Source organism: Rattus norvegicus, chromosome 17 (assembly GCF_036323735.1).
Source record: "Rattus norvegicus strain BN/NHsdMcwi chromosome 17, GRCr8, whole genome shotgun sequence".
Lineage (NCBI taxonomy): Eukaryota > Metazoa > Chordata > Mammalia > Rodentia > Muridae > Rattus > Rattus norvegicus.
In genome coordinates this window covers 4,738,152-4,799,099 of record NC_086035.1, presented here as the reverse complement: position 1 = coordinate 4,799,099, position 60,948 = coordinate 4,738,152, and the positions used below count along the sequence as shown (strand labels likewise).

The 60,948-nt window shown below is 46.5% G+C and overlaps 1 long non-coding RNA gene and 1 pseudogene across 4 annotated transcripts; one reads left to right on the top strand and one right to left on the bottom strand.

The window, feature by feature from the left end:
• Positions 1-572: 572 nt before the first annotated feature.
• Positions 573-53,654, top strand: LOC103694026 (uncharacterized). Of its 4 annotated transcripts, none has more exons than XR_010059352.1 (2): positions 573-1,313; positions 21,575-53,654. It is a non-coding gene; the product is annotated as an uncharacterized LOC103694026 (long non-coding RNA). The 4 variants fall into 4 exon arrangements; XR_010059353.1 differs by having other exon boundaries at positions 19,868-53,654; XR_010059351.1 differs by having other exon boundaries at positions 14,439-53,654.
• Positions 6,651-7,160, bottom strand: Rps27a-ps19 (ribosomal protein S27a, pseudogene 19; annotated as a pseudogene).
• Positions 53,655-60,948: the final 7,294 nt, after the last annotated feature.

Genomic DNA, 60,948 nt, shown 5'->3' with positions numbered 1-60,948 from the left:
CCAGTGCTCCGTGAGGTCCTTCAGGGGAGCTCAGGCCTTCTCCATCTCTGACCTCTGATATGCTCCCAATGTACTTTGGTAAGCTAATAAAGGAATGAGCTCAGATCCATTTACTTTAATTGTACTTAAAATTATTTTTTTTTAAGGAAATAACTTGAAGGGGTACCGATACTAGACTTTTTTCCCTCCTTCTTTGGCTTAAAAAATATATGGTACCTATACCCTTGGGCTGGAGGAGAGATTTTAATAAAGATCATTAGAAATGTGCTATCAAATGTTAATTCATCTATAAATTAACATTGATCGTGTGCTGCAGGAGAGATTTGGGGCTCCCCCCCCCTTGTATTTTTCCTCTCCAAAAAAAATACCTTAGTATTTGCTTCAATAGCATTGGTTTAGTCAACTGATCGCTGCTGATTTTATTGAATGAAATTCACTGGTTTCATATCAACATGAGATTGCCTTTTTTTTTCTCTCTCTATTCTAAATTGGAAACTTACGGATACCTAACCTAGAAACACACAACAATGTGATTTATATTCAGAAAATTTGCTTTTCTTTTATTAGAGAATCACTGTTGTGTTCCGGTCTTTGTTCTCCGAGGATTAATTATCAGTAGATCGCTTCCTGCCACTACATACCTCAGGGCCCAGACAGCCGAAAGCTGAACAGTAGTCGTCAGGAACTGCAACTCAAAAGGGGAAAACATGCTCCCCAGTTCTCCTTAAATTGTGGGGAGGGTACAGGGAGGGAGAATTTTAGAACCTGCCTTCTCCGTGCCTGAGGAAGACAGCTCAGAATAATTACTAGTGTCTTAAATAAGAAACAGGAAGAAACGGGCTCCACAGAGAGTTGCTTCACTCTGCCACAAACATTTGGTACTTATCTTTTAACTCCAGACCCAAAGAGGAATTTATACAGAGCTGAAAAAAAAAAAAAAAAAACAAATGGGGCCAGGCCTGCTTTAAAAAGCAAAGTTAGAACCCACTGGTTTCAGACCCATCTGCCTCCCTTTTCTCTAGAAACAACCCTAGAATGTTCCAGAAGGTTTAATGAGGATGCATTTCTGCACTGTTTCCTCTCCCTCCAGATAGATACAGCATATTTAACCAATCTAGTTTACAGAGGAAATTCAGGTTTTTTTTTCCTAGCTCGCTTTATCCAACTGTAACTTAGGGATCATAAATATGTTTATGTCTCGTGGGGAACATTTCTCTTGTGCTGCATTTTGAAGATGCTGTCCAGATGTGAGAGGGTTTTATCCTTCCCACCTCTGAGACTCCCTTTGAGCAAGAACATCGCAGTGGAACGTGGTAAGATGCCAAGCAGCTTGGTGGATGAGAATGTTGTTAGTGGGGACTGGAGTCCATCTCTTTCCAGTATAGAAAACTAACAGATGCTGAGAGTCTGGGGGGCGCTGTCAGAACCAACGCCAGGTTGATTTAGGTCCAAGATTTCATATTCTTGGATGCTGTGACCTTAGCATCCTAATTCTTGGGGTGCAACCTGTGAGAGCCCGCAAGGTTGGGAGGAGAGCCTGCAAGGTTGCCTCTCTGCTTCCAGCATTGTTCCTACTCAATGACTGCCATATGTTGGGACAAACAGTGACGCTTGGGCTAAGATCTTGGGAATGTCTATGGCCCAATTCAACCGTATAAATGGCATAATGCTGGCTCCCTGACCTTTGTAAACCCCCTCCCCTTATTTTCTGGTAAAGGGAAAGCAGGTGGTCCTGGAAGCTATGCAATTTCAAACATAGTTGTTTAGTAAAGCGGGAATTGGTAACTCCGGTTATAGTGAGTACAGAAGAACTCTTTGTTTGTCTTTGAAGGTCTCTTCCCTTGTCCTCAGCTTCTCTTCCTGAGCTGTGGTCATGGTGGTATCTGTGGTTCCTGGGCTTGAATCATTTCTATAGAACACCTCAATGGACACAGATTGCTTGGTTTCTGGGTTTTCTGTTGTAGGTGCTTCAAAATCCCAAGTTATAACTTGAGAAGTTCCAACCTATTATAGTTGAGAAGCAATAAAGTAACAAAATGAGATGTTGGTTTCTTAGTACCCATGTGCCTGCTGAGTGGCCTCCTACCAGTTTCTTAGCTCTTCGAAATCCCTGGTCTGTCATTGTGACAAGGGCAGATGGCAGCAGCGACCAGGAGGAGCAAACGAGACAATGTTTCTCAGAAGCAGGTGAAAGCTCCAGGATGGATCTGTCCTCATTCCTATGATCTGTTACAATGTGGTCATTTGAATGGCAGTGCTAAAGGGGCGGGCAATGATGCTAAGCCTGGAAATGAATTTTTTATTCTTCGATAATCATTTGCTGAAAGCTGATAGGATCAGAACTAGGTTTTCCTGTGAGCTATGCATCATTCGTTAGAAATAGTTTGAAACTCGATCAGTATCATTGGCTTGATATTAACAAGTTATTAATATCTTTTGTTCAAGGTAGCCTGGAACTCACTAGGTAACCCAGGCTGACCATGGCTATCCTGCCTCAGAGTTCTGAATGCTGGGATTGCAGTTGTGTACTAACTGATATGTCTGATGTTTTACTTTTTTACTGTGTGTGTGTGTGTGTGTGTGTGTGAGACAACGGGTGTGTGAATGTCAGAGGATAGCTTTTCGACAGCTGTTTTCTCCTTTCACTACATGGATTCCTTTGAACTCAGATAGTCAGGCTAAGCAACAGTTTGTAGGACGTTATTTTCCTTTTAAACAGACTACACATCTTTTTTTTTTTTTATTTGAAGCCTTCAACCAAAATCCTTGGGTTTAATATGCTCATTAAGGCTTGAAGTTTGCTTAATTTTCACCACCACCACAAAAAAAAAAAAAAAAAATGATGGTAGACTTATCAGGACTGGATGATAGGTATAGTATTTATAAAAATAGAAATAGTCTAACAATTCTTTCTTTTTCTTTTCTTCTTCCTCCTTTCCTCTTCCTCCTCCTCCTCCTGCTGCTTTTCCTCTTCCTCCTCTGTCTCTCTGTCTCTCTGTTTCTCTGTCTCTCTTAGGTAAGTCTCTGGAGCCACATTGAGTGTGGTGATGTTGAGTTTGTTTCTCAGCATTCCTCCACTGGAAATTCTCAGCACTCGGAGGTAAAGGAAAGTTTAATTAGCACACAGCTATAGCTTGAAGAGACCCAGCCTTGATCAGAGATATTTATGGTTTGTAAGGGTTAGGCATTGTCAGAACCATGTGACCTTCTGAGGGTGGCTGTTGTATCTCCCCAAGGAGAGTCTTCCTGGGGCTAAGCTGGTTGGTTTTTACAGGAGCTGAGGTTTAGACTTCCTGTTAAGACAGTTGCATCATAGCAAACAGAACTTGCTGTCTAAGCAGGCACTGGTGGTGTTCGCAAGCGAGAATAGCAGATGTTGCCCTTTTTAGGAAGAGGAAGGGGCAGGCAGGTTTACGAGAAGTCAGCATGTCGGCGTCTGCTTTGCTGTGTCAGATCCCGTGTAACCTCGTATTTCCCAAGTCAGCCTGTTAGACAATTAATGACAGAGCTTGTGCTTTTACCTCTCCTCGAGTGGGGCTGGTGTTTCACACGTGTGTGAAGCGGCTTCTGCTCCTTGCTCTGGGCCTGTGCTGTACTCAGGGCTGTTTGTGCTTTTGTACTATATTGAGAATTGTATCAGGGACAGCTAATGTTTTTCCGAAGACATAGGAGCCCTGTGATCATGAAACTGCATGTAACCTCATGTAGCTATTCACAGCATGGAAATTCTAAACCATGGGAAGAGTCAAGGGCTTATTGGAGACTCTTCCTGGGTCTGATCTGACCCTTGAATGCATGCTATAAACGACCAACCCCTGTGGAGGCCAAGATATTGAACTGGCTAGCCACAGTCAGAACAGGGTTAGGTGGGGTTCATTCTCACCACAGATACCACTGTTTTGGAATCTGGAGGAGACTTCGAAAGGTCCTAGTTTTATGCCCCCCAGGATAATTCCATGTTTAACAGCTCTCACTGCTTCAGGAGGCGTGATAAAGTATACAGTCGTCGTTGGTTTAGGGAGCCTTGCCATCAGCAATACACGCCAGGAGTTCCACACACCAGCACTTCTGTCTGCTTTCAGGAGGCCTTCCAAGGCTGTAAGGACCCTTGCCTTCCTAGTGTTTGTGGTTGCTGGTGATGTTAATCCTTCTGTTTGCCCATGGTGGCTGATCTGAGAGCCGTGTTTACTTGGGCTGATGGCATCTGGGCCTGTGAATCAGTGTTCAGTATTTGCAAAGACAAGGGTGGGGAGGATTCTGGGGGCTTTCCAGTATCAGAGGTGGAAGACTTGGCCTAGTGGCTCCCTCCACAGTGTTTGATGGGACCATTGGGTCCCATGGGTGGCAGCTTATACTTGGCAGCGGCCTGAGAGTTTAATCTAGTTTCTTCTTTTACCCCATGTGGACGTATGTTGGCATCCTAATTGCACAGAGACCTTGTTTTAACATTTAGGCAGACAGAGACACCCTCTTTCCTTCTGCCCGTTAACGAGCTGCTGATGTAACCACAGCCAAGAGCAGCTTCAGCAACATGTTTCGAAAAAAAAAATGAGTTCACAGATGTATTAAATTGGAAATCCTAGCTAAACACTACCCTGCATTGTCTATGCTATATGGGATGGGCAGTGGCCAAGACTATCTGTCTATCTATATACCTATTTACCATCTATCACCTGTCTACCTATCATCTATCATCTATCTTTTTGTCATCTATCATCCATATATCATCGATCTATCATATCTTTTTTCTACATCTACTATCTATCTATTATCTATCTACTATCTATCTATGATCTATCTATGATCTATTATCTATCATCTTCTATCTATCTATCTATCTATCTATCTATCTATCTATCTATTATGTATTTATTCATGCATCTATAGTGAAGATGGAGACCAGATGCAGAATTTTTGAAGTATATGGGCAAGCCTTGATTTTGCTATATATCTCTCCTTCCTACCAGATCAATGCTATCACAGAATCAGATATTCTTGAGAGGGAAAGGAGGGTTTGGGCCACCTGTGTGCTAAGTCCTTTCCAAGTTTCAAGACAGTGCTGTGAGCACCTGTCCTGTGTCTGTTTATTACCCAGGGAGGTCGAAGAGGACCACTGGGAGCCTACTATGCACCCTGAAGAGTTTAGTAGATCTAGTGAACTTGTGTTTAATTCCACTGTGAATCTGGAGGAGTGTGAAAGCCATATGATATTGGCTTTCAGGAATCTCCTTCTGCTTTGGAATCAGCGCATACCCAAGAACTTTCAGAGTAAAGGATGCAGGAACATTTCCTCTTGGCCGTACTCATGCTACTCTAGAGGGAGGGCCATGGTTAGAGTGGACTGCTGAGTACTCAGGCCATTTGGAAGGCACAGCTCCTAACAGAAGGACTGGTAGAGGCCCCTGGAAACCTCTGATGCAGGCACCTAGCTAGCAAAAGAAGTACAGTAGAGAGAGAGGGTATTCAGTAAGACTGTAGGAGCACAGGAGAAGACAGAGAGACACAGACAGAGACGGGGGGGGGGAGAGACGGGGAGAGAGAGGAACAGTCGGGGAGAGGGGTGAGTAGAGACAGACAGACAGAGACAGGGACAAGCAGGGACAGACAGACAGAGACAGGGACAGACAGGGACAGACAGGGACAGACAGGGACAGACAGGGACAGACAGGGACAGACAGGGACAGACAGGGACAGACAGGGACAGACAGGGACAAACAGGGAGAGAGATGGACATAGAGATAGCCATCAAGCCCAGTAGTGACAGTGTCAGAGTCTAGAACATGAGCTGTGGTTCAGGAAGGATGATTATTTGAATCCTCTTTACCTTCTGTCCTTCCAAGCCTGGAGGGCTGGAACATAGGGGTTGAGTCAGCCTCATTGACCTCCAACATCTGTGGTGGCCCTGACTTAGGGGCAGTAACAGTTCTCAGAGCCAGGAGTAGTGTGGTAGGTGTTTGGTTTCAGACCTGGACAAGGAACTGAGGTGCTTATTTTACATATAAAAGCAGACCTGGCCTCCAGGGTCCCTATTTGGCATGCCCTACCCCCAACCCTGAATTTTTCAGTCCTCTCTCTCCCTCCCTCCCCTCCCCTCTCTCTGCAATTGCACATTCTTTTTCTCACCCCAATCCCCCATGGCAACTCCGCTGGCCTCAATCTTGGGGCCAGTGCCTTGCCCAAGAGTAACTTCCTAATAAATCTGCTACTAGTCTAATCTAATCTGGTTGGAATTGGCTCATTTCACTGGCAGAGAAATAGCCTATCTGTAGGTACTGTAATCCTATAGTTTGGGAGGCTGAGGCAGGAGGATTAGGAGTGTGGTGTCCACTTGAAAATAGAGACTTTCTCAGGAAAAAAAAAAAAGTTAAGATGTAAGTTTTAACCATGACGTGTCCCTGGATGGTGTGATCCAAACCCAAACCTTCTACGATGGCTTGAAATACCATAAAAGGGACCAGAAAATTAAAAGGGCTTGACTAAAATTTTACCTGAGGTCACAGAAAGAAATGGCCCCAGGGAACTTACTGCCCATAGTGTGGCTGTTCACAGAGGCAGCAGGTATTAAAAAGAAATCTGCTTTCTGATATTCTCCGTGACTTCTGCTCCCTCGGTTTACACTTATACATAGTACAATTCTTTTTTTTTTTCCTTCAGTTCCTTCTTTTTATTAACTCAGACACAACTACTTGTCTTCTGGTTTGCTGAAGCAGTAAGTCAGACAACACTTGCCACCGTAGTGCCTGTCAAAATGGCTGCCCATGACAACTCCAGCACCACGTTCATCAGAAGGACATTCCCGGCTGATTTTGCCATTTTCATCCACCTTGTAGTATTTCAACACAGCCAACCTGACCTTCTTCCTCTTGTGCTTGTTCTTGGGGTTGGTGTAAGACTTCTTCTTCCTTTTCTCAGCACGAGATGGAGCGTGGACTCCTTTTGAATGTTGTAGTCAGACAAAGCACGGCCGTCTTCCAGTTGCTTACCAGCCAAGACCAGCCTCTGCTGGTCAGGAGGAATTCCTTCCTCATCCTGGATCTTGGCCTTTACATTTTCTATATGGCCCACGGGTTCAACCTGGAGCGCGATGGTCTTCCCTGTAAGGGTCATCACAAAATTCTGCATCATGGCAGCTGCTCCACCCATGACGGCGGATTGGAAAGACAAAGTACAATTCTTGATGTGGAACAAATACACTCAGATAGTCCCCTTTCTTCTTCCTTAAGCTCTGCCCATCCCTGTGGCCTTTTCCCCAAATCATCTTCATGTGTGTTGGCCTTTGTTCTGTTGCATTCAGTCCCCGGGAAATGTTCCAAAGTCATATTTTCAAGTCCGCACTTGATGTTGTAATCTGTGTTTCTGCATTACTTCTCTCTGTTTTCATGACTTTCCCATCGGTTCTGTTACTCACTGATGGCTGTCTCCTTGACTAGGGCTACCTGTGGTTATCAGCAATTAAGCAATAATCATCTCACGGGTTTGCCCTTCACAAATATATTTGGGTTTCCTCACATCTAAGTGCTGTGTCTGTTCTGGGAATGTCACGTAAAACCTCCTGGCAAAAAAAAAAAGCAAAATGCCCAAAATTCTTGTTCAGACGGCGCTGGTGAAGTTTACGAACCAGATGCTTACTGAAATGTCATTGAAACTGGTGTTTCTCCAGCTCAGATATGAACAGATACTCTTGAGGAATTCCTTAGCTCAAGTCTTCTAATAGCAAACAAAGGAAAGATTGAGAACTTCAGAGTACACGAATTCGAACTGGGAAGTGAGTTACAAGAATATTCCTAATCCCAAGGTCTAAAAGCCAAGTGTTTCTAAAGCCTAAAACATTTTGAGAAACAGCATGATACGGCAGTGGAAAATTCCGCAGCAAACCCCATGTGACCAGCCTCAGCTAAAACGCAGGTGCACTGAAAACATTGCACCAAATTACCTCTAGGCTATGCGCATAAATTGCAAACTAAACGTGAGTGATTTTCCTGGCTTAGCTTGGGCTCCGATCCCAAGACAGCTCGTGATGTCTGTAAATATTCCCAAATCTAAGCAAATCTGGCATCTGAAACACTTCTGGTTTCCAGTCCTTCGGATAAGGGATGCTAAACGTGTATTAGCCACAGATGGGAGATGACGGATGGATGGGGGCACTTCTGGGGTGTTATCTAATACCCCCTCTCTGTGAATCAGGAAATCCTCTCACACCAAACCTGACCACACTCTTCCCTTTGGTTGGCTCATGTTTCTACAGCCCTCCTTTATAATTTCTCTGGGTTCAGTGGTTCTCTCCTGCCTCCCTCTGGCTTTGCACATTGCTCTGGTTGGTTTCAAACCCCTGGTGGTACCGGAGCCCGCTGAGTGCTGGGATTAGAGTTGTGTGCCCCCACGCCTTGCAGCTTCTGTCAGAAACCTGCCTGGGTGTAGCTCAGCTGCTTGTGGCCCTGCTGATGCTTCATGCCATCCAAGCTGGCTTGGTACCTGGCCCTGCCTCAGTGGTCACCATTCCCACAGACCAAGGAAACCCCGTGTATCAGATTAACTGACGAGGACCAGTCCTGCCCCTGGGATCTGGCTGGTGAGACCCCTGAGAGTGGTTTTCTCAGTGATGGGGCGTACATACAGAGGGAGGAGCCACTCGGCAGAACCCCCAAGGTCTGTACTCCCTTCAGGACTCCCTACAAACTCAAAAATGCTGTGGACCTGTTTATAAAAAGATAAATAGAGGATATGTCCCAGGTTTCAGCACCAATGTTGTGTTTATAAAGGATAAGGAAAGAGGGGGGTGGGGGGATATGTTCTATAGGGGTCTGAGGGAAGGGGAGCCTCAGCAGGCCCACGGCTGAGACATCCCTTCCCCCTGAGGGACCAGCCACAGACAGTATAATATAGAATAGAGTTTACTCAGGGCATGGGGAAGGGAGTTAAGAAGTTAGTAGGGCAAAGGCTGACCATGAGCACGCGGAGAAAAGGGAGGAGGGGAATGGGGAGAGAGGGACAAAGGGAGAGGGGGGTATGGTCAAGAGCAGGAGGGTGAGGAGGGGGCAAGCAGCCCCTTTTATAGTGTCAGGCATACCTGGCTGTTGCCAGGTAACTGTGGGGGTGGAGCTTAGACAGAATGCTAACACCTGGTTGATCCAAGTCTTTGCTCTTTGCTTTTTTGTCTTGGTATCCACGTAGAGCAGAGACTAAGAGTCTTTGGAAGGCTCTGGCAGGTGAGGGGAGATCCATGGAGCCTGGGGGCGGAGCAGTTTCTAGTCTCTGCTCCAGGACACCTTCCTGAGCATACAGTCCAGGCTGCAACCTCTGAAGTGGGCACCATCACTGGGCACTCAGGCCTTTGAGTCTCTAGGATTCTGCTCCTTGCTGTGGTGAAGCAGACTGTAGCGATTCAGGGACCAATTTCCCAGCAGTCATTAGTTTCTTCCATCTTGCCATTTTTATTCTGGTGGTTTTTGTTTGTTGTCTTTTTAAAAAGTGTAGTCCAGGGTAAAAAGAAAGCAGAAGGGGTGGGCACACATGCACGCACGCACACACGCATGCACACACGTGCACAAGAGCAGAACTCGGAAGGAAGTGTGTGGCCAGTGCATTGTCCCCTCTGGAAGGTAGAGACGTCTTTGGAGTTACTAATAGGAAATTGGGGGAAGGTTGCTCTGAGAAACGACAGAATTTCTACTCCTTTAAACAGTGATTGTCGAGAAAGGCTTTATAAAACGTTTAATCATTTTAGAAAAACGTGGAGTTTTTCTAAAAACGTGCGAGGTCTCCACAGAGCCATTACAGCTGTTCCTCGACAGGACGCCCAGAGTCTCACTCTCTGACCTAGGCTGGACGGCAGCCATTTTAGGACAGGCATTCTCCTGTGCTAACATTTCATTTTTTTTTTAAACATTTATTTTCAGTAGCACATATCAATCTTACGAAACAATGGGTTTCACTGTGCATCTCGGTGTGCTTTGATCCTGTCTGCCTCCTCTACTGCCGTGCCAGCATTTCTGAAAAAATGAAAAGGAGAGTTTTAGTTTAGAGGATGCTGGCAGGATGGTTCTGGTTCTGAACATCATCAGCATGCTGTCACGGGGTTGGGGGTGGGGAGAGGTATGTGTGCCTGGGCGGTGAGCCTTGTGATTCCGTCTAGGCTGCACTGCAGTTCATAAGCTATCGTTTGCCCACTGCTGCGAGTTGCTTGAACCTTGATCCTTAAAAAAAAATAAATAAAGCCCCCCCTTTTATATTTTTTATAGTCAGGAAACTCAGAACCCAGCTGAGGCTGAGATTAGCATTTTTGCTAGCAGTTTAGAGCTCCAGACCCTGGAGAATAGCAACAGTCCTGAGAGGAGGCTAAACTTCTCTTTGATGTTCCTGGAGCTGGAGCCCAGACCTGCAGACTGAAAGTTACGCCATGGCTAACAGCCAATTGGCTCACCTTGGCTTCGGGGAGTCTGAGCTTTAAAAATAAGTAATTCTTTCTTCCCGGGGGTAGAGGTAGACTTAATTAATTTGTAATTTGTAATATACCTTGAAGAATAAAGGGACTTTTTGGAAACACTAAACATTGTTACAACTTCTGAGTTTGTAAGCAAACTATTAACACAATTGAGGCGGTGTACACATCAGAAACACAGGGGAGGTTTGTCCGTGTTCCAGTTGATTTAATAAGTACAGAAAGACTTGACTCATTTTGTAATGTGGACTTGTCCCCTCCCAGAGGAGGAGATGCTGGAGTAAACCAGTACACAGTGTTCAGATGAATCAAATGGCTGTAAGTTTTCATTTTTATTTTCTAAGTACATTTTCGAATGTATCACAACATACGGTTTTTGCTCTTAAAAAGAAATCAGAGTATGCCTTCTGTAGGCAGACTTAAGGGCTGCTAGGGTTAGGGACACTCAGACAGAGAAGGCTTGGTTAATTTGAATTTCAGAACATGTAATGTTTTAGTATGTTATGAACAAATACAACAGAGAAAGAAATTATATATTTTTAAAGATATATTTATTATATATAAGTACACTGTCACTGTCTTCAGACACACCAGAAGAGGGCATCCGATCTCATTACAGATGGTTGTGAACCATCGAGTGGTTGCTGGGGTTTGAACTCAGGACCTCTGGAAGAGCAGTCAGTGCTCTTAACCCCTGAGCCATCTCTCCAGCTTAAGGAATTATATTTTATTCATGCAACAGAATAGAATACAGCAATGCAAACTCTGTGCAAGGCGGAGATAAATTCTAAAAGCACAGTAGCAAAGGAAGGCTGGTTAATGAAGAATGGACAGAGTGTCTCCTTTGCATGAAGGAAGGAGGTAATGTAAAATGTGGGTTTCCTAACCCAGGTGGATTCCCAGGGAGGGTTGTGACTAGGAGAGAGCATAAGGGGACCGAGTGCTTGTGATGCTGTGTCCTACGATCCTGGTGCCAGTTTCACTGATGTCTTAATTCTGTGACAACTCAACGAAGTGTAATGGTTTATGTCTCTGACATCCCTGAACACACACACAAACAGCTAAAAAAGAGGATGCCTGAACGTGACTTTGTTACTTTGCTATTGTTGTGATAAAATACACCAAGGGAAGCAACTTTGGGGTGAAGGAGTTCACAGTCCAGGGAAGTACAGTCCACCTCAGGGGGCAAGACATTGTATCTGACTTGTCTTGTATCCCTCCTTTTGGCTATTAGACATCCCAAAGACATTAGAGTTTTCTGGGAGTGGCCTCCAAGGAGAAGAGAAGCTGAGCCTTGAGGGTTGCCAGAGGAGGAACTTGTTTCTGGGAGAAAGATGTTTAACCTATCAGCTGATCAGTACACTAGAGAGTTGTAGCAGAGACAGGGGCTGGCGGGCACCATACCTTGCTGGACCACTCAGTTATGTGAGTCTCCTGCCTTCTGCTTAAGCCCCACCCCCAGGTCAGTATAAGCTTGTGACTGGGATTCAGCCCCTTCTGGGACTGGCTCAGTGCTTTCCCCTTTCACAGATGAGAGGTGCCCTGTTGAGACACTGACTGTGAATAGCTAGTTAATGAACCCCTTGGAGTCCATATCTCTCACCTAGGGAAGTGAGTTTATATCAAAGGTGATATTGGTGGTATCTTGCTCTCGGGTCCTTGCTTCCTGCCAGGAAATCAGAGCTGGATGGCAGCTCCTGCTGGGTACCCAGTCCAGTCCTCAAGGAGGTGTAGGAAGAGACTTCCCACTTCTGCCAAGAGAGCCCCCCATTTTCTCTCTTCAGTGATGTTGATGTCTAGACAGAGAATCCTCTTGGTGTTGGTGACTTTTCTACTAAACGCCCCATTTATTTTCTGTTGCAGGGTCTCTCCCAAATCCCCTGACATAGCTACGGTTACCATTGCTGTGCTGAAACCTTGTGACTAAAGCAACGTGGGGAAGGAGACATTTATTAGGCCTACGCTTCCCAATCACTGTTCGTTATTAAAGGAAGTCAGGCGAAGAGTTGGAACAGGGCAGGAACCAGGAGGCAGTAGCTGATGCAGAGGTCATGGAGGGAAAAGGAACAAAGGGACCCAGTGATCCTACAAATCCACTTTCAGGGTCCTAACTGAACAGATTCAGACGCTGGATATGCTGTCTGGCCTTATGTCAACTTCACAAATGCTAGAGTCAAATGAGAGGATGTACTCAATTGAGAAAAAGCCCCATTAGATCAGGTTGTAGGCAAGCCTCTAGGGCATTTTCTTCAGTAGTGATTGTTCAGGAAGGGCCCAGCCCACTGTGGGTGGTGCCACCCCTGAGCAAGCCGGTAAGCATCTATTAAACCTCCCCTTTTTAACTTTTCATTGTTAATTTGGCTCTTCTGGGCAACTGGTGGCTGAGTCTGGCTTGTTGGGGGATAACCTATAACCCTAAGTCCGGGGATAACATAGCAGCAGGCAGGGGTATAAGGATGGCTAGTCCCATTGAATCCATACCCAGGAAACAGTGAAGGGGAGTGGGTCAGGGTTACTGAGTCTCAAGGTGACCCTGAGCACCTCCAGTGAGTGCCTTCCATTTCCCGTTCAAATCACAGCAAAACCTGAGCAAATAAATGCTACAATTACACGCCATAATGCCTTTGTACATACATAGTATGAGGAATTAAGATACCCACACAGTATCGATGTTTTGTTACATTTGTATTTCTCTCAATATTGAGTCTATAACAAATAGTGACAACTTTAATTGTTTGCACTTAAATACCAAGTAAGGTTTTACTGATCAGTGGGGAGAGAGTGAGGCAGTAGTCATTACTTTTGTTGCAAATGTCCAATGAGTAAATGGCTGGATATTCAGATGAGTAAGGTTGGAGATCAGATGTACACCATGGTCACCATACTGGGCAGAGTGGACCGAGTTTTGGGTGTAAGCTCATGTGCATAGATGGCAAATGTGTGCCCTGATAGAATTACTACCACCAATTATCCCTCAATTAAGCCGGGGAAAGCTATGGGGGTGGCATGTGTTTATTTACACGTGTGTGTGTTTGCCTGCAAAGTCTGTGCGCCATGTGCATGCAGTGCTCCTGGAGGCCAGAAGAGGGCGATGGATCCCCTGGAACTGAAATTACAGATGATTGTGATTCGTCATGCTGGTGCTGGGAGCTAAACCCAGGTTCTCTGGAAGAGCAGGAAGTGCTCTTAGCTGCTGAGCCGTCATTCCAGCCCCACAGAAAGTGTTTGTAGTCTGAGTTCTGGCTAAGCAAAGACAGGCAGATCCTGGAGCTCAGTGCAAGATGTTATCTCAGGCCCTCCTGCCCGTACAGATGTCAGGGGGTGGTCAACATTAGATTCCTACTCTTTTGTGACCTTTGTCATCTTTTTGGTGCATGTGTCTCCCCAAAAGTGGCCTTAGGTTGAAGGAATGGGTCTTCCTCTGGCTGATGGCATCAGAGCCCTTCCAACCACAGTAGGCAGGTTCTGCAGGAACCTGGGAGTTTCTGCACCATTAGTTCTTAGCTGGGAGTGTCTGCTTCTCTTTGCTTCCCTGTCCCAGCATGCAACCAGGGCACAGATTTTGCTGGCCTCTTATCAAGGTCCAGATATCAGAACAAAAGGGAAGTAGAGAAAGTGAACTTAAGGTCCAATCCCAAGTCTAACGGTGCGGGCTCTCCTGAAGGGTCCTTTCCGCTGCTCTTGGGAAGCCATAGTCGGCATCTCCCTTTGCCCGCAAGGACTAACTGATTGACACTGGGAAAGGAAGGAACACATTTCCCTCACTCAGAAAAGCAGGGGGCCGTGAATCACCGCTCTGATTCAGCTCTCTGAAGCAATTCTAGTTTCCAAACCAAGGCTTCACTTCTTCCCCGAGAGATGGATTTAATTAGAAGTTCCCTCCTCCCCCTAAGAACTGCTGAGCGCCTTTCTTGATTTATTTTCATGCAATGCAGGGTGTATTTTTGGTGTTTTTCCTAAAATAAAGAAAGAGTTGCCAGAGGCAGTGTTAATCTTCCAGGAGATGATGGAAAGCTGCTCGGAGACAAAACAACAACAACAACAACAACAAAAAACAAAAAAACAAAAACAAAACAAAACCGAACCCCCACCCATCACCTTCCTGAAGCCCCAGGCCACTGTCGCCTCAACCAAAGGACCACATCCTTCTGCAAACTTCAAAAAGACAACCATAATTTCCACTTCAAGGAGATGCACTCTTGTCAGGATGGGCTCCGTCCCGCTGCAATAACAAACATCCCCCAGATGTTTCTGCCTAAACTACAGTGGTTTGTTTGTTCCTCACTGCTAGTCCACACCCCACGAAGACAGGTCAAGATCTGCCCTCAATAAAGCTGTGTCCACCGCACTTTCTTTGAGACCCCTGACTGTCTCAACTTGCAGGTCATGGTGTGTACATGGAGTGGAGGACTCTAACCCTTCCTCACCAATCAAATCTGCCCCGGAAGTGGCAAAAGTGACTTCCGTCTCCACCCATTCATCAGAACTGGTCCCTGGGTCTTACCCAAAGACCTGGCAGGCAGGAAGTACAAGCCACCTTCCCCTGTGGCTTAGAGGAGTTGACAGTTATTGACAATGGTGACTGCAGCATTCCGGATAAACATTTGCTGGCTGGACGGCGCTTCCCCCTCCCCCATCACATCTGTGTTTTCTCTTAGTCTCTTCTTGAAACCTTGGGTTAACAAGGGTTTCTAGCAACAGCGACACGTGCTATTTTCCAATCTGTGACTGTCCTTGATAGCACTTGCTTTGTGTTATTTCTATTCCCAGGGACCTGACCCTGTGTTTTCGCATCTAGCTTTGAGGACACCCTGAAGAGTGAAGACTAGACCCACACCAGAGCCATCCACCACCTCTAGGGAAAAGGTGGCTTCACCTTAGAGTCTGTCCTGGGCTCACACTTTGTTTCTTTCTCTAATTTCCATGTTTTTTATTCCAGATTCCCAGCATTCCTGTCAAGGGCGCATGTCCTCTCCTGTCCTGAACTTTTTAACTCTGGGGCCTCTGGGGCTAAATAAGTGTCACACCCATGGCTGGAGTTAATGTTAGAGTTAGGAAGAGTCCAGCTCCTGGGTGTGTTTTTTGTGGCTTATGATTGCTATGCATATCATAGGGTGTTAGTAACCACAGAGACAAGACGTTGTAGCACCATATAATGTGAGTGCACAAAGACACACACACACACCTATACACAATATATACACACAGAGAAACACATCTATATAAACACATATACATACAGACACACCTATATACACACCTATATAAACACACACATACACCTATACACACAGACACATACATACACATTCATACACACCAGACACCCACACCTATATAAACACATACACAGACACACACACACCTATACACATACACCTATACATGCACATACACACACACATACACACAGAGACACACACACCTATATACACACAGACACAGACACACATAGACACACACACTTATATACACATACACACATATATACATATACATACACACATACATACACATATGTACACACATATACCTATACACACATACACACATATATATAAATACACACACATATACATACACATATATACCTATACACATACATATATATGTGTACATACACACATATGTATACACACATATATACATGTATACACACATACACACACATATACAGAGTGAGATCAATTATAACTAAATCTTTATGTTTGAAGGTATATATTTATCAGAGTTAAATTTCCCACAGTGAAATAGCTCACCATGAGAAAAAATTATATTTATGTGAAAATCACTTTTCTTAGACCCATCTAGAGAAGCATAGGGTTGTCTTTGCAACAGAGAATATAGTGGATTCAGGAGACAGACTTTATAAAGCTTCAAAAGCAAGCCATGTGGCAGAGGAGGGCAGATTTTAAACTATCTTAGGTTGGGCCAACTTTCTAGGTTAAGATCAAAACCCAAACATGACTGAACCAGCATATGCAGACTTCTTTACAAAACATATGTGGGTAACATTATCTTTTTGGAGAGGTTATGGGTAGTGACTTTCTTATAAATACAATTATCTAGGATTATGGCTCGATCCTGGCATTACCAGTAAGGTTTAGACATACTGAGAGGAAAGTTTTGCTGTGTGTGTTACAGCTCTAGTTCACAGACCCTGGCAGTCCAGGAAGTCAGCAGTGTCTCCACCCCTCTCCCCTCCCCTGTCAGGGAGTTGATCCTGTAGCAAAGCACAAAGACTCCTCCACAGACAAGAAAAAGTGGTCAGAGTTTGTAAGACTGACCCTAAACTGAACACAATTAGCCCTTTACAAAGGTGGTCTTATTATTTATTTATTTTTTTGGCTTTTGTTTTCCTCTGTGCCACAAGGTGGCAGTGAACACATTCTCAAATAACCATCTGCTTCAGTTAAAATGAAGTGGCAAAGTTTGATTTGATCTGTATCAGGAATGGAAGCTATTGAACCCAGTATGAACACAGTGGAAGACCGTCAGGGTTGCTACGGGAGGGTCTCTCCCAATCAGCTTCCTTAACCTTCAGGAGGGACATGGAAATGACCCGTAGCCATGTGGCTGGACTTCCTGCCATGAAGTTCTGTCTTCCATGGTAGGCTCTCTGGCTGAGGTCACAGAAAGGGCTTTTCTCCTCTGCTACCGTCCTGAGGTTATGTCGGGGTAGATAAGGGGGACCCTTCAGCCTTTAAGGTTGGAAGCACAATGTGCTACTAGAACGAACGGTTTGAAACATTCATGAGCACCGTGCTGAGCACAAGGACTCAGAGAGGCCCGAGCACTAACTTCAGGCCATTCCCTTTTGTACCTAGAAGGACAACTCCCCTGTGTCACAGAGTGCACCTCAATGCTTACATCGGTATGTCTCAAAATGTAGACGTTATGTCTCTGCATACTCCGGACAAGCGGAGGCATGCTGGTGACTTCACGGCCATCTTTTCTGACTATTAATATTTTCTAAATTGAGGGGAGTGGGACATCTCTAAACAAGGATCCATACTCCCTCTCTTCGGGCCTAGACCAATTGTATTATTTTGTAGGAATTATTCAGGAAGGTGTCGTGTCCCCCCGCCCCTTAGCTCCAGGATCTGAATTATGTCTCTCCCCTGAAAGGGTTGGGTCAGGTGCTTGACAGCAGAACATCAGTAAGCCTCCATTGGAATGCCAGCTTCACCTCAGGTCCCCAGGCACCTCGGAAGAGAAAAGCCACGTTGTGCCCCTGAGGAGTGAAAGCTGTTTCTTCACGAGCCAGTTGCCAGCCTCTTTTGTGGCCTCATGGGAAATCTGAGAGTACAGTTGATGAGGATTCTATCTGAGGTTTTATCTGGATCCTGGGTAAGAGTGTAGCTACCCATGTCTTTGATTTTAAAGGTTTTTTTTTTTTTTTTTTTTTTTTTTTTTTTTTTTTTTTTTTTTGAGGCTTTGCTAGGTAGCCGAGGCTGGCCTCAAGACGATAATCCTCCTGCCTTGCCCTTCTAAGCACTGAGATTACAGATGTACACTACCATATCCTGACTAGTGAGGGCTTCATGGAGTAAAAATGTTTACTAATTTTCCTTGCCAGGGACTATGAGCTGTGTTTATCCTCTGACTGCAGAATGATTCATTGCTGAAAAAGAACAAGCACCCTCTTCACACAGAGAGGGAGGGGATCCTAAACACTTGGTATCAATGCCAATATGACATGCTCTGAGGGTTTTCTAGTCTCTTCAGTTTGCTCCTTAGGAGGCATGACCCACAGAGGACACGGCCATTTTACAGATGGGGAAGACTGAGGTGGCGAAGCAAGAGGCTCGTCTGTCATTGCGCTGAGCTCCAATCTTTGTCTACTTCCCTGGAATGCTTGTGTGGCATATAATTCGCAACTGGTGCAGCTTCTCTCTTTCTCTCTCCGATCTTCTTTAGTATTGGGTGTACAGTGCTTAAATGAGTTGACTGTAGCATTGAGCAGTGGCAGATATTTGAGTGTTCAATGAGTGAACGGGACAGATACGCTGGGTCTCCCTGAAGCATTGCATCGTGGTTGGGATCCCCACAACAGCATGTTCAGAGCAGAGCAGGAAGTTTCTGGGCCGTCATAGCTCCCACCGGACTGTGTCCTTTCCCAGAATGTTATGTTCTGTTGGTTGGCACAGCTCTCAGTCATTTTTAGTCTTATAGCACTGACTACGCATGTACCTACAGATGTATGCTTGTTGGAACCCTAGCAAGGGGAAGCCAGTAACCGTAGTTCTCCATGCACTGGGCATCTTTAAGGGAAGGCATGTGGTGGCAGCGGCCACAGGAGGATTCTACTGTGGTTTCCTTGCAGACCTTGGCTTCCGATTGAGACACTGAAGGAGACTGTCTTTCTCTCCCTTTCAAGTGGACTCAGGGGCATCGTTAGTTAGTAAAGAGGGAGAGTCTCTGGCAGGATGGAGGGGGTCAGGCCTGAGAAGTCCCCTTTTCAGTTATCTGAGGTGGGAAGCAGTTTATTTCCTTCTGTATTTTCCAGAGCATCAGGCACGTTAGGCTGGCCCTGTCAGCATAGGTTCCTGACTAATCTATGGAGGTTGCTGATAAGATAATGCCCAGTTTGGTCTAGACCCGGTGTGAGTATGGGAGTAGGGGAGTGGCTTCCTAGATAAGCCATGGAGGGCCGCTCCTGGGTCTTCTGGGTATTAGCGTTGTTTTTCCAGCACAACTGTGAAAACAGAGCGATCCCCTTTGCTCCCTCAGCAGAGCCTGCTCCTCGGTCTCTGCCCCTGTCCCCACAGTTCTCGTCCTCCAAGGGTGGCTTGAGGATTATGCCCAGCTACGTTAAGCCCCTCAAACAAGCATGGTTCATCACCTACAGTTCTCTATTTTAACTTAAAACCTTCTGCCTTTCTTTAATCATTGGTGGGGATGTATGTATATTGTCTGTTTAGAGGGAGGCGAGTGAACAGGTGGGACCCTGCCATACCAGGACACTACCCCTGCAGCCATGCGGCGAGTGTGGCCTGCCGTGCCCTGGCTTCTGAATTCTCACACGCTGAACTTTTACTGCATGGACGGTTGACGCGCTGATCAATGGATCCTGGCAGCTATAAAGATTTTATGGCTGTCTGTGACAATATGACTCCTAGGCCCCTGGAGGAGTCCATGCAGACAGGGGCCTCCAGAGGAGGAGTTTTATTCCTGGGGGGAGGGGGTGCAGCTCCCAGAGGGCAGATCAAAACCAGGTGAGGGGTCGAGTTACTCACACTGGGGCTTCATACTGTAGAAGGCAGAAAGGTGCCAGATGCCCACCAGTGTCCCCAGGCTGAGAGTGCTTATCTGTTCTCAGTTGTTGGGACAATTCTAAGGATAATTCAACTACCATTCCTTTGGGGACACTGATGGCAAAGGTTGGTGGCTTGCCTAACACTTTCTAATTCTCCTGCTCTCTCTCAGTGTCTGAGAAAGTAGTCCTGGAACTCTGATCAGGCTGATGGCCCCCCGTAGAAAAGCAAGACCCAGCTGTGAATTTATTTTGTTAGAAACCTCAATTCTTTTCTGACTGACCCCTGTGAACGCTTGAGGTGTGTACTTATTTTTGCTCTGAATTGAAAAACAGTGATGACTTTGTAATGTCTGGTTTTTGGTGTGCTGTCTCGACTGGAGGGCAGGGTCGTGAGTGCCAGACACCAGGAAGGAGTGAGAGGTGTGTGTGTTCGAGAGGCACCCTGAGCATTGCATCATGGGAGCTTGCTGGGTTTTCTCTTGGAAACCACAGAGAGAGATCTTTGAAAATTAGTCTTTGAGCCGGAAAGGGGCAGCTGATGTTATGAGTTTCCAGTGGCCGGTTAGCATTGCCACAGTCACGGACATCTCTGTTTGCCTACCCAAAGGCTTACAGCAAAGCAACCCACAAGCCATGCGTTCTGAGGAGGTTTCCTCTTTGTTCTATGGAACTCAAGAGTAGAAGACGTAGAAGAAGTGTCCTGTTCAGTATTAGACGTTGTAATTGTTGAGACAGCTAAAGTCTGTAATCATTATGTAGCCCAGTCTGGTCCTGAACTCATGATCTTCCTGTGTCAGCCTTTCAGGTCCTGGAATTACAGGTGGGAACCACAGAGCCCCGCTTTGCACCTTCTGGATCTTTCTGTCTGTGTGTGTTTCTCACACACCTGTACTGTGTGAATGGTTTTGGTTGAGTAGGGACATAGTGCTGTGAATTTTATGAATGTATGTATGTGGTGTATGTACGTGTGTATGTATGGATATGTGTGTATGTGCATATGTATGTGTGTATTCATGTGTGTGTTGCACATATGCATGTGTGTATGTATGTGTATGCACATATGTATGTGTGTATATGTGTGTATGTGTGTATGTATGTATATATGTATGTATTGATGTATGTCACACACCACATCCAACAGGTAACATGATGAACTTCTCTGCAATGTGGCTCAAGACTCTGTAATTTATAGTCATGCCACCAATGTTGGGTCAGGGTGTCAAGTCCTATGGTTCCTCTTGGTGGCATTCTCTTGGGGATCCAGCTTGTGCCACATTATTCCTGGCTTGCATGTGGCATCCTGACTGTGTATAAATAACAGGTTCCTTTTGTCTCATGCTTTGAAAAGAGAGCAGTGAACGAAGAGGTCTGAGCACACTAGAGAATGTGCAGTGGGCTACTTGGTCCCCAGGCTGAGAGGCTTGCTTGTTATTTCCTTGTTATTGTAACCATCTAGCACAGGGCCTGGCAAGCAGCAGGCATCTCATCAGTGCATGAATGCTGTGAGGGGAAAAAAAAAATCACAATAGGTTCATCTTGGGAAACATGTGCCAAACTATGGGAATTTAAATATTGTGTGTGTGTGTGTGTGTGCGTGCGCGCACACATGTGCATATGTGTGCACATGCATGAGTGTAGGTCAAAGGACATCTTGTGGGAGTCAGTTTTTCCCTTTCCTCATGCGGGTCCAGAGACTGAACTTAGGCTTGGCAGCAAATACCTCTATCAGCTGAGGCATCTCACCAGCTGAAGAACTTTTAATGTTCAAAGATTATGGGGTGTAATGTCGGGGACAATTAAAATATGTTACCTTTATTAACACATTTGATCTCTGCAATAATCCCTATAGTAATTATATTCTAATCTCTGCCTTTTAGGCGGGGAGACTGACTATATTTGGGGCTGGATAGACTGTCTAAGTCGGTGACGGGAAGAATTGGATGGCATCACTCTGCCCAGGGACTGTGCCTTTAACAGCATCACCCAAATGCTTTCGAAGTTAGATACTATCAACACACATCTCACTGCCTGTTCAGGGGGAGAATTACAGGTAAAGAGCAATTCATTTAAAAAGTTGGCTTCTACGGAACTCGGGTAGCTCAGTGGTTGAGAGCTGCTCCTGCAGAGGACCCTGGTTGGGGTTTGGGTCCCAGCGCCCACGGATCTTATGCCCTCTTCTGGTCTCTGCAGGAACTGCACACATGTTGTGCACTAACATACGGACAGGAAAATACAATAAAATAGAGGGAAAAAAATCAGTCTTTTAAAAATAGGCTTTTAGTTTCAAGCTCTTTCTAGATTTGAAGGAAATGTGTGGAATTTAGTTTGGCTGTTGGGAAGAGCAGACTTAGTCCGTGGAGCACGCCAAAGCGCCGGAATCTCGGCTCCATTAATTTCCTGTTTCATGTTCTACACAAAACACTCCTGACTGCTTTGTCCCCAGCCACACAGTCAATGACATTGGGTGGTCAGCCTTTGCCCAGAGCCTAACCAAAGATGTTTCAGAGCCGTTTTGATTATGTTTTTTGTGGAGCCCCCCCGGGGGGGTCCCATGACTGATTCCCACTTTTATGTGACGTCTTGAGAGCTGGGTGGGTGTTGATTTCTAGGTGGTCAGCCTGTAACGTGATGAGTGAAGACAAATTCGAAGATAAAGGATTGTGAACTTGAGACGTGGCTTCGGTTTCTCAGTCACCCCCTCAGCATGCTTGTCTCAAACGAAGCAGTGTCAAGATGTGTGAATAAAGTGAATGGCCAATTCCACAGAGTGTGTATGGCAGGTGTGTAGACCTCCCCGCGACCCCCGCTCCGGCCCCTGCCTCTCTGTACTTCTTTCTTTCTTAGTAAAAACAAGTGCTTTTATCACTGTACTTGAATGCAGGGTGAACTGCTTGAGAGTCTGTCCAGCTCAGGCCTAAGGCTTTGAAATATTAAAAGGTCTCAGTGTGATTATTTGGGAAAAAGGTGGTTAAGAAATTGTGGTGGTTTGTATATGCTCAGCCCAGGGAGTGGCACTATTAGAAGGTGTGGCCATGTTGGAGTAGGTGTGGCCTTGCTGGAGTAGGTGTGGCCTTGTTAGGGTGGGTGTGGCCTTGTTGGAGTAGGCGTGGCTTTGCTGGAGTAGGTGTGGCTTTCTGGAGTAGGTGTGGCCTTGTTGGAGTAGGTGTGGCCTTGTTAGGGTGGGTGTGGCCTTGTTGGAGTAGGCGTGGCTTTGTTGGAGTAGGTGTGGCCTTGTTGGAGTAGGTGTGGCCTTGTTGGAGTAGGTGTGTCACTGTGGGTGTGAGCTTTAAGACCCTCATCCTAGGGGTTGGGGATTTAGCTCAGTGGTAGAGCGCTTGCCTAGCAAGGGCAAGGCCCTGGGTTCGTCCTCAGCTATGGGAGGGTGGGGGGACTTCCTAGCTGCCTGGAAGCCAGTATTCTACTAGCAGCCTTCAGATGAAGATGGAGAACTCTCAGCTCTTCCTGCACCATGCCTGCCGGGACACTGCCATGATCCTGCCTTGATGATAATGAACTGAACCTCTGAACCTGTAAGCCAGCCCCAAATTAAATGCTGTCCTTGTAAGAGTTGCCTTGGTCATGGTGTCTGTTCACAGCAGTCAAACCCTCACTAAGGCAGGAATAATTGCCACCGTATTAATTGAATTCCAGCATTAATTGATATTTATGGAACATAATAATCACTTATTCTTCAGTCCTCTGCCTGACCTCACTATTTGCATTGCTGATCCTCAGAACACATCTGGAAGTCAAGAAATCTCAGCTTCCCAGCTTTGCTCTTCAGTATTTTACAAGCTGCCTGAGTCCTTGGTTTGTTCACCTAAGCTTTAAATATCCCAAGTTGACTTTCTGATATGAGCTGGGATTGCTCTGAATGCATAAGACTAAGTCAGGAGAATCTTAGACCCCAACAACATTGTGTGTTCATTTCCATGGACTTCTTTTTGGTACATTCAGCTAGAACTTCCTAGTTTTCTTTGTATAGGTCTTGCACATGTTCTAAGTGATTTAGACTTAAGTCTCTCTCTCTCTCTCTCTCTCTCTCTCTCTCTCTCTCTCTTTCTCTCTCATCTTAACTGCTATAGGAATGTGACTGACTTTCACATCCTGTAATCTGTCAGTCCTAGTTTTTTGGTCATTACTGTTGATTCTTCTGGGTTTCCTACAGGATGGTAATACCATCAACTCACAATGATAGTTTTATTTGATGTTGTCTACTTAACCATGGGTAGGTATATCTTGGTACTTTTCTTGTCTTACTGCATTAGAATCAATTCTAGTAAGTTGGAAGTAGTAACAGGGGCTGGAGAGCAGTAAGAACACTGGCTATTCTGGCAGAGAATGTGGGTTTGAGTCCTAGCACCTACGTGTCGTCTCCAGGAGATCCAATGCTTTGTTCTCACTCCTGTAGACACCAGGCATGTACATGGAGCACAGATGTGCATGCAAGCAAAGTACATGGATATGTAAAAATAGGAAAAATAGTAATGAGAGGGGGTTGGCCTGTCCGTGTTCTTCACCCTGGTGGGAAATTGGAGTCACTTGTTATAAAGTATGACACATACAGTAAGCCTTATGTTAACACTTAAACAGTTCTTGTTTAGCCATAGATAGTCTCTAATGTATTTTGATCATGTCCATTTGTCCCTCCATCTCTCCAACTCCTCCTACTGTTCCTCACTGCTTCCTCCCACCATCACTTCTCTCTTGTTATTACTAACACCTGTGTCCAATTAGTGCTGTTCTTGGGGGTGTGGCCATCAGTTTTTAGTTGGATGTGGAAATCCTACCTTTGTCCATGTCCTCAAAAGATTCTGTCTGTCTGTCCATCTGTCTCAACAGCCCATCTGCTGTCAATAGCTCTTGCACAGAGGAAGGGGACTCAGAAGACCGGCTTGATCTTGTGTGGGGCCAGCCGTGGGCAAGGTGAGCCCAGCTGTTGTGAGATGAAGTTTGCAGAACCACATTAGGTCCACAGGTCAGCGTTTCACAGCTCCCCGCCTCTGCCAGCTCTCGCATTTTCTGTCCCCTTTTCTATGCCCTTCCTGAGCTTGGGGCAGGGCTGTGATAGAGGTGAATCAGTCTACAGTGGGTTTCTCAGGGACTCACTGTGAAAGGAGAGTTAGTGGTCTCTCTACCCTCCCTCCCTGATCTTTACTTCTGCTGGTGCTGACAGAGCCGTTCCTGTACCTGCACCCCCATCTGCTGCTTTTTATTTTAAACAGCTTCACTGGGCTACAATCCACACGGCATACATTTTGCCTGTCTAGAATGGCACAGTTCAGTGGTTTCCTGAAAGCTGTTTTTGTCTCAAAAAGAAACCCCAACCTCTTTAGCTATGTCCTTTCTACGTTCTCCCTCCCATTCTAAAGACACTTCTAGTCTCCTTTTGTGTCTGTACACTTCCTTACTATGGTCATCTCCCATGGAGGCAAACATGTACTGTGTGATCTTTCATGAGTCTGTCTTCTTTCAAGTTACAGAAGGTTTCACAACTCATGGTTCATTCATGTGGTTGCATGCAGCGGTTTCCTTCCTTCCGAAGGCTGGATGATACACATATCAGGCACAAACATACCACACCAGGCACATGCATCAGGCACACCCATCAGGCACACCCATCTGGCACACACACACAGACACACACACACACACACACACACACACCAGGCACACGCACATGTCAGGCACACACACCAGGCACACATACCAGACATCCCTCTTTTCCGAGGTCCTCATCTTGTATTTTCTTCTTACTGTGCACTTGAGTGATGTGCCCAAAGGGCACAAACGAACCAGGAGGAAATGTCTCTTGTACAAAAGTGCAATGTAGCAATGCCTTTCAGCTAGTGTTTAAGATTGTGTCACGTCTGTTTTCTCTGATAAATCCCATAGAACTGGGACTGGCCTTTTTCAAATGCCTTATTGCATGGGGTGACTTATTTGGCGTTGGATTAATGTCTGAACCTTTTAGTTAATTAGTGTGAAACACAAGCCACCTTTACGTAATGAGACTTGACAGTAAAAGGAGAAACCCGAGCAGATGCTCACCCCTAGAACCTTTGGGGCCCTGCTTCTTTGTCCTTTCTTCAGCTCAGGGTGGCTGACTTCTGTCAAAGGAGTTGTTTCTATTTCCCATAATTAGTCGCTTCATGCAAACATCTAAAGAGTCCTAAATTACGAATTAACACTGAACAATTGTACGTCATCCCAGAATGAGATTGTAGTGCACAGTGATGATAAAGTTTGGGTTAAAGGAAGCAAGACTAATAACAATGGTTAGTAAGGTGACTGGCATGTCGTAAAAGAAGACATGACATGGTCCAGAACCCTCCTGAGGAACCCTTGAGATCCCTCAAAGACATGTGATGTGCACACTGTCCTAAGCTGTCATTCCAGTGACATTCTTCCTGGCAGAAATCTGAGATTCGTTCTCCTTACACATCCATCTTCCCTTTTAAGGCCATATTGTAAAATGATACTTGTTCAGCCCTGAGTCAGAGCTGATACAAACATTTGATTTGACTGAGCTGAGGCTGGGTGATTTAGAGATTCCTACCCCAACCAGGAGTGAGCTAAGACAGTCTTAATAATCTCAGAAGGCCAAGAACTTTGTCTGAATTACTAAATTCCTGTTGGTTGGGTACAAGAGTGTTTGATGCCGCAAATGGAGGGGTCAGAGGACGCCGGACTTCAAGCAAGGCTCCAGAGAGTGACTGTGGAGCTTCGAGTGTCCCGAGTTTTCTCTGTGGGCACAGCACACCACTTAGGTCCTTCTGGTACCTTCACAGTGCCAGCTAGGTGCACAGCAGTCTCTGCTGTGTCTAACATGTATCCCTCACTGACTGAATAATGCAGGGCAAGTTACTCATTACCGCTAAGACTGCCTCTCTGTGGAGATCAACTCTACTCTGTCTTATGTGTTCAGTGCAAGGAATAAACATGATTTGTGCACCCAGTGTCTACTCCCAAAGCTGGGCAGGTAGGCATCTCTGCATGCCCCTCCCTTCCTGCCCTTCTCTCTCCTGCCTCCATAGGCTCCTCCCCTTTCCTGCCCTTCTCCCTCCTGTCCCCACAGGCTCCGCTCCTTTCCTGCCCTTCTCCCTCCTGTCCCCACAGGCTCCGCCCCTTTCCTGTCCTCCCTCCTTCCTCCACAGGCTCCTTCTTCTTCTCCCTCCTGTTGTTTCTTTCCAGCAGACCTCACTGGTGCCATCGAGGCCAGCTCTGCACCTAGACCCTGGGGATCTGCTCCCGTGGAGGAACAGAGAAAGGCCGACATGAAGTAGAGCTTCTTTCTGGGTCTCACTGGCCTTTGGGGGAAACTGGATGCGATCCTATTCCCTAACTCTGTGCCTCCTTATCCCTGGCTTCAGCTGTGCTTTCTACCCACTTCCTGGTTACCTTGCAGACCTGTCACTGAGGAGGCACTGAGAAAAAAACACTGGCTGAATGGATCTGCACAATTCAGATATAAAGAAATGCCCACGTCTGCGAAGAACCAGAAAGAGGCAGCTCTATGGAGCAATGAAGCGCCAGCCGCTAGTAGAAATTTAACTGGTTCTCACCCTGGTGAAGATGCTGGGGGAGGCCATCCTCCTCCATGGCTAGTAGCAATGTGAATCGTCACCAGGTTTACGGACAATGATGCAGCAAGCTCAGGTGAATTTAGCCATCAAGGTGGCCCACCTACTGAGATTAAAAGGTACTTGTACTTTTCAACCCAGGAGGGTATGCCCACAAATTTCTTCAAAAACTGAAGTACGCACATGAAGATTTAGATTTACAAGGGTGTTCACTGAGTATTGTCAGTAAAGGTAAAAAGAAAGTAAATAAATGGGAGCTTGCAAAAAGAGCCCCAGGGAGACTGACAGTGGGATAATTAGGAGCACTTCCCAGGATGCACAGTTAGACATTTGACACAGCAGGCAGAGCCAGCATTATCCACAAAGAATTGAGTGAGAAGAAAGAAGAGCAGAGAAATCTGTATAAAAAGACCCAAACTTAGAAAATAGACATGGAACAATAAAATTCTGTGTCTGTGTGAGAGTGAGTGTACATGGGAACTGTGTGTGAGTGAATATGCACTTGTGCAGGTGTGTGTGTGTACATGGGTGTACATGCGTAGTATCTGTCTGCATTTATGTATGTATATGCGCATGTATATGCATGAGTGTGTATGCATGTGTGTGCATGAGTGACTGTGTATGTGTATGTGAATGCATGTGTGTATGCATGTTCATGTAGTATCTGTGTGAGAGTGAGTGTGTGCATGTACATGTGTGTGAGTGAATATGTGTATGTACATGTGTGTGTATGTATGTGTGAGCATGTGCATGTAGTGTCTGTGCATGTGTGGGCATGCATATGTGTGAGAACTTACATATGTTATCTGTGTGTGTGCATGCATATGTGTGAGAGCTTGCATGTGTTATCTGTGATGATGTGAACAGAGACACACAAGGGAAATGGATTCAGGATATAATCATAGGCTATTTGAGGAGTCATAAAAAGCAGAAAATAAGAACAAGCTAGACATATTTTCTGTCAAACATGATGTGATTTCATTTGTGAAAATTAATGTGTGTTGCTATTGTATAAAACTCTTGCAAAAAGAAGAGCAAGCCGGTAGCTAACAAGGCTGAAAGTTCATTTATAAACCTATAAAACGAGACATGAGCTGCTGGCCCAGGGCTGGGGTTGGGGCGTGGATGTAATAATGTGAGAGAGTGAGACTGGGGATGAGCAGGAATCACTCAACCTTGGCTCCGGTGCCTGTGGGACTCAGCCAGAGACGCCCAGCTCAGACAGGTTGCTCTGACCTCGCCTCTGTTTCACAGCACTTACCTTTCAAGGCAGGCTGATCGAGGGCCTAGCCAAGGAAGGTATGGAGTTCTCTTGTCTAGCACAGAAGATTCCTGGGACTGTCCTCGTGCATCTAAGAAAAGACCAGGAGTTTACCCTTGCCCAGGATGTAGAGACCCACGAACAACTTCTCTGCATAACCCTTTGAAGCATCTTCTGTTCTACAGGGAGGAGGAGGGAGTGAGGCACACAGCACAGAGTGGTGTAGATGTTTAATCAAAAGAGGTGCAGTTGCTGATAAGATCATAGAACAGAACATTAATAAAATACTGTTCTCCCATGGCTTGGGGGTTCTTTGATAACCTGGGCTGAAATGCCAATGTCCTTTGGACCATAGCAATTATTCAAATTAAATCATTGCTTATCTTTAAAAGAGATCCTTGGAATTCAGAGTGGTGAATCCTCAGCAGCTCCTACTTATTCTGACTTCCTCTCAAGACGGACAAGCCATGTACAGGCCTTGTACGCATCTGTCTCAACATGCCTTCCTCTCCCTGCAGACCTTGTAGCTAGATGGTGCTATTTTTTTTATCTTGTTCCCTGGAGGTTATTAGTTTATAAAAAGCCTCATTCTTAGTTTATAAAAAGCCTCATCAGTTATATATTCAAACACAAAATATTGATTGAAAAAGGCCTGGTGAGAATTTCTGATTTTTGATTTATACTAGGTCGCTTGCCAGATTTTTTTTTAATGTGTAAGGTTTTGTTTTTTAAATCTGAGGATTCTATGTAGTTATGACCAGAGAGTATAAATAATATTGGAATACCGAGTCCCAGTTTTACATAGGAAGCTTATGTCCTTCTGGAAAGTAGGTAGTAGATCTGTGACAAAGTTGTATTCTTACAATTAATCAAGCTGACAACCCAAGAACCTCCCAAAGACACTGCTAGGTTTGCAGAGACCCAAAGCCCCCAGTTGAGCAGTTCCCCTTCTGAACTGAGAGGCTGCTCATGCTGTGACTTTCCTCTGGGTTTGGTTTCTTATTTTTCCACTTTATGCTTTTGCAGGACATTGATTTTATCTGCGACAGGGTCTAGCTACAGAGCTGGTCACAAAGTTGTGACCCTTCTTCGACCTTCTGAAGTGTAATATACTATTGACAAACTGATTACTTTTGTTCTTAGACAGTTTTCACATGTACATAATGCATTCTGTTACTTACCCGGCCCCTTATCCCTCCTCATCTGTATCGGTGCTCTCTCCCATCACTATCTGTCCCTTTCTAAGGTTCAGGAATGTTGGTTTCATTTTGTGACTGAACTGAGTTTAACTAGGGCCACTTGTGTGACTGCTGGGTTATGAGTGACATGGCAACACACTACAAGGATTCCTGCCCCACCCTGAGTCTATTAGCACAGCCTCTTCCTCTTATGGAAGTGTTCTTCTGTGAGATGCTTTTCAACCTTTCAAACCAAACTTTGACCCAACCTGTTATAACCAAGTGGATAAGGTCCCTTGAGGTCATTGTAGCTGTGTATTCATCCTGCTTGTGCTCTGCCTCCATTGTACCACATTCCCTACTTTTTGTCTGGGATCCACTCATGCCCTCGACTCAGAACAATGTGGTGTGTTGAAGACCACTTGCTGGAAGCAGAGAGATGCTGGAAGCAACAACTCTTCCCAAACACGCTGGAAGCAGTGTGTGGCTGTAGAGCAATATCTGCTGGGAACTTTGTGTCTTGTTCTGAGCACTGACATCTGATGGGAACTTTGTATCTTGTTCTGAGCACTGTCATCTGATAGGAACTTTGTGTCTTGTTCTGAGCACTGATGTCTGATGGTAACTTTGTGTCTTGTTCTGAGCACTGTCATCTGATGGGAACTTTGTATCCTGTTCTGAGCACTGACCTCTGATGGGAACTTTGTGTCTTGTTCTGAGCACTGACCTCTGATGGTAACTTTGTATCTTGTTCTGGGCACTGACATCTGATGGTAACTTTGTGTCTTGTTCTGGGCAATGATATCTGATGGTAACTTTGTATCTTGTTCTGAGCACTGACCTCTGATGGGAACTTTGTGTCTTGTTCTGAGCACTGACGTCTGATGGTAACTTTGTGTCTTGTTCTGAGCACTGACATCTGATGGTAACTTTGTGTCTTGTTCTGAGCAATGATATCTGATGGTAACTTTGTATCTTGTTCTGAGCACTGACCTCTGATGGTAACTTTGTATCTTGTTCTGAGCACTGACCTCTGATGGTAACTTTGTGTCTTGTTCTGAGCACTGACGTCTGATGGTAACTTTGTGTCTTGTTCTGAGCACTGACATCTGATGGTAACTTTGTATCTTGTTCTGAGCACTGACATTTGATGGTAACTTTGTATCTTGTTCTGAGTCCCTATGAGATTCCTGAGAAAAGCTAAGGCAGAAGCTTCCTTGTTACCACATCTGCTGTGCTGTTCACCGTAGACACAGGACGGCCTCTGCTCAGGATGACTTTAGACCCAAGCAGCCTCCTTTCTCAGTCCTCCTGCAGTCTTAACCAACCCCACCACATGGACCTTGTCTTCAGGTCCTGGAATAAGCAAGGTTGCATTGGATTCTAGGTTTGTCTGTGGCTCCCATCCAGTTCAATCCTCTAGTTTCTGGAATAGCCGAGAGGTGTTGGTTGCAGGGCTGCTCAGAGTGGATCCTGTCTGGACCCTATCTGAAACACCCTAGCAGGAAGTTGGCTCAAGGGTGGAGGCTCTTGACTAGGCTTGGATAGCACTCACTTTTTAAAAACAGGATTATGTTTTTCCCTTTCTGCTGGGATTTTTCTTTCCTTCCCTTCCTTGAGAAGGGATCATCCCAACCCCCCATCACAGTATAAATTACTTGAGCAGGATAAATCAGCAGCAGCCTCCATGGTTGCAAAGAGCTTTTCAAGAGAAGGAAAGTCAGTTTGACAGGTGAACATGCTGCCCAATTAAAGGATTAGCATTTTGTCTCCTGCACTCGAATTAGGAGCTCAGGACTCTAGTGCTGACTTGTTTATGATAAAATTATTTGTGGTCATTTTTTCAGGGAATGTGTGGAGGGTGTCAGTTTTGATATTTTAGCCTCAGAGGCAAGTAGAAAATGACACCCACACGTGATCAGTGGCACGTACCAGAACTTGTCTCCAGCTCGTCAAATCCAGGTGTTTTCTGTTTTCCTTCCCTATGTAAAGCAACCCACTCCCCACTTTGTGGCAGGAACACTCTAGCTTTCACTGAATCTCAAGGTTTTGTGCAGATGGACTGGCTGCTCATGTTGGAGGATTGTGTTCCTTGTCCCAGCCACTTTGACTGGGTGATTAGGAGGCTGATTGGAGGTTTTGGGGTCAGAGGCTGGGGTAAAGGATTGTGCAGAAGGCCACTTTATCCAGTTTTCATGTCTATCTGTTGCTTTGGATGCTGCTTTCTGGTTTCCATGGAAATATAGATGACTGGGATGGGACCATCTACACAAGTGACAAGGAAGGCACTTGTCTTGAGAGGAGGCTCAGATAGAGTCTTCTGCCCTGTGGCCTCTGGGAAGTCATTTCCTTTTCTGAGTCCTGGGTCATCGCTTAAGTCCCTGTTGCAGCTGGAATGCAGCTGACCTAGACTGTGCACCTGTGCTGAGCCCTGTGTTGGTCGACTTTCTGTTACTGTGGCAACTGTCTGGGATGAGAAAAAAAATGCACATCGGGCAAGAAAGCATCTTCAGTAGCTGGTGTTAGCTAAACTGAATAGACATGCAGAAGAGTGAAATTAAGACTTTGTCTCTGCAAAAGACTCAGGGGCAAGTAGGTGAAGGGTCTTAACACAAGGCTGGATTGGACACACCAAATCCGGTCAAGGAGAAAATAAGGTGTATGCTTCAAATTACAGGAACAGAAGAACTTTCTGAACAGGACCCCCATGATGCAGACATTTAGACAGACAACTGGCAAATGGAACTTTATCGAACTAGAAATCTTTGTATATCTTTAACTGAGGAGACAGCCTGCAGAATGAGAAACACTCTTTACCACATATACATCCGACAGAGGGTTAGTGTCTAGAACATACACAGAACTAAAACAAACAAATACAGGAAAACAACCCAATTAAAAATTGGGGCATGGAACAAAAGAAAAAAGTCTCGAAATAAAAAAAAGATTTAAATATTTAAGAAAACTCAAGTTAAGTACTTTGTGATTTGCTCTTATCCTAGAACAGCTAAGATAAAACAAAGCAAACAAATGACTGCCAGGGTGGTGGCCATGCCTTTGGTCACAGTGCTAGAAAGGGAGTTGGAGCTCTGAATTCCAGGGCAGCCAGCGCTGTATAGTAAGTTCCAAGCCAGCCAGGGCTACATAGTAAAACCCTTCCTTGAACAACAAGAGACCCCCAAAACAAATGACAACCAATGCTGGTGTGGGTGTGGAAAAGGGAGACACTTATTCATTGCTGGTGGAAGTTCGAACTGGTGCAGCCACTGTGGAAATCAGTGTGGGGGTTCCTCAAAACACCCGACTTCGCTCTATCACATGATCCAGGTACAGCACATGGGCACATGCCCAGAGGACTCTGTGTACTAAAGGGAGGTCTGGTTCTCCGTGTTCATTGCCATAATACCTGCAGCAGCCGGGGAACCGAGGCAGCTTAGACATTACCAACTGAAGAATGGATAATGAAAATGTGGTGCATACAAACAAGGGCACATTATTCGGTGGTAAAGAAAAATAACATCATGAAATTGTCAGGAAAAGGTGTGAGTGCCATCGCTCTGAACGAAGTAACCCAGACCCAGGAAAACCAATACTAAGAAAAACCGATACTAACAATACTCTCTCACAGGTGGATGTGATCTTTGAATATTTACATGTGCGTGTTTAAATAGGAGGGCCAACAGAAGGCAGAGAAGGGAGGGCAGGGTGGAAAAGGGAGGGTGGGGACACCCAAGAGTTTTGAAAATACCATAGGCAACCTACTACTCTAGTAGAAGCTTCCTAGGTTATAAGCATGGGCAAACATATACAAAAAGAGTTTAAATGGAGCTACCCTATTACAGACAAGCACTTCTTCCCTCAGCCACTGTAGGCTATTAGACGAAAATCCCAGAGGCAGGTGTAGATTATCTCTTTTCAGGTTGGTGGTCAATGGTGCCCCACAGACCTCCAAACAAATAGGCAATCACCAGAACTTGATGGAAAGAGCCTATTGCTGAAAACACCACACCCTCTAGCCATAAGACCTGAATGAAGCAGGCTGGAACGGACACTGAAGGTTCATTCCTACCGGCTAACTTTCATGGATGGAAGGCACTATGTATGTTATTGGTGTTAGCAGTGGTCTACTCAGCTGTGAACCCTGTGAGCCGCCTGGCAACAGTGGCACAGGCGTGGGAGTAACCAACCACTTTCTGTTTGTGTTTAAAGCCTTCTCTGTGAGACAGAACTCATTATGCTCGTCACTATGAACTGGGCCAAAGCTCTATGGGTTATTAGATCTTAGGGAGACAACCCAGTTATTCTGCTAAACTGTCCAAGTTCTGATCTTTATATCCATAGATGAGTGCATCTCTCAGCTCTCACTGGGGAAGCTTCATCTAGCAGTAGATGGTGAAAGCTGACTCCTCACGGATGCCGGGGTGCCACTGCCTGATTAGGAGTCAGTTAGCGGTAGCTGTGTTACTTGTATGTAACATATAGGAAAACTTATGTGGTTACGCACTGCCGTTCTGTGCTTCGGAATCTCTCTTCTATGTTCAGAGACATTGTCTGTCATACTAGTCCCAGGGTGACAAACTGGGTGCAAATTACAGGTACTGGTTGATTTTCTGTCGGCAAATCCACTGTCTGGCTTGTAAAGGTTCCGAGATTCACACAAAGATTACTTCCTATAATAATCCTCCTCTGGACTGAAGAGTAGCTGTGTTTTGACATTTGTGCTTACTCACTTCTTGGATGGGGAGCTTGGAGTTGTCCTCACTCCTGCTCTTACTGGGGTGTGACTCTGAGAACTCACTGAAAGCCCTGTTTGTGGCGATCCCCATGCATTAAATGGGGACAGCAGAAACACCCACCTTACCTAGTTGTCATGAGGATATGCAAAGACTTGGGATGGCAGCTGGCATAGAGCACCAGGCATGGCTATCACGAGCATCTGAGTAAGTGTGCCTGTCTGTGCTTGTGTATGGTTGAGCAGTGTGGAGAAGATGTCAGAGGATGTGCAGACCCTCACCAACACTAACTACTTAGTGTCAAGTACAGGCAGGAAGCTCGGAACTTGGTAAGGGTGGGAGGGGAAAATGAGAGGTGTATCCCAAACTCCTCGACACTGCATGCGGGATTACTGAAACCCTGTGTGTGTGAGATGGCTGGTCTTGGCTGTCAAACTAGCACACTGGAGGAAAGGGAAACCTCATTTGACGGATTTGCCTCCATCAGATTGGCCTGTGCGCATGTCTGTGGGGGCATTCACTTGATTACTAACTGATGTAGGAGGGTCCAGCCCACTGTGAGCGGTTCTAGTCCTAGGCAAATGGTCTTAGCCGCATAAGAAAAGTAGTCCCACATGATCTTGAAGGTAAGCCAGTAAGCAGGATCTCGTCTTCCATGACTCTATTTTGGTTTCGGCCTTGAGTTCCTGCCCTGACTTCTCTCAGTGCAGGAGTGTGACCTGGGAGCCATAAGCTGGCCCTTTCCTCCACAAGTAGCTTAGGGGTCATGATCTTTATTACAGAGTCCACAGTGGGAAATAAAACTACAAAGATGTGTCAGGAAGCGTTGGCCACAGAAGTCCCAGCAGTGGTGACTCCTCAAAGTTTAGAGGACCCACAAGATAACATGAAAGAGTTTGTTTTTATCTGAGGTGAAGTAAACAAGAGGGAACAAAGCCCCGTTTCCAGCCGCGGGGACGGCAGTTCAAGGTTTATACTGGCTCCATTTTCCTCTGTACTGTAGCTCACGCTGTGGTGAAATGGTTACTACCTTTTAGTTGATGCGAAATGACCTGTGTGTATTGATGAAAAACTGTTTATATGACGGCAAACGCACGCACGCACGCACGCACGCACGCACGCACGCACGCACGCACGCACGCACGCACGCACGCACACACACACACACAGACACACACACACACTTGCAGCTGACTAGTGTGTATATAAAATTACTGCTGTGAGTTACAGAAAATGTCCCAGCATGAGGCTGAGGCCTGCAGGCACCGGCTTGGCAGGTTGCCTCCTGTTCTCTGTCCAGACAGATGGAGGCAGGAAGGATTAATTTTGATGGTGCCCTCTACATATCTGAGTGATTTCTTCTGATGGCTGACAGTTCTAGGTGCAACCATTTGCAGTCCTGAAATTTTGGCAGTGGTTTTGTTTTGGAAGCTTTAAGAAACCAAGTATTTGCAGGAAGGCTCTTTTGTGCCTTGTTTACGTCAAGGTAGAGATTTTTTGGAGAGTCATCCACCCAGAGGGGAGCTTAGACTTTCAAAGAGTCCCTCCTTAGCAACAAGGAACAAAACGATACAAAATGTGACCTTCCAATTAATTAGGAGAATAAAATCTGTGGGTAACTGTGGATCCACAGTCTTACAGAGAGGGTGTGGGGTGAATCTTTGTTTCCAATATCTCCCTTCAGCCCCACGTACTGAGGAACTGCCTGCTCCGCTCCCGAGAACTTCTCAGAGTAGTGGGTCTAAAACATGCAAATATCCCCCTAGGAGAAGTTGAGTGAAGACAGCTATTAGACATCTGTACTGTGGAGAACAGAATGTAGAGAAAGGGGATTGTGAATCCGAAGACAGAAGAGGGGACCGCTCTAAGGGCAGATGCTGGCTGGGAGAGAGATTAAGCCTGGAGTCTTGCCAGAGCAGACCATAAAAAGACACCAGGCCTCTGCAGTGACACACAAAGGGATTTTATCAATCAGCTTCTCTTGGTTTCGAGTGACAGAACACTCAATTCATTCAGGCCAAAGGGGAAAGGAGACGCTAATGATTCCTAACTGAAAAGGTTCATGGTAGATTGGGGTCGAGTTTCAGGCATAGTTTGATCCAGGGGTCAAAAGATACTCTCAGGGCTGGGGATTTAGCTCAGTGGTAGAGCGCTTACCTAGGACCCTGGGTTCGGTCCCCAGCTCCGGAAAAAAAGAAGCAAAAAAAAAAAAAAATACTCTCAAACCTGTTTTTCTCTGCATTCAGATCAACCGTTCTCAACTTGTCATTTATGGCCCCCTTGGCCCATCTCTGTCTTCAAAAATATATTATGATTCATAACGGTAGCAAAATCACAGTTATGAAGTAGCAACAGAAGTAATTTTACCTTTGGGGTGTCAGCACAACCGGAGGAACTGTTTTAAATGGTCACAGCATAGGAATGTTGAGAACCGCTAGGTCAGATGGACTCTTCTCTCTCTGGGGTCCCGTCTTAGTCAGGGTTTGTACAAAACATCATGACCAAGAAGCAAGCTGGGGAGGAAAGGGTTTATTCAGTTTACATTCCACATTGCTGTTCATCACCAAAGGAAGTCAGGACTGGAACTCAAGCAGGTCAGAAAGCAGGAGCTGATGCAGAGGCCATGGAGGGATGTTTTCTACTGGCTTGCTTCCACTGGCTTGCTCAGCTTGCTTTCTTATAGAACCCAAGACCACCAGCCCAGGGACAGCACCGCCCACAATGGGCTGGGCCCTCCCCCCTTGATCACTAATTGAGAAAATGCCTTATAGCTGGGTCTCATGGAGGCATTTCCTCAAGGGACGCTCCTTTCTCTGTGATAACTCCAGCTTGTGTCAAGTTGTGTCAAAACCAGCCAGTACAGGTCCCTTTCAACAGGACACCCCATCCTATGACTTTCCACAATCACTATAAAATTTCTTCTTTGCCCTAGGTGCTGCAAGAAAAATTCGTGGCATAAGCTCTGATTGACCATGGGCTACAGGGGTGGCCTCCTGAGGGAGCAGTGGGGCCGAGCTGGGGTAGGATGGGATGGGGTGAGTCAGCTCCAGGGGTAACACTTTTTGAGGAAGTGGGCCCAGTGTTTGGAGAAGAGATAAAATCGGATGATGGAGATGTAGTCAGCTTCTGTCCTCCATAGCCTTGGCCAAGATCAGCTCAGACTGGATTGTGAAACTAAGCTGCTGGGTCCCAAGCGGGTCTAAAGAGCTTTGGTGGAGAAGGAGTTCACACCGGATATATGGGGCCCAGCACATGCAAAAATGACCAGCTTTGTGACATCTAGTTACATAACAGAAATGTGTGCATGCATGTATGCATGTATGTGTGTATTGTGTGCATGCATGTATGCATGTATATATGTGTATATGTATATGCATGTATGCATGTATATATGTATATGTGTATATGCCTGTATGCGTGTATGTATGTGCATGCATGTGTCTATGTTTGTATATGTATGCGGGTATGTATTTGTGTATGCATGTATATATGTGCATGTATGTGGATATGCATGCATATGTGTATGCATGTGTGTATATGTATGTGTGTATTCATGTGTGTGTATGTGTGTAGGTCTATGTATGTGTATATGCATGTATGCATATATGTGTGCATATCCATGTATGTGTATATGCATGTGTGTATGTGTGTATGTGCCTGCCTATCTATGTCTACATGTCTCTGTATGTCTGTGTAACTATACAGAGATGCCCCAAGCTGGGCAGATGAGTAGTGAGCATGATTATCACAGTTTGCCTGTTCACCTTCAGTCCAGTGTTCAGTGCTTTACTAGAAATATTCGACACTCATATTGGCTTTGTGTGAGATGACTCCATTCAACTGTGAGTGGGAGGTGGGGTGCATGAGGGTCAACCCACTGTTAGTTGAAACCATTTAAGCTGAAACTGCATTCTGGTTGAGCATGGTGGCACATGCCTTAGCAGCGCTTGGGCAGCTGAGGTAGAAGACGTGAGTTTGAGGCCAGCTTGAGCTGCACAGCTAGACTGTGCCAGAAAGTGGGGTGGGGGAGACAGAGAGACTGGCAGAGAGTTATAGAGACAGAGAGATGGTGTAGTTAAAAATTAGTATTAATTGGGGGTTTCTACCTCACCTTACATAATTTAGTTCCCAGATAAAAGACATGAAACTTTTATAATTATAATAAGCCTTAGACAGTACCAGAGATGGGCAGATATCTACCCTCTAAGCTGTTTTGTCCACTTCCCTGCTAATAACCTGAAGATATGACTGGGCCACTCTTACTCATACTGGCCAGCCCTCAAGGCCAGTTCACAAGATCCCTTCCCCCATGGCATCTTCTCCTCACTTTCTCTTTCCTTTCCTCATCCTCATGGTCCCTGATTCAAGACCACAAGCCACAGGAATCGAAGCTCAACCTGCCTCTTTTCTGCCCAACTATAGGCTGGGGACATCTTTATTCAGCTAATAGTTTTAAATTAAGGAGCAAGGTTACAGAGTGTACCAGGATTGCCTCATCCCCGAGGCAATGCTTGGGGGCCAGTATTTAGCATTACAATATATAGCAACACACCAAACCTCAACACAGACACACAGACAAACATATAACACACACACACACACACACACACACACACACACACACAGAGAGAGAGAGAGAGAGAGAGAGAGAGAGAGAGAGAGAGAGAGAGAGAGAGAGAGAGTCTACATTGAGAAAGAGACAGGCCTAGTTCACAGAACCTAGCAGCCTAGCTTGGCCTGCCTTAAACAAGCAAAAGTACATGTGCACGTGAGACGGACACTATAGATGTAACTGAATTACTGGAGATTGAGCTCTCACTCCAGGCTAATCCTTCAGCATTCTAGAATCTCTCTCTCTCTCTCTCTCTCTCTCTCTCTCTCTCTCTCTCTCTCTCTCTCTGGCATGTGTAGGTGCACATATGCATCTTTGTATTGGGGGCAAGTGAACCATGCCACCAGACAGAAGAGCTGTAAGGTTGAGTGAGCCTAAATCCCGGGAAACTCAGAATTGAGGACAGTAGGAGTGGGGCTTGGAACTTGTAACCATGACACCCCACTGAGAGGACCATGGCAATCAGTCACATAGAGAAAACACCTGGAGTCCTTCCCCTGGCAAATAGAGTGTATCTAGCATCTCAAACTCAGCCAATGGGCAGCATCTTCCCCTGGATCCTACCCTGCCCCTCGATGTTTCTAAAGTCTGTATTCACGTGGGAAAAGGTGCTATTCCCTGAGAATCATCTGAGAGTGACTGTTTTATTAAGTTGTAACACTTTGGGGCAGAGTTTTCTCTCCCAAAACATTCCTTGCTGGACCTTGGACCCACCTGGCAGGCTGGGCTCCTGCCCTGCCTCCCCTGCTGTGGTTACCACTGCCCACTGCTGCCCACCAACCCTGCTACTGGCATTGGCACTGCCGTGGTATCGGGTGAGACCTGGGACCCCAGATACCTGCCCTGAGTGGGCTTCCCTTCTGAGAGCTTTAACACTTTAGCTGTTTCCAGCTGGGCCAGAGACTTGAGGAAGCTATTTGTACCGGTTCAGCAGGGGACAACAGTCTATGTGCATTCATATGTGTATATGTGAGGGTGTGTGTGTGTGGTGTATGTGTGTATGCATCTATATGTGCATGACACATGTTTATATATGTTCATACACGTGTGGTGTGGTGTGTGTTTCCATGCATGTGCCTGTGGATGCTGAAGACCAAGGCCAGCCATCCTTCTCTTTGATTCCGATCTTTGCTTTATTTTTCTCGGAAGTTCCCTTGCCATTTGGTTTTGTCTGGATGCACAGCCCAGATAGTTTTCCAAGTCCTATGGAGCTGGGTTGCAGACCTATGCCATGCGGCCTGCCTTCTGTGTTGGTGTTGAGTATGTGAATCACGACCTTCATGTTTGCGCTGTGAGTACTTTACACACGAGGCCATTCCCCGAGTCCCAGGTTTAAGCAGTACTCTGGCAATCCTCGTATAAAGTAGCTGGAAACGTACTTGGTGGTAGAGAACTTGCATGGTGTTCGCAGGCCCTGGATCTGCTGCACAACACAAAAGTGATGGTAAAAGTGCAAAAACAATAGCAAAACCCCAACCAAACAAGGGATGCACAGAATCCAAGCCAAACCAAAGACATGCATAGAGTCCAACATTGGGAGGCTTTAGACATTCCAAAGAGCATACTTGTTAGACCCGGAAGTAGTGTCTGACGTCAGAGGCCTGTGCTATGCTCACCGTCATTGGTCATTTCCTTCCTGGTGGATGGGCTGCTGGTTCCTTACCTCCCCTGCCTTTGGAGGTTGAAGACACGGAGAGGAATCTGCTCTCACGTTTCCTACAGAGACTTTGGTTCCTTAGCTACTTCCTTTCATGCCCTGCCTCCCTACCACCATGTCCTCTCCCTTGACGGGGAGGGCTGTGCCGTCATTTTCAGCTGACACCAGTCCTGTGGGAATGGTTGAGAAGGCCACCTTCATTGAAGTCATTAAGGAAATACGATCCAGAGCACAGAGTGGTCCAGCCCAGCACGTTGCACAGGCTGGCTTGTAAAAGTGACAGGCAACGAGGGGCGGAGCCCAGGGAGCCTGAGTCTAAGAACACAGGTCAGCCTCTTGCCCATCCTGGATTCGCAGTTTTCCCACGACAAGCTTGGTATTTGAACACGGGCAGCACCAAGAGTCTAGATTTGTTTAACTCTGAACGGTTGGTCCTCAGCTTGTCTGACAATGTTCTTCAGGGGTCGCAGTGCTCTGAAAACAACTTCCTCTCCTAGGTGGTAGATGAGAGCTAGATGCAGATTTAAGCTCAGGAATGGAGTTTACCATGTGTATCTGTCAGTGACTCTGATCAGAGACTGCTAAGGAGACCCAAGATGATGGCTGGATTCCTCAGAACCCAGGGGAGCCTTGATATTAATGATTCTTTTTTTTTTTAAGATTTACTTATTATATATGAGTACACTGTAGCTGTCTTCAGACACACCAGAAGAAGGCATCACATCCCATTACAGATGGTTGTGAGCCACCATGTGATTGCTAGGATTTGAATTCAGGACCTCTGGAAGAGCAGTCAGTGCTCTTAACCACTGAGCCATCTCTCCAGCCCCGAAGTTAATAATCCTTAAGACGGCATGCTGAGCAAGGCTGCAGAGGTGCATAGGTAGAGTGGCCTTGCTTGTGTTCCCAGACCTCTCTCTGCCTGCCGTCCCCAAGGAAGCTGAAGAGCGGTGTGTGGCTAACAGAATGTAAGTAGTTTGCTGTTACTCTTCAGCCTGACGATTAATGAAAGGGCTGTACATGTGTGTGTGGGTGTGCATGCATGTGCATGTGTGTGCATGTGTGTGTATGATGGCTTACCATGGAATGAAGTCAGATCTTCATGGCAGAACAATCCACAGCTGAAAAATGTAGGATGATGTCATCACGCAGGTGTAGGCAGGTACAAGATAGAAAGAGGCCTGTCATTGGACGAGAAGGAAGGATGGGTGGGAGGAAAATTTTAGAAAGAGGAGAAGGCTGAAGCAAGGCAGAGAGGAAGCCACGGAGAGAACATGGAGACAGATGTTAAGATTCCTCTCTGCACATTTACAAGTTGTTATTGAATGTTCTTAAAGGATGGATGTGTTGTATGTCTAGGTGGGCAATTATATTTTATCAATTGGATCACAGGTTATTGTGTTGTGTGTTCTTTCATGTGGTGATTTAAGTCTATGAGAGTATGTGGTGGTGGAGACACTAGGCCGCCACAGAATTGGGATGTGTATGTCTGACATGGTGGCAACCTGCCTTGGGAACTAGATGGGTAGAGAGATTGTTACCAGGCTCAGAGAGAAGCCTTCGGCAGTGTGATATGGGATGGAGCAGAGCGGGTGAGACGCTTTGTTGACTGAGATTAAGCTATCTACCAGATATCTTGGGGCACTACTAGTGCAGGGTAAAAGACACATCTTCTTCTTCTTCTTCTTCTTCTTCTTCTTCTTCTTCTTCTTCTTCTTCTTCTTCTTCTTCTTCTTCTTCTTCTTCTTCTTCTTCTTCTCTTCCTTCTCCTTCTCCCTCTCCCTCTCCCTCTTCCTCCTCTTCTTCTTTCTTCTTCCTTCTTTCTTCTTCTTCTTCCTTCTTTCTTCTTCTTCTTCTTCTTCTTCTTCTTCTTCTTCTTCTTCTTCTTCTTCTTCTTCTTCTTCTTCTTCTTCTTCTCCTCCTCCTCCTCCTCCTCCTCCTCCTCCTTCTCCTCCTTCTCCCTCTCCCTCTCCCTCTTCCTCTTCCTCCTCCTCCTCTTCTTCTTTCTTCTTTCTTCTTCCTCCTCCTCCTCCTCCTCCTCCTCCTCCTCCTCCTCCTTCTTCTTCTTCTTCTTCTTCTTCTTCTTCTTCTTTTTTATAATTTTACAGCAACAGAAAGACTCTAAACTAGAATAGCTAATGGTGCCAGCCCCTCCTCGGGTCTCCTCGTGTCAGCTGTGTCCGTTTCTCCTCTTTGTCTGCTGTCCGTGCCAGATACCAACAGCCCACATGTGGTCTGTAGTCGAATGCCTCTGCAGACTGCTGTGTTGAACTTCCTGTGGATTGCTTTCAGGCACGAGTATCCGTAGCCCAAGTGTCCGATGGCTCGGATGGAGATTTAGGGAGTATGTGCCACAGGGTAGTGGAGGAAATCTGAGATCAGAGGCAATGATCGATAGGTTGGGGTTCCTGGTAGGCAGAGCCCTCAGTGGAACGTGGTGTGTGGGATATTTATTATGGAGTGCCCTTGAGCGAGGAGAAGCCACAGGGAAGAACATATTTATTTCTACAGAGGCTTTGGGGATAAAAGGGTGCTTCAGATTCTGAGGCTGAGGTGGAGTAGTGACTGGCTGTGGCTGCCTCAGGAAGGGCCTCTGGCCTCCTGTAGCTGGCTTAGCCTGGAAAGGGGCTGGCAGTAGAGGTTTCATGCTGGTAGATAACCCAGGAGCAGAGTGGGGCAGCTTGAACGAGAATATGCTCCAAGGGTTCAGACACTGGAGGATGTGGTGTTCTCGGTGCTAGTGTTGTTTGGGTAGTTTTAGGTGTGGTCTTGTTGGAGGAAGCAAGTCACTAAAGGTGGGCTTTGAGGACTTAAAGACTCATGCTGTTCCCAATTTGTTCTGTTTCCTGCCTCTGGTTTGAGGTGTGAGCTCTCAGCTGTTCCTGCCACCATGGCTGCTGCCAGGTGCGCTTTGAACCATAAAGCCAGATACATTGTTTCTTTTGTAAGTTACCTCGATCATGGTCTTATCACAGTGGTATGAAAGTAACTAACACCCCAGGACAGGTGGTCTGTCAGTGGAGGGGCCTGGCTGACATCTTTGTATGTGCTGTACTTGGTGTTTTAGGGGTCAGTAACACACTCCTTCAAGAAGGGCACCGTGACCTTGTATCACTGCCCAGTGTCGTACACCCCGCCTGTTCCTCTCTTCCTTAGCTTGTAAATTGTAGTCAGTTTTCATCCTTCCCAGGGTGTTTCCCTCCAGCTCCTAGCAAAGAGAGCACAGGATGCTCGCACCTGTATCAGCTTTTGGCAGTCTTACACACATGGGAGCTGGTTGGAGTACCAGGCAAACATCTACACTCTTTCTTGTGTCCCTGGCAGCATACACAATGCTGGTGCCTCTCTGTGTTAAAAACTCGTCACCCATTCTGTATATTTTAGCCTCCTCCAAAGAGAATGATCAGAAATAAGGTGAATCACACAGGAGCCATGTCATGACCTCTGAGGCCTGGCCATCTCTTCTCCCTGGAGGCAGCCCCCATAACATTCAAGGGTCTTTTGAAGAGTTGTTACTTCCATTGCTTTGTTCCTAGACGTTGGCCCTTCTTGGGATGGAGGGTGTCTATTCGTTAAGGGCCATGTGGCTGAACTCAATGTCATGTCCTGTTTTCCCAAGGCATATCAGGAAACATCTGTACCTCCGACTTGTGGGTCTGTGGGGAATGGTCTCTGGGCAGAGTGGCTTTGGCCGTGGCAGTGACCGGATGGGAGACGGCAGCTGCACTGCATTTGCTAAGGGTTAGTTGGAATTCACTGGAAATCAGATCTGATGGGGGTCTTGGTTCTGACGATGACACTAATTCCGTCTGATCAGATTTCCTGCTGGTCTGGCTGGTTGCTAAGCCCCTTGTCCTGTTATTCCCTTCAGATCAATTTGAAGGGGGGGATGCTTCATGGCTAATCCTTGAACATTGACCATCTGTGTGCATAAAGGCCTCTCCATTGAAACACATTGTTTGCTGTGGGATTTTTGGATGGTTCTGAGGTAATTTGTAAGGAATCAGGAAGAGCCCGCCTCTGACTTAAACACAGAGAAACCTCTGAGAATCTTCCCAAGTTCCCCAAGGAAAACACAATCTCAGTTTGTTTTCACATGGTTGTAGGGAGTCCTTTCCTTGTAGAGTCTTCAATGTCACTGTTGGTCACCTTACAGGAACAAAGAGTGTGTGGAAAGGAAGACTCCTTTCCAGTTGGTTGGAACAGATGTTAATTGCTGCTTCTAGGGTTCTCTGGTTTTTCTGTTGTGTCAACCACCATGCAATGTGAGTTAAATACAAAGCTGTAATTTGAACCCTTTTTTGAGGGAAAAATTGGGCAACTCTTTATATAAACAGAAGCAGGAGGTGCTGGGGTGCAGAGGGATGTGAGCTGTAAGGAGGCCTGGGTTGCTTTTCTTTTCATTGAAAATTGTTAGGAACGCTTGGTCTTTTATTCCAGGTGGTGATTGAGGTATATGTATGTAGTGTGTATGCATGTGTGTGTATGTAAGTGTCTGTGTATGTTTGTATGTGCATGGGTGTATGTGTGCATGTATGCATGAATGTGTGTGCTGCATGTGTGTGTGCACATGCGCATGTGTGCAGTATATATGTATATATGTGCATATGCATGTATGTGTGTACATGTGTGTATGTGCACATATGTGTTATGTGTGTGTATGCATGTATGCATGTATGTATGTGTTCATGCACGTGTAGATAGTTCTCAGTTTCAGGAAAGCACTGATGGAAATGACATATATTTTTGATTACAGTGGTCTTTGACAGGAGGAGGAATTTTGTGTACGTATATGTTTACTTCAAGAGGCTATTTACAATTAAAAACTATATTCATTTTATTTAACATGTATGAGTGTTTTGTATGTTTATGTATGTATATATGTATATATGCATGTTGTATGCATGCATGCATCTACGTATGTGTGTATATATGTGTGTCCATGCGTGCATGCCTCTTGCAGGTCTAGCCTTCTCTCTTATCAATATTCTTCATCAAAACAATTCACTGTTACCTCCTACCATACATTGTCATGCCATCACTGCTGAAGGTAGGGTTCACTTTTAATCCCTTATGTCTTATAGGCTTTGTAACTGCCTGATGCTCCAACACCCCACCATTGTGGTACTTACAGAGAAGGATCCTCTCTGCCTTGGCCACCCCTCCATCCCTCTCATCTAACCTCTGTCAGCCTCTGAGCTGTGTACTGTTCCTGTACTTTTGCCTTGTCTGGGGTGTTCTAGAATGTGGTCCTGCAGAACGCCAACTCTTCATAGTGTGCCCAGTGTAACTGGCTTGTGAGTATCCTCCATGTCCTTTCACGACTTGATAGCTCATTTCTTCTTAGCAGGGATAAGATTCACTGCCTAGATGCATTTATTCCGGTTTTTGTCTATTTACCCACGGAAAGATATTTTTATCCTTTCCAAACTTGTGTTTGCATAATTTATCTCTGGATTTCTAGTCTGGTAAATTACTTTGCTACTGCCCATAAACCCACATCTCCCAGAAATAATGAGCTGGCATCAGTTGCTTGGGAATAATAACTGGAGTTGATGTGGCACCAAGCATCAAGTGTCCAGGTTGCTCCTGCTCTCAAGTTCTCTGCCTGAGGCGTCTGCCCGAAGGTTCCATTTCTCCAAGGTAATGAGAGCTGTGGACCGTGAGTGCTTCATCCAGCCTGAGAGGTCAAAATGCTTCCAGAAACTTGGGTGGTGGCCATGGAGGTGGTTTTGTTGGCAATGACAATTTTGGTGGAGGAGGAAACTTCAGTGGTTTTGGTGGCTTTGGTGGCAGACATGATGGTGGTGGATACGGTGGCAGGGGGATGGCTATAATGGGTTTGGTAATGATGGAAGGAAGTTTGGAGGTGGCAGAAGCTATAATGATTTTGGCAATTGCAACAAGCAGTCTTCAAACTTTGGATGAATGAATGAGGAAACTTTGGAGGCAGGGGGTCTGGCCCTTAAGGTGGTGGAGGCCAGTACTTTGCTAAACCAGAAAACAAGGTGGCTATGAGGGTTGTGGTAGCAATGGTAGCTGTGACAGTGGCAGGAGGTTCTAATTACAGCCAGGAAGCAAAGTTTAGCAGGAGAGGAGAGCCAGAGAAGTGACAGGGATGTCACAGGTTACAGCAGATTTGTGAGCTCAGCCAAGCACAGTGGAAGCAGGGCCTAGCTGCTACAAAGAAGACATGTTTTTAGACAACACTTGTGTGTGTGGGCAAAAACTCCAGGACTGTATCTGTGACTAATTATATAATGGGTCATCTTAGTTTCTGTCCTGTGGAAAGTGTAAAGCATTCCAACAAAGGGTTTTACTGTAGACCTTTCCACCCGCGCTGTTGATCGCTAAATGTAGTAGTCTGATCATGATGCTGAATAGATGTGCCTTTTTAAAATTATTATTAAAAATGTGCTGTGTAAAGTTAGTCTACTCTGAGGCCATCTTGGTAAACTCCCCCAACTGTGGGATGTTAGAATTCCTTCAAGGTGGTGCCAAGTTCCATTTGGAATTTATCTATGGTTGCTTGAGTGGAGAAGCTATTGTCTTAAAAAAAAATCTTAGTGCAGTTAAACTGCTAGTTACTGTTGTAACTTAGATGAGTTTCCCATTGAAAGGGCCATGCAAGCAAGGTTACAATTTGGTTATAAAGTAGTTCTTGGCACATCCTGTGTAACATCAAAATTGAATATCAGATTGAGTATCAGATATAATAACAGATGGGAATGTAATTTGTGTATCCATCTATTATCATGTGTAATCAATAAATAATTTAATTCTCTTACAAAAAAAGACTGGAAGGAAGGGCTGCACTATCAGAGTCCAGGGCTCAGTGGTCATGTGATACAACTGTCTAAAGCACTCAGGTGTGGATATTACCAGTCCCATTTCATGGTAGGGGAAACCAAGGTTCAGAAAAATTTGTGCCTTGCAAAGAATTGTAATTCAGTGAAGAGTGAAGTGGAAACTGAAGGGTTCTTCGGAAAGTCGGTTGTGTGGTGTTTTGCTGGGCAAACACGTGAAGGAACTTTTCATTAGAGTGGACACAGGTGAAAGGCTAAGACCGACTTGTGAAGGAACATTTAGCTGAAGCAGACACAGGAGAGAGGAGGTTCTGCTAAAGCAAACACGTGAAAGGACACGTGGTGAAGGATTCCTTGCTAATGACACGCACGTATTGGTCCTCCTTACATTGTGTAGCTGAGCTGTATTTGTCAGAATTCCACAGAGAGAAACTCGCCAAGAACCTGTGCTGCAGTCTGTTGCCGCTTCTGAGGACTCGGGCTGATTGGATGCACGTGCTGAGGTGAGACCCGCTTGAGGCAAGGCATGTGGAGGACACGTGATGTTTGCAGGGGATAATTAGGACTCCACGGAGTGATGGAGGCAGAGCTCGGCTTGCTGGTACAGCTGGCTGTGCGATGCTTGTGGGCCTCACACCTTCCCTGGTCTTCACTTCCCTGGGAGAGGCACAGCTGAGAACTTCTCCTGCTGTCCCTCCTGCTGACTGGAGCAGAGGCTGAGGCCTGGCTGTCTCTGCTAGGTTGGGTCACTGCTGTTGCTAACCCAATTCTATGGAACCAGACTGCTGGTGCATCCGCAAGGTATTTGTGAATGGATCGAGCTGCCGCTGCCTGCTAACCTGTGAACTGGACTGCCAATTTCCAGACAGCACAGACAGGTTGCTCCAAAGAACCTTTCCAAACAGGTCCACTCACCCCCAAACTCCCAGTTTCCTTTCTTTTTCACTACTTCTGGCGGGTGGTGGGTTACCAGGAAAGTTAAAGAACCATCATTAAAGATAAGATTTAAAAAAATTAAAGTTACAGAAGACTGTCGGAGCCAGGCTGCTAAGCTAGTATAACTCCAAAACGGTTATAATCCATTTTTCTTTGGTTGCCATAACAATGCCCGAGACTGGGTAGTTGATAAAGAAAATAACTAGTTTTGTAGGTTGGGGAAAGCAAGAGCAATAGTGTCGGTACCTATGTGGCATCTGCTGAGGGTCTCTTGCTGGGCCGTTATATAGTGGAGGGCCTTACACGGAAGGTGCTGCACAAGAGCTGCTGTAGATCCCCCACCCATTTACTTCGTGTGTGTGTGTGTGTGTGTGTGTGTGTGTGTGTGTGCGTGCATGCGTGCGTGTGCATGCACGTGCATCAATCTCGTGGGTACAGTCTTCAACGTCACCTGTCATAGCATCTTCTACAAAAGCAGAAAGAGTCACCTCTTCAAGCCTGTATCAGTAGTTGGTACTGATCCCTCAGGTGTCTCCTGTGGAGTCTCTCTTGTTTAGGTCAGATATTTGAAATGTCGTGAACCCAAAACCAACAGTCTGTGGCCAATCTGGGTCCAGATGACAGCCCTCAACCCTGCCATCCCCTCTGGGAAGAAACTTCTCTTGTGAAACCTCTTGAAGGGATCTAAGAGTGTAGTATCCCAACGCCACACACACGTCTGTCAAGCTCACCTTCCTTAATTACCTCACAATCTGAAAGGGGAGATATAGTTAAACCACTACGTGTCTCAGTACACACACACACACACACACAGACAGAGACGCAGACACACATACACACAGACACACACAGACACACAGACACACACACAGACACAGACACATAGACAGACACACAGACACACACCACATACACACAGACACAGACACACACACATACACACACCACATACACACAGACACAGACACACACACATAGACACACACACACCACATACACACAGACACACAGACACAGACACACACACACACACACACACAGACACACACACACACCACATACACACAGACACAGATACACACACAGACACACATACACACACCACAGACACACACACACAGACACAGACACACAGACACACACACAGTCACACAGACACACACACACCACAGACACACACACAGACACAGACACACACACACACACACCACAGACACACACACACACACACACCACATACACACACACACCACATACACACACACACACAGACACAGACACACAGACACACACACACACCACAGACACACACACAGACACACACCACATACACACCACATACACACACACCACATACACACAGACACAGACACAGACACACACACACACACCACAGACACACACACAGACACACACACACACCACAGACACACACCACAGACACACACACATAGACACACAGAGAGACAGACATACACACACACAGACACACAGAGTGCGAGTCGTTTCACCCAGTGGTATAAAATACTGAGCTCAGTGTCTCCCTCCGAAGAGCGCCTTCCTTGGCTCGCTGGTTGGCCGCTGCTGCCTGAAGCCACCTCCTATTTCCAGCCCGGGATGGAACACAAGCAGAGTCTAGACTTGTCTTGGCAGTTCAAAAGCCATGTGTAATGTTTTTCTGTTTTTCCCAGACTCTGGTTTTGAGTCTTTTCCTCCTAATTTTCTCAGTCTGCAAGAGACAGCTACAAATGACCCAGGAAGCCTGCTGTCTGTCTATTCATCTATCTATAGATGTAAAACAGGAAAAGGTGTTTGTTTGTTTGTTTGTTCTTCGTCCATCTCTTTCCGTTTTCGTGCATTTTTCCATCAGCGTTTGGTCCGCCCGGGAAAGAGTTCATATTTCATGAAGTGAGAAGGTTCCTCGCTTTAGTGTGGGTAGAAGGTGAGCCGATGAGCTCTTCTTGGTAAAGTTCATGGTTTTATACCTTTGGATCTCAGGGCTGCTGCGGATTGAAACCTAGGCCTGCACAGAGGCAAGCTGGTCCCCTTCTCAGCCCCTTTCCTCGGGGGATGCATCTGTGTTGGCTTAGGAGGAAGAAGCCCTCACAGAGGTAACATCATCAGCTGAGCACCTTGTGCTCACAGTGAACTTTTCTGTGCCCTGCCCCTCCTCCATGCTGAGACTTGTGACGTGAGCTCACCTTGCCTCTAAGTGTTGCTTTGGGCCAGGATCTTTAAAAAAAAAAATCTGTTTGTCTGTTTGCTTGTTGTTTAGTGTATGTGTCCCACCAGACAGAGGGCCAGGATCTTGTCAGCTTTTCTCTCCTCGGCTCCTGATTTCTACTCCAGTACCCAGCACCCTTCCGCACTGCTCCCACACGGGAAGCACCCCCCGTCCGTAACAGTTCTCCATACGCATGGGTTGATACCCACCCTCCTGATCATAAACGGGTGGCGGGAGTGGTTTCCATCTGTGGGAAAGGCACCGGTTTCAAGTTGTGTTGGTTTAGAAGGGACCAGAGCTCTCTGCATGATAGGCTGCTCCTCTGAGTGACTGGTAAGCCTTTCTGAACCTCAGTTTCTTCTGTCTGCACCATTGATAATGACGGCCATTTTTAGCTGTCATGGTGAGGCTATTGCTCAGAGTCCACTTTATTCCCAAATGTGTCTTACATGCGTAAGATGGGCTGGATGGTTGTGAGACCCTCAGAAAAGCCGCTCCTGAGATTTTTCTCTTTCAGGGAAAGCAAAACGTCATTACTGTAAGGCTCGAAGTGAGTCTTAACTACCAGGAGACCCCCCCCCCCCCCAAATGAGACACGAGAACAGAGTTCTATGCAAACGTAAGAGGTTTATTTTTCCAGCATGTTGGGGTTGACCCTCAATCAGCCCCTCATGGCGAGGGACTAGAAGGCAACCCTGAATGGCTATAACAAGCAGTTTTTATATTTTTAGGGGTACAGGTTACACCAGGAAGGTTACAGTTTATACTTATTGGCTAAGCATATTGACCTTTGAATCTATTGGCTAGTAAGCATATGACACACATTCGAACTCTATCTGGGACCCAGAGGGTCAGGTGACTACCAGTCAGGACATCCTGTGGTTTTTCAAGAATGTCCCTGCTCCTTGCTCCTCCCGAGAACTGTGGGTGGAGAATGGAACTTGGCCTAGCCTTGACCTGAGGTGGTGGGTGTAAGGCTGACAAAAGCCCCTTAGGGTTCTTCATTACCATGCCAGCCAGGAGTGTATTTCTCATAGCCTTCTTATAGTTCAGTACTGTGAAAAGCAAAGCCACGAGCTAACAGAAACAAGTTGCTGAAATAAATATGCATGAGGCATTTTTCTCACCCAGAGCCCCCCTGTTCCCTCCACCAAGGTCAACAGAATCTTCAGCTATTCATCTTGAACCTCAAGTGCACCTCTCCTTACCCTTCCATGCCTTAGCAGGCCGGGAAATCAGCCAACAGATCCTGACCTGCCTTGACTCTGCCTAGCACACAGACTTTTCTCTCTTGTTCCTCAGCTCCTGACAGACTACATAAGGTGGAAGACCCACCCTAAACTGGTGGCAGGCTACATCAGACATGAAAGGAAGCATTGATGTTTTGCCTGCTTGCTCTCACTCTTGCTGGCAAGTTCATCTGTCCTGCTGCTGAGGCATCCCTTCACTGGCATTAGAGCCTACCTCTTTGGGCTTCTGATGCATACTGAACCCCAGCTGAGACACCCATTGTTTAGAAGGAGTGGGGATAGAAAACAAGAGAGCAAACCCACAGAGGAATAAGAAAACTCTCTATGAAAGTTCTGATTCATAATTTTGACATGTCTGTAGTGGCTTGGATCTTAAATGCCCCCCACCGCACCCAGAACCCGTAGCAACCAACAGAACAGTGATCTTAGGGAGAAGAGTTCAGAAGGAAATTAGTCACTGGTGGGTCAAGGGGGCCCACCACAGGGTAAACAGTTTTGTTTGACCTTAAATTCTCTTCCATGATACAAGCACTAGGAGGTGGTCGTCTGGGTTACCAGGGTCCACAAAATTAACTTTAGATACACAGTTGGGTTGTGTTTTTGGGACCCTAGGGATTAACAACTTGCAAAGAGATGACCGCTCAGAAGTGGACTTTTCGTTTGGTAGCCCATGGAGGAGGCGCTGTCCCCATTGTAGAGTAACTCCTCTTAAATTCCGTTTTTCTACTTTAGGATGCTTATCCCTCTCCATACCCTTCTGTGCCCTACCTTCCCATTGACTGCCACATTCCCTCCTTCTTGTTCTGTTATTACCATCCCCCCCTCCCTCACAGCACCTCTGTTCTATCCCTTTTCCCTTGAACATGGCTCTCAAGGCTCCATGTGAGACTAGAGACACCTATGGGCACTTCAGGTTACTACCATCATTCTGCCTAAAGCTCTCCTGGTGAAGACACCAGGTACTGAGCCACAAACACAAAAAAAACCCCCAAACTGTTACCAATGTGAAAGCTTCATCCCTACTGGCTAGTTTTCATGTCGATTGGTGCTACTATGTGTCTAAGTTAGAGTTTCACTGCTGTGAACAGACACCATGACAAAGGCAAGTCTTATAAAAGACAACATTTAACTGGGGCTGGCTTACAGGTTCAGAGGTTCAGTCCATTATCATCAAGGCAGGAGCATGGCAGCATCCAGGCAGGCATGGTGCAGGAGGAGCTGAGAGTTCTACATCTTCACCTGAAAGTTTCTAGTGGAAAACTCACTTCCAGGCAGCTAGGAAGAGGGTCTTAAAGCCCACACCCACAGTGACACACCTACTCTGAGGCCACACCTCCAAATAGTGCCACACCCTGTGCTAAGCTTATACAAACTATCACACTAGGGAAGAAAATCTTACCCAACTGGGAACCCAGAAAACTACAATAGTCAATGTCCCAGCAGTATAGACCCACGGGCGCAACAGTGGTGTGAATGTTCTTCGAGTAACCAATCACTTTCTGGCGTAGATTTGAAGCCTTTTTCACAAGACAGAACTCGGGCCAGGAAGAATAGGGGCGAGGCTGACCTCACAGCTCCTGGGAAAGGAGGCACAAGGCTTTAGTGTAAGATTTTTATCCCAACTTTACGGACAAGCAATTCTTACATAAGCTTGTTAGAAATGACTATAAATATGAAATGTTAACGAGAAAAAAAAAAAAAAAAAACCAAGACAAAACAGACGTCACAGTGGGCTCTGTCCGCCATTATTTCCAGGTATGGTGTCCCTAGTGAAGTGTGTTAGGAGAGCACGAAACAGCAGTTCATGCCTCTGACACCCATCTTCCTGCCTCTGTGTAGCTTGCTGTTTAGAATCTCCAGAAAACTCTTTAGGACATAGTTTCCCAACGACTCCTTATGTTTTGTGAACTGCAAATGGGCCATGGTTGTGGCAGAGAAGTTGCCACGGAAGGAGCTAGCGCAGGTCTTGGGGGATAGCACAGAAGTTCTGTGCTTGGGATCTGGAGTTAAAAAGCACAAACACAAAGAAGCAAGGACTCTGTATAATGTCTGGACGTGGTGCAGAAGCCCGAGGCTGAGATGGGAATCACAAAAGGAATGTTGGCCGGGCCTTCTGCAGGCCCAAACTTTCCAGGGCAGCTGTTCTCTTTATATCAGACCCGGGCTGAAAGAATGCTGCCCTGGAAAACAGAAGGGCACAGGGTCCTCAAAAGGCCTCTGGCAGGAGGAAATAGGGGCCCTGCCATGCCCTGAACTGAACTGTCAAACTCGTAAACTTCCGGTTGAGTGGGTGCTCAAGGTCCCTTGGAAAGAGGAGCCATCAGGTGGCTGGAGGGCAAGTTGGCACTGTTACCTCCACACCATTTTGAAGTGAGGCAGTATCCTATCTGAGCAACAGGAAACTGATTATAAAATGCCCATTGTCCCCTCTGGGCTGTGCTGAAAGGGCTGTCAAAAGACCAAGTCCACGGAGCTCTTGCCAAGTCAAGAAACTCGGAGGGACACAGCTGCCGGTGCCACCTGTGTCTGAGTACAGCTAAGAGATTTCCTCTTCAGGGCAGGCACTCCATTAGGGAGTGATGGATCCTATGATGTCAAGAGCAGGCAAAGGTATTGAATGAGAAAGGCGGGTGGCGGTGTGCCGCACAGCTCACGGTTACCGTTTGCTGAAAGCACACAGCTTTCTCCTCTCTTTATCCTGCAAGAACCAAGCATTGGTCTCTGCCTCTGCTGCCCCATTGATTCTGGCTGGGAATCAAATCCAGTAAGAAACACCTGCCATCCCCCGCTGACTCACAAGCACAATACTTCACATGCCAATTGGCAGGGAGAGGAAGAGAGGCCTGGGAAGAAATGTCGCTGGTGTTACTAAGAAGTGAGGCCCTGCTGTCCCTCTCCTCTCCTCTCCTCTCCTCTCCTCTCCTCTCCTTCCCTCCCCTCCCCTCCCCTCCCCTCTCCTCTCCTCTCCTCTTCCCTTCTACCCTCTTGTTTTCTTCCACCATCTGTCTCTGTGTTTCTATCTCTCTGTCTTCTGTCTTCTCTCTCTCTCTCTCTCTCTCTCTCTCTCTCTCTCTCTCTCTCTCTCTCCCCCCCCCCTCTCTGTCTGTCTCTCTCTCTCTCTCTCTCTCTCTCTCTCTCTCACACACACACACACACACACACACACACACACACACACAAATACTCCCCCAGGCCTCTGAAGTCTGCATGTCTCTGGCTACTTCTCTGTTGATCAGATACTGAATGAGTGAGTCAATCTTACTTTGGGCTACAATTTCTGTGGATAAAATATGTGTAAGTATGTATGAAGAGTAGAGGTAGGTGTGTGTGTGTGTGTGTGTGTGTGTGTGTGTGTGTGTGTGTGTGCATTGTCTGGTGGTTATCAATGTTTACCAATCTCAGGAGTGTTACCATCTGAAGAGGGAGTCGTAAGCAAGAAGAGAGGCAGACTGCACCACTATTCACATGTAACAGGATTCCTGCACCCTGTGTTTCGTTAGAACCTCATGGCCCTTGCCAACCTGTGTGTGTGCCTTGCACAGAGGAGGGATGGAGGCTGGTAGCAGCTGGAGGGGAGCTAGTGCATCCTGGAAATGGTGCCTTCCTTCAGGATGGGGCAGTGCAAACAGTACCCTCGCGTCATTATATCACCGGTGGGCTGCAAGTGAGTCTGCAGTTGGACGGACGCAGCATCTGCACCCTTTCTCGTCTTGCTGCTACTGCTAGCTCTTGTGGCTCTCTGCCAGCCTTCCTTGCCCTCCTGGCCAATAGGCCAGCCCTTGGAGCTGCGCTGGCTGGCCTGCTGCAGACAGAGGGGCTCTGTAAATGCAGTCCCCAGCGGGCAGCTGGATGTTTTTCTATAGAGCGAAGTTGTCATTAGGAGACCAGGAGGGTGAGGGGGTGGCACCTGGAGATATTTCCTTTCTCTCCACCTCCGTTTCCTCGAGCAAGGTTTCCAGTGTGCCCATGATTCCCTTGTCCCAGTGAAGGCAGTTTGACAGCTCCATAAATTACACCGAGACACCACTGCTAATAGGCAGAGATTGTACCGGACCACCCAGGAGCAGCCTGGGCCCTCTAGGCCTGCACGTAGATACAGTAATGCAAATTGCTTAACCCCTTGTCACTCCTGGCAGCAAGGGGAACAAAGGGGTTTGATAAAGTCCCCTTTCCCAACAGCCTGGGTCCAGGTCCCCATTCTCCTTACACCCCAGACAACCCACACCTCCCTTCTTCCCTTGCCTTCTCTCCGAATGTCCATGGAGACTTGTGCAGAGCGTGGGCACAGAAAGGTGATCTCCGGGGAGGTGGGACTGTAGCTGCCACAGGTGGTATGTGGGCTGGGTCCTTGATGAGAAAGAGGACCAGCAGGTATGCAGAGATGCTGTCACACACCACACACAGCCTGTGGCAGAGGAACAGCCACATACCACAGCCTGAGGGAGAGGAGCCACCCAGCAGCCCATCTAAGCTTCTACAAGCTGACACCTTAGGTCTCTGTCCCCATGCAGGAAAGAAAAGGGAAGTCCTTGATGAAGAAGTTAGAGAGCCAAGCCTCATTTCTACACCTGGTGGGAACACTCGGGTTTTTTCCTTCAGTACTGACTGACTATCAAGTGTTAGTTGAGGAATTCGCATCACTAGAGGCTGAGGCTGTATCCGTAAGTGCCTGGGCCTTGGTGGTCCCGTAGGATGAACACTTGGGCCAGCTGGGCCCACTACTGACCTGGCCTGCAGCCTATCCCTGATCTTTGCCCACTCCCTGAGCACACACACCTTCTGGGTCAGTCCATGACCTTGTGACTTGGCAAACATCTGGGAGACTGGTCCTTTCCAGCCTCTCAGTGCTTGGTAAAGGACGCCTTTCTAAGTCTCCACGTCCGGCATTGGCACAAAACTTGACTGGTCACTCCCTGATTCCTGTTCCTGGTTCCTTTTCCCTCGTAGCTCTCGATCTCCTCCTCGGTTGTTTACTCTGCTCCTTCCCTCTGCCTTCCCTCTGAGAGCGAGGGCAGCTCAGCCATTTGTTTACAGACGCGTTCAGGTTGCCAGTGATATGTTTTCCACAAGGGAGGTGATCAATAAATATCTGTTGAGTGATTAATTGCTAAAACAAAAGGGTCCAGGGGAGACCATGGAAAAATAATGATACGTTAGCCTGTCGGGGCGTGGGAGGGAGGCATGCATCCTGAGTTTCTGGCCCAGGGATCAATCACCCTGACAGAGAAGTGGGGAGCCAGGTGGGGATTACCGACCTCTCAGCATTGCACCCTGGGCTCCAAAACGTATCCGTTTCCCTCTGAGGTAGATGTGTATTCTCTGGGAGGGTGTCTAATGCCCCCACGCAGCACAACAATTACCCACATCCTGGTAACGGAGATTTTGCGCATGCAATCGGACCAAGATGGAGAAATGGTTTTATTTATCCAACTGCTCCTATAGGAGGGACAGAAAATGAAAGCAATGTGGCCACAGAACCAGACATTGGAAAGAACATTGGGCCACAAGTCAAAGAGCTAGGGCATTTCCAGAGATAGGAAAAGACAAGGGGTGGGGGTGGGGGGAATCAAGGAGATGGGATTTCTTCCTCATGGGATTTTGTAAGTATTTCTACGCTGCCAGCATTTATTTATCTCTGTACACTTCGGACTTCTGGCTTTCAGGCGGGTAGGGTCATAAACTCACCCACTCTTTCAGCCACTAAACTTGTGGCAGTTTGTGGTATCAGTAGCAGGCTGATACTCTGTCCTCTTTCCACCATGAGCATTTTCTCCTCAACCCCACACCAGCTCCAGGCTTCTGCACTGCTGATGGTGCTGCTGCAGGCAGACCACCCCTAATGTGTATTCTTGTTCTGTCTGGAATCAGCCTGAGTGTCTCTGTGCAGTCTCCAGAGACTGCTTTAAAAAAGGAGTTATTCCTATGTATCCTTTTTGGGTCATTTGAATCCACTCACTCTGTATTCGTTCATAAATATATTTATTATAGACGTTTCCCAAGCTCCTTTCATTACAAGGTATTCTCTCTGTCTCTCTTTCTTTGTCCCCCCTCCCCACCCGTATGCATATTCTTGAACATTGTCTGTGAGTGTAGTCACAGATGCATGTAGGCCTCAGAGGAATCTCAGCGCGAGTCCTCACCTTCTGCCTTGCTTGAAAGGGTCTCCTGTTGTTTGCTGCTGTGTACATCAGGTTGGCTGGTCCATGAGTTTCAGGGAATTCTGCTGACTCTGCTTCCTATCTCATTGAAAGAGTGTTGGAGGACAAATGTGAACTACACAGTCAGACTTACATAGTGTGTGTGTGCATGTGTGCACACGTGTGTGCATGTGAGTGTGCGTGTCTCTCTCTGTAAGCGCATGCGTACCACAACCCTCATGTGTGGGTCAGAGGACAACTTGAGAGAGTATGTTCTCTCCTCCTCGGGTCCTGGGGACCACACACAGGTCATCAGGGTTGGCAGTAATCTCCTTTACCTGTTGAGCCATCTCTTCAGCCCAGGTGTTTAAATTTTTTGAATTCATTTTGTGCTCTGGTGTTGTATAGATATTTCCTCTGGCTTGAAAACCTACCTGCTGGAGGGAGGAAGGAGGCGCTTAGATGCAACTTACACCCTCCCCAATCTTGAGATTCGCAACCTCCCTCCTTGGGTTCTAAAAGCAGTGAGCAGTTGCCAAGGAGAAGGCTCCTTCACTGATCACCTACAAGCTGTGTAGAGTACTCCAAGGGTACAGCTTGTGTGAGTCCTTGTAGAGTGGTTCCTGGTTCCCAATTGGTTCTTGGTCAGTCAATAAAGATTCCAGCGACCAATGGCTGAGAACGGGGCGGAACACTGAGAGTTGCGCGAGAGAACTTAGGAAGAAGCAGGCAGTAGAAGAGAAAAAGCCAACCAGCCGTGTGAATTTTCTGTTCGAAGGAGCCAATGGCCACTCTATCCGATTATGTCTGAGGTGGCAGGGGAGGTTCAGGAGTGCCCAATCATTGAATTAGCAAAGGCATTTTAAGGTCAACTGGTATGCTTGCATTGTTTTTTATCCTTGGATCTCAGGGAATCTGGGTGGCGGCTGGTTGGTGCTCCACGAGGAGCTGAAAGCAGGGGTGTGGTGGGGGTGTGGGGGGTGTGGTGTGTGTGGGGGTGAGGGGGTGTAGCAAAAGCTACACGCAGCAAGTCCTCACCGCCGCTATCTTTGAATCATACATGCTCCCACCTTACCCATATTCCTAAAAGGACCCCCAAAATCCTCAAGTTTATTCCAAAGAGAGAAAGGAAGGAAAAGCTTTGGCATTTCACAGAAGGCGTGAAAGGAAAGACAAAAAGCCTAAAGAAAAACAGAGGGCGGCGGTGTGAGGCCATCGCAGGGATTGGCAATGAGAAGAGAGAACAGGAGCCTTTATCCGAAAGATAAGACAGATGGCTCTGGTGAAAGGAGATGGGCAGGCCTGTCCTAAGTGTCCACAGCCCCACAAACCTTAAGTTCAGTGGTGGATCTTGCTGAGACAGCGACTTGGAGTGGGATGGGCCAACCATGCAGAAGAGTTCTCCCCACTCAGTGAGCTGTACCTAGCACCATCCTGAGAGAATGTATTGTATATAGTTGAGCTCTGTTGTCAACCACAAGTCAGGGAGCCTGAGTTTAAACCGCTGTAGTTCCAGAGTGAGAGACAGGCGGAGAAAGACAGGGTAGGATGCCAACAAGCTAAGAAGGGCAAACAGCACAAGGTTTGATTCAGTGAAGTGGCTCTGAGAGTTGAGCCTGTAAGAGTAGGCTATTCTCTACAAAGCACCCCCTCCTCCAATCTAGAAGAGATACCCAAGTCAGAAATGTGTACACTGCAACCCAGAAACACTAGAAGGGAAAGAGGAGCCTAACAGGACTTCTTCAGAATTGTCCGTCCTGGTCTAAGAGGCAGTGGGTTCCTGGGTTAAGGTAAGAGTTAATGCGTCTGGCTTTGATGAGCCAGTGCCCCTTAGAGAAGCCAGGAAGCTGGTGTATGCTCTAGGGTGTGGTGGTGCCTGCAAGGGATCTTGTGGTAGTGAGGTGTGTCTAGCTTGTTCCTGATGTCAGAGGGTATGAGACTTCCTTATTTGGATACCACTATGAAGGCTGATTTCAATTGTCAGCTTGACACAACACAGAAGGAAGAAAATTTCATCTGGGAAGAAAATTGCAGTGAGGGAAGTGTCTTAGCTACTTTTCCGTGGCTTTGATAAAAACACCATGACCAAGGCAACTTATTTAAAGATGTGTTTAGGGGTTGGGGATTTAGCTCAGTGGTAGAGCGCTTGCCTAGCAAGCGCAAGGCCCTGCGTTCGGTCCCCAGCTCTGATAAATAGAAAAGAAAAAAAAAATAAAGATGTGTTTAATGCTGGTGTGATGGCTCATACCTTTAATCCCAGCACATGGGATGCAGCGGCAGCTGGATCTCTGTGAGTCTGAGGCTAGTCTGGTCCAGCGAGTGAGTCTAGACATCCAGGGCTACACAGAGAATCCCTGCCTTGAAAAAGAAACAAAAACATTTATTTTGGGACTTAAGATTTCAGAGGGTTAGCGTCCAGGATGTTGGAGCCAGCACATGGTTGCAGGAACAACTGAGAGCTCACATCTTGATCTGCATGTAGGAGGGAGCGCCACAGCTAGAAATGGCATGGGCTGTTGAAAACCCAAAGCCCAGCCCTAGTGACATACCTTTTCCAAATTGCCATACTCCCAATACTATCCAAATCTAACACCACCATCAACACCAACACCAGCAATGACAACAACACCACCAATGACAACAATCCTTCCCTACTGCTTAAGTATATCAGCCTCTGGGGGCCATTCTCATTCAAACCACCACAGAGATTGTCTAGGTCAGGGTGTCTTCTGAGCATGTCAGGCGTAGGGATTGTCTTAGTTAGAATGAATGAATTAGAAATGTCTGAATTAGATGGGAAGGCCCAGCCCAGTGTAGACAATACCATTCCCCCCAGGGCAGAAAGTCCTGAACTGCCAAACGGGAGAAACAAAC